Source organism: Rhipicephalus microplus, chromosome 5 (assembly GCF_043290135.1).
Source record: "Rhipicephalus microplus isolate Deutch F79 chromosome 5, USDA_Rmic, whole genome shotgun sequence".
In the NCBI taxonomy this organism is placed as follows: domain Eukaryota; kingdom Metazoa; phylum Arthropoda; class Arachnida; order Ixodida; family Ixodidae; genus Rhipicephalus; species Rhipicephalus microplus.
In genome coordinates, this window is record NC_134704.1 from 173,206,741 (window position 1) to 173,278,403 (window position 71,663).

At 46.0% G+C, this 71,663-nt stretch overlaps 9 non-coding genes across 9 annotated transcripts; 7 read left to right on the forward strand and 2 right to left on the reverse strand.

Annotated features, from left to right (window-relative positions):
* Nucleotides 1-1,415: 1,415 nt before the first annotated feature.
* On the reverse strand, nt 1,416-1,489 carry TRNAT-AGU (transfer RNA threonine (anticodon AGU)). The gene has a single exon. It is a non-coding gene; the product is annotated as a tRNA-Thr (tRNA).
* Nucleotides 1,490-24,151: 22,662 nt separating this feature from the next.
* On the reverse strand, nt 24,152-24,225 carry TRNAT-AGU (transfer RNA threonine (anticodon AGU)). Its single transcript has one exon. It is a non-coding gene; the product is annotated as a tRNA-Thr (tRNA).
* A 10,338-nt stretch (nt 24,226-34,563) lies between these two features.
* On the forward strand, nt 34,564-34,637 carry TRNAT-AGU (transfer RNA threonine (anticodon AGU)). The gene has a single exon. It is a non-coding gene; the product is annotated as a tRNA-Thr (tRNA).
* A 1,330-nt stretch (nt 34,638-35,967) lies between these two features.
* Nucleotides 35,968-36,041, forward strand: TRNAT-AGU (transfer RNA threonine (anticodon AGU)). The gene has a single exon. It is a non-coding gene; the product is annotated as a tRNA-Thr (tRNA).
* A 91-nt stretch (nt 36,042-36,132) lies between these two features.
* On the forward strand, nt 36,133-36,206 carry TRNAT-AGU (transfer RNA threonine (anticodon AGU)). The gene has a single exon. It is a non-coding gene; the product is annotated as a tRNA-Thr (tRNA).
* Nucleotides 36,207-36,471: 265 nt separating this feature from the next.
* Nucleotides 36,472-36,545, forward strand: TRNAT-AGU (transfer RNA threonine (anticodon AGU)). The gene has a single exon. It is a non-coding gene; the product is annotated as a tRNA-Thr (tRNA).
* Nucleotides 36,546-36,642: 97 nt separating this feature from the next.
* TRNAT-AGU (transfer RNA threonine (anticodon AGU)) lies at nt 36,643-36,716 on the forward strand. Its single transcript has one exon. It is a non-coding gene; the product is annotated as a tRNA-Thr (tRNA).
* An 83-nt stretch (nt 36,717-36,799) lies between these two features.
* TRNAT-AGU (transfer RNA threonine (anticodon AGU)) lies at nt 36,800-36,873 on the forward strand. Its single transcript has one exon. It is a non-coding gene; the product is annotated as a tRNA-Thr (tRNA).
* Nucleotides 36,874-58,431: 21,558 nt separating this feature from the next.
* On the forward strand, nt 58,432-58,505 carry TRNAT-AGU (transfer RNA threonine (anticodon AGU)). Its single transcript has one exon. It is a non-coding gene; the product is annotated as a tRNA-Thr (tRNA).
* Nucleotides 58,506-71,663: the final 13,158 nt, after the last annotated feature.

Here is a 71,663-nt window from a genome sequence, read left to right on the forward strand (position 1 = left end):
GCGGCACCAGTGAGTTTCGAACTCACGATCTCCTGTGACAAGTGCTTTAATTAACTAAGCCACGGCGCCGGCGTGCCGTCATGTTCAGGCAGTGACATCATTAAAGTATTTCGAACTGCATTTAAAAAACAAAAAATAGAAAGTCTCGACTCTCGCGGCACCGTTGAGTTTCGAACTCACGATCTCCTGTGACAAGTGCTTTAATTAACTAAGCCACGGCGCCGGCGTGCCGTCATGTTCAGGCAGTGACACCATTAAAGTATTTCGAACTGCACTTAAGAAACAAAAAAATAGAAAGTCTTGACTCTCGCGGCACCGTTGAGTTTCGAACTCACGATCTCCTGTGACAAGTGCTTTAATCAACTAAGCCACGGCGCCGGCGTGCCATCATGTTCAGGCAGTGACACCTATAAAGTATTTCGAACTGCATTTAAGAAACAAAAAAATAGAAAGTCTTGACTCTCGCGGCACCGGTGAGTTTCGAACTCATGATCTCCTGTGACAAGTGCTTTAACCAACTAAGCCACGGCGCCGGCGTGCCATAATGTTCAGGCAGTGACACCACTAAAGTATTTCGAACTGCATTTAAGAAAAAAAAAAAAAATAGAAAGTCTTGACTCTCGCGGCACCGGTGAGTTTCGAACTCATGAAATCCTGTGACAAGTGCTTTAACCAACTAAGCCACGGCGGCGGCGTGCCATAATGTTCAGGCAGTAACACCATTAAAGTATTTCGAACTGCATTTAACAAACACAAAATTAGAAAGTCTTGACTCTCGCGGCACCGGTGAGTTTCGAAGTCATGATCTCCTTTGACAAGCGTTTTAACCAACTAAACCACGGCGCCGGCGTGCCGTCATGTTCAGGCAGTGTCACTATTAAAGTATTTCGAACTGCATTTAACAAACAAGAAAATAGAAAGTCTTGACTCCCGAGGCACTGGTGAGATTCGAACTCATGATCCCCCGTTTACTAGACAGGCGCTTTGACCTTCTAAGCCATGGCGCCGGGCTTTCGTCATGTTCAGGCTGCGACACCATTAGAAGTATTTTGAACTATATTTCAAAAACGTTGGTCTTGACTCCCGAGGCACTGGTGAGATTCGAACTCAAGATCTCCTGTGACAAGCGCTTTAACCAACTAAGCCACGGCGCCGGCGCAGCGTCCTGTTCAGGCAGTTACACCATTCGAAGTATTTTCAACCATACTTCTAAAACAAAAAATAGAGACTTTAGTCTTGACTCCCGAGGCACCAGGGAGATTCGGACTCATGATCTCCTGTTTACTAGACAGGTGCATTAACGAGCTAAGCCACGGCGCCTGCGCAGCGTCTTTATCAGGCAATGACACCATTATAAGTATATTAAATTATACTTCGAAAACAAAAAACTAGAGAGTCGTTAGTCTTGACTCTCGAGGCGCCGGTGAGATTCGAACTCACGATTTCCTGTTTACTAGACAGGCGCTTTAACCAACTAAGCCACAGCACCTGCGCAGCGTCTTTTTCAGGCAGTGACACCAATAGAAGTATTTTAAATTATACTTCAAAAACAAAAATATAGAGAGACGTTTGTCTTGACTCTCGAGACACCGGTGAGATTCAAACTCATGATCTCCTGTTTACTAGACAGGCGCTTTAACCAACTAAGCCACGGCGCTTTTTTTTTATTGTCTTGCATATCATGACTGTTCACATTTTACATATTTGCATATTGGTCCAAATTCAAGTGCGTCACAAAATACACCAACAGAATTCATTGAGGTACCGTCAGCTCTTGGCTGAATATTAATCAATACTTGGGCAGTCTTAACAATCACTCAATGGACCCAATTCAGTCTGGCACATTCTCTTGGCTTTTCAGCATTTCAGGAAAATGGCACACCAAAAAATATTGGCGCACAGCTAGCACTTCTACATCTGCGTTTTCAAAGGCACATCGGGTATTTCTTATACTGTGCAGGACCAGCAGCATGTTGAGAACATAAGGTACACCTTCCTCGTTTTTAACCGAAAGAAACCGGATGCCATGTGGACTTAACGGTAATTCTTTTTTCAAGGTTCTTTGCAGTATGTTCCAGAAAAAAATTCCGCTCCAGCAATCTATAAAGAAGTGTTCAATTGTTTCCGGTTTTTTACACAAGTGGCAACTTGTGCTCCATGGCACGAATATTCCTTTACCAGCAACCACGTTTCAACTGGTAAAGTACCAGTATGTAATTTAAAAAAAAAGCGTTTTGACCCGTGGCACTACAAGCATTCTTTTAACACGTTTCAGAACATCCTGTCCTGGGCCTGCACAATATAGCTGGTGGTACAATGGTACAGGCAGTAAAACATCGACAAGGTCTTTATACAAGTTTTTGCGTGGTACTTCAGCCAGATACTCTAACGAAAATCTCACTGACAAAAAGTGGAAAGACAAAATAACTTCCTTTAAATACCCTTGTATTGGTCCTTGCACAATTATGATGATACGAGAAATCCCGGCAGCACTCTAGATAACCTTAGTTGTATAAAGGTTCTCAAAAAGGGGTCATTTACATCACGCAGAAAAAGGAAACGATTGACAAGTTGTCTTACGTACAAATGAACTAATCGAAGCCCGCCATCTCTAACTTTTCTGAAGAGGTTTGTGCTGGTTGATCTTTCCCATACAGAGCTCTATATGAAAATTGCAAATATTCGGTGTATTTTCTGTACACTTATTCTACTGCAGTGCAAAGCCTGCATAACGTACCATAGCTTGCTCACCAGAAACAAGTTGCACGTTGTGGCTCGTGCGAATATCGAAATACCCCAACCTTTCTCTTTTTCTACATCATTACGCAATGCCTGTGCTTCTTTTTTCCAATACGGTTCACTGTCGTGATAGAACTCCAGCGGCACTCCTGAATACTTCACTGGTGTTTCCTGCCATTTAATGTTTAGAAATACTCTTGGCGTGAAATCCCATTCCTCATGCCAGAAGCCAAGGCACTTATCCCAGTTCATGGCACTACCACTCGCCTGGCAGAAAGTCTTCACGACATTTACAGCATGCATTATACTCTCATAATTTGTACAGAAAACTGCAATGTCGTCTGCGTATGCAAGGAGGCTAACCTCAGCTTCATGTAATTTAATGCCACTAATTGCAGTGTTATTAATTACACTTAAACAGAAAGGTTCAATAAAAATAGCAAAAAGCAGGGGTGATAGTGGACACCCCTAACACACTGACCGCAGCACAGGTATACGCTCACCCGCAGTTTTATTTATTACCAATCTTGTCGTGCATCCAGTGTAAGCCATGCGCACTCCGTCGCTAATCAAACTACCCACGTTAATGTGCTCAAGTAATGAAAGGAGCAAATCGTGCGGCACGCAATCAAATACCTTTTCGAGGTCAATTTGAAGCATGGCAACATTGAGATGCATTGCGCCACAACTTTCTAGGATTGATCGTGCTATGTTTATAATGGTGATTATTTTTCTTCCCTTTATGCCACAAGTTTGGTGGTACCCAATCAGTTTTGTCATAACTATCTGGAGTCTTCTGGCCAATATTTTCATCAATATTTTAAAGTCAACATTAGTTACGCTGATTGGTCTATATGCAGTAGCACTTCTTAACTTCGCAGGATCTTCTGTTTTAGGTATTAAGACCATGTGGGCTGACAAAAACGATGGTGGAAGTTCTTTACACTTAAAAGCCTCGTTAAATACCTCCCTCAAAATAGGTGAAACTACGTGTTTGAATTCCTTGTAAACTGCAGCACTCAGGCCATCTGGTCCTGGAGACTTACCATTGTTTAACTTATCAATTGCTTTTTCAACTTCTCCCTCTGTTATAGACAATTCAAAAATTCCCTTTCTTTCATCATCAAGTCTTGGCATTAATGAAATGAAATCGCTATTGAAACGTTCTGCGTGTACACTGGTTGGTGTGAATAACTCTTTGTAATATTCGAAAAACGCACCGAATATTGCTTCTTTCGTATGGCACCTTGTTCCTTTATATTCTATTCCTCTTATTTTATTTTTACAAGCATGTCTCTTCTCATCTCCAAGGGCTCGTTTTGTTGGCATTTCTCCCGCTACCAAGTTTTCTGCTCGAGCTCGAATCAATGCTATACGATAACGTTCTTGGTCTATCAACTCTACCTTCTGTTTAGCTATGTTTATCTCCTCTGAAAATATTCCGGCCTAAGTACATTCATCCGCTACTAACTGTTGCAAGTTTTCACGCAAGCGCACTTCAAGTTATTTTTCAGCATGTCTCAGGATACTGGCTCTCTCAAGTGCTTCCAGTTTAATGGTCAGTTTAAATATTTCCCACTTATGTCCCCAGGATTCAAGTGTTCTATTCGCTAAGTCTTCTATGCCCTCTAGAAAAATCCGATTAAACTCTTCATCCTTTAATAACTTTACATTAAATTTCTAGAGGTCCCAACAAAAATGTTTGTTATTCCTTTTATGTTTACCCACTCAGAACGAAACCAAACAATGATCACTGAACGCAACAGGTGTAACTCTGTAATCATGGCACGAAGGAATGATTTCGCAGAACACATATACTCTGTCAAGTCTAGCATGGCTTGAACGCTGAAAGTGGGTAAACGTAACTCCTTTTCCACTGCACAGACATTCACCCACGTCCTCTAGCTGAGCTTTCACCACCATATCGAGTAGAACGGCAGTGCTTGAATCTCTGTATGGCCTTGAACTTGATTAAACTATACTCGAACAAACGCAGTTGAAATCTCCGGCCAAAATTAGTTTACGTTCACATTTCAAATACACATCAAGTTTTTCAAAAAACTTCTTTCGATCTTTAATCACAGTGGGTGCGTACACACAGATTACTCTCCATTTTTCTCTTGGTGAGGATAAATTACATATAATAAAACGGCCCGCTTCGCAGGTAGTTACAGACTCCACTTTCGCATTGAGGCTCTGCCGAATTAACAAGAGGCAACATGCAGATGTACCTACTGCGTGACAAACGCGCACATCAAACAGTCTCGTGAAAGGCTGCACCATTCGCTCAGCGTGCTCTTCACTCTCTACTTTAGTTTCCTGTACAGCGACGATGTCTATATCTTGTTCTATAATCAGGCGGTAAAGGTGGTTTTGCCGCCGTTTGGCAGAAAGCCCATGTACATTTAGCGTTGCCAATATAATCGTCGCCATCATGATGAGAGAAAGCCGAGCGAAAGACGCTTACCTCACGAACACCTAACCCACTGTCTGGCCGGCGCTCATGGCGTCGTCCCGTCGCCGCCGCGTGAAAGCGACGACGAACGCAGGCGGCCAGCACCCCGAGACTTTTTGGAGCCAGCCACTCGCCACTGCCCTTGATCTTCCTGGGTCAGACACTGCTGGGAGGCCGCGTCTCTCTCATTCAGGCGTCGCTTTACTGGCGCAGTTTCAACTGTATCCATGTTCGAAGTAGCGTCGGACCCGATGACTGGTTCAGCCTTGTACTAGGTTTCCATTTGAGTTGAACGCCGTTGCGTTGGAGTGCCCATATCCGTATTTTCATCTGTGTCTTGCTTAGGTGTCTCCATCTTTCTCTCGCTGGTCGCCACTGCATGAGACGCCTCCACTCCTGCCTTCGACGCCGCAGACCTCTCTGCTTCCTCTTCATCCTTGAGCAATTAACTGTGGTCGGCATTTGTTGCTCGACTTGCTGCATTGGCATAGGAACGAGTACAGTCCGCCTGCTCACGCGCAAAAGCGTGACAACCAGCACACCTGGGCACCCTGCAGTCGCGACGAATGTGTCCCGCGTTCCGGCAACGCAGGCACAGCGGCGCTCTTCCTGGCACGACCACCAGTGCCATGCCGCTCCCGAGACGCATCTGGTGGGGTATGCGATCCGTAGTAACGCCTTCTTTAAGTAATAGCCGAACGAATCTTGTGGTTGACTCAACTTTTTTGAAGTCTTCGTCTCTCCACTTGTCACTGATAACTTCTTTCACTTCACCGTACTCCCGGAATGCACGCCGTACAGTTTCTGCGTTGACGTCAAAGGCTAACCAATGGAACTTGAGACGCACCTCTTGCCTTTCTGGGTCGACGACGACGCAGGGCCGGTCTTTCACGGAGAGTAGGCCAGCGTCCAGAAGTGTCTTCTTGGCTTCATCTGTCTTCATGTTAAGAAGCCAGACGTGTGACATCTGATACGCTTCTATGCCGCTTACCTCTTGAATAATTCCTAGTTCCTTGAGCGGCTTTCGGAAGTCATTAATCCCGTACGGACGCGCTCCGATGTCGCAGTGCAGAACCAACGCGTGTCTGAGTCCTTCTCCTGTGGGCAGTGGTGGCAAAATTAAACGGTAGTCCTTGGGAAGTGATGTGCACGAGAAACCGCGGCCAGCGTCGGCCGCTGTAACAGCTCTTGACGAGCCTGCCATCCTGCGTCCGCACGCGTCGGTGACCACAAGCAGAATGACGAACTAAGCTACGGCATAGAGAAAGGAAAAGACAAGAGAGGACACTCCGCGAAACCTGGCCTCAGGAAGTGCGTCAAGACTACGTAACGAACTAGTGCTCTCACCAAACGTCAGAGAGTGCAAACGCAAAAAAAAACAGTTATAATCAATGCAACAGAATTGTTTTTACAAAATAATAATTATACGCCCAAATTTGGTATGTTTTTTATACATAAAAACAATTTATTCAACACACCTTACGCGATTATTTTTCTTTAGCCGTACTGTCATAAACACCACCCACCCAGCGACAAGCCCATGCATGACTGACAGCGGGAAGCTTTCGTCGCTTTCGTCAACGTCGGCTGCGTCGGCGTGTTCGTGCGTGAGATAACAGGTGAGGCACGTTTTCAAGCGAAGCTTGTTGAATGACATGTTGTTGGGCTTGTTGGGTCATTTTTTCAGAAAACGGTTACACCTGCGCGAATAAGACACTATATGCAACAATCATAGAAAGATGCACACACACACGTTGCGCTTCGTGTGTGCGAGTTTGTTTCTTACGTGGCGTCTCATTCACGCAGTTGTAACCCTTTTCTGAAGCTTGTAAGGACGGGGAGGTTCGCTAAAAAGAAAGTTTGCGGCTCTATGCGGCGGCTAGACGGGAACATTGTGCAACGTATGCAGTATAGCAAAGGCGACGCGTGCTGCGTCTGCCACGGACGCGAGCGTCTGTGCGCTGAGCATAGCTGGGCAGCTAGGTCATAGGCTCGGTGGCTCGGTGCAAAATATTGAGAAGCGTTCGCTGGGCCTCGCAAGCTTCACAACGCGTTTCCCGAAGGCTCGGAACACGAATAATTCTTGTTGTGCCGGAGGTAAATCTGGACTAGCCAAGTGGCCTTCATCTTCGTTTCTTCGCTAGCCTTGTGCCACTAGTGCAAGCAGCCCACAATTTTTTTTGACGTTTCCAATAGAATTTTACCGCACAAATTTCAACTACGATTTTTCTTCCCAATTTACTGCTGATACTGCGTACGCGCGAATGTGTTCTAGAGTTCCCAGGCCGCGATACCATTGCATTACAAGGGAGAGCGGCCTGGAAACTTCTGAAGATCTTTGTACGTGGTCTGGACATCTATCTTTGTAAGTCAGAGTTTTATGGGTCAGAGATATATCACTGGTTTTGTATTGTGCATCGATTAGCTAATCATTCAAAGGGGTTTGCTGGTACTCTTATGACGTGCACATATCTTTTTCGTAATTTTACAGCGAAGCATCCACTTACTAACATTTTCAGACCGCGCTGATGCCATGCCGTCCGGCGGTCCAAGCTGCGGCAGCTACTGCTGTGTATCGTGGTGCTTCAACAATGGCAGAACCCACAAGAAGCCTCGGACGAGTTTCTTCCGCATACCACGGGACGGCAGGTGTGTTAAAGCTTTTGTATGGTTTGCATGTTTTTAGGCTTACTGTTCGTGATTGCTCAGTGAGGTAACAATAAAAAATCACTATTCAAGCACTTCCCCTTTCAGCTGATAGTTCATTGCCAATGCAGGATGAAAGCATGGATGCAGTGTGGTGGACGCGATGATCTCCTTAGTAAGCCGGCCAGCCTATTGTACGCAACGTACAGGGTTTGTAGCGACCATTTTACTGCTCAAAGTTTCATGGACCCTGGGCACACAAGGCTTACAAGAATGGCTGTTCCCAGTGTGCGACCAGCTGCACCATGTAAGTGATTGACTGAAACTCAAATATGTGCAATAGCAGCCACTTGTATTGAATCAGTGGCGACAGTTAACCGTGAAGATCTTTGTAGCCGATGGAAAAACCTCACTATAGAAGTAACACTTGTAAAGTCTTAAATTTTGTGAATTGTGGGCTATTACCTTCCTAACAGCAGCTTCACATTTCTGTCGTTTTCTGATGCTCTTGACTTGCGCAACTTGTTTTGAAAGACTTTAAAGGGCTATTTCACGTTATCTTCAAGCCTGAGTGCACATGTACGTATACCTTTCATCAGTGAAAGCTGGCATTGTTGATAATTCCAAAAATCACAAATTACTTGTTTTCTAGTTGGTGCCTTCTCTTTTCTTCCACGTTCGACCAATTTATGCGTTTGAAAGAGCGGTTTAGGTTTCCCCATGCTACAAGCTTTGTAACTTGTACCAACTGCACATATATGCAGGTTCTCTGAGCGTCGCTTCAAGTAGTGACTGTGACATGGCTGCAGAAGCTGCACTGCAAGGTGCGGATGAGCTTCAGTTTGTGTTATTTTAAGCCTCTTACTGACACATTGTCGTAATTTCATTTCTTCAGGACCTGCGGTAGAGGCTTCAAAAAGCGGCTCCCACACATTGAGGTGCCCCGATGAACAGGGTGCGTTCAGTGTCGCGATTTCTTTTTTTTTACCCAAATTGACTGTTGACCAAACCTCTGCAGGTGGCAGCTCCCTTGTAGCTGGTGAAAGAATTTCTGCTGACTTCGTCTTGCCGGAGAAAACCTTAACCAGTCGTTCAGCTGTCACAAAAGGAACTTGTGTGACCGGTAATATGTATGTTCACTTCAACACCAGAGTGGATTGATATAGAGACTTCCGCAGGCCGCTCGCAAGATTGTTCCGACAACACTGTCCAAGGCACTGAACAAGCTTCACAAGCTCCTCTAGAAGACGTCTCCGCCAACTGCTCCACGCCTGAGTGCCCTAGTGGAAATGGTGACTATGCTTTTATTGCAGCTGTTTTTATTGTGCTAAGTTTTGTTTAGGACAATCTGAGAAAACTATCTTCAAAAGGACAATACGTGTGCACTTACAAAATGTAATGGTGGGCTCTTAGTGATTTTCATTTTTTTCGCATTGTCAACATTGTGAATGGTTTGTTTTTAGGTAGTGGAATTGAAAACTTTGCACCACAGAAAGTTGTGCACCTTGGGTATGAAAGAGTGAGGAAAGTGCTCGTATGGGATTAGTTGTTCTTCGCTTTTACATCCATTTTTTGTTAATTGCAGTGCGTTACTGTGTGCCAGCGACAATGTATCCATCAATGAAGTACAAGCAAACCATTAAACATCTGCAAGCCAAAGTAGCAGCACCGCGGAAAACTATCAAAAGACTGCGGAGACAGCCTCACCAAGCACCGTCATCGACTTCAAAAGCCCTTGGAGTTTTCCGACCGCACGTCACCGAGGAGGTTTTTAAACTTCTTTCTGCACATGTTCGCTTGAGGCCCAAACGCAAGGGCAAGCGGTTTTCCGTGTGGTTCAAGAAATTGGCTCTTCACTTAAACTTCCGAGGTCCGCGAGCATACCGATTTCTGGCTCCATATTTTTTTTGCCCTCCCGGCGTTCATTAAGGAGGTGGCTAGCTAATGTAAAGATGACTCCAGGTATAATTCCAGGAATCCTTTCTTCCATTGCAACAAATACTCAAGCTTGGAATGAACGGGACCGAGTGTGCGCTTTAGTTTTCGACGAAATAGCACTCAAAAAGAATTTGTACTATGATGCTGCAAGAGACGTTGTCCAGGGTTTTACAGATGATGGCACTCATCGCACTTCAACCATCGCTGATCGAGCACTGGTTTTTCTTCTTGTTGGCGTTTCGAGAAAGTGGGTTCAACCGGTTGCTTTTACTATAGGGCACACATCAACACCATCATCTGTTATGCATAACTTGCTGGTGTCACTCATTTTGGAGCTTAGGAGCATTAATATTGCAGTGAAAGCAGTCATTTGTGACCAGGGCAGCTCAAATGTAAGTCTCGCTAACCAACTTAGAGTGACTGTAGCAAAGCCTTTTTTTGAAGTTAATGGTGAGCGGGTATATTACATTTTTGATGTTCCGCATTTAATTAAAACAACGCGCAATAATGTCCAAGCACATAAGTTATATATACATTGTGGATGACATCGTTAACTGGTCGCATATTGTAAGCCTTTACCAATCCTCACATGAGTTGCGGTTGCGAATGGCTTTAAAGTTGACTGAACGGCACGTTTATCAGAAACCTTTTTCTAATATGAAGGTCAGCAGAGCAACTCAGGTTCTCAGTGCATCAGTTTCGATTGCTATCACGGCAATGGTGTATGCGAAGGTGCTGCCTGCCTCGGCCATCACTACAGCTCAATTTTGTGATCGTATTGACAGGATTTTCGGTGCCTTGAACAGCTCGAGTAAAAAAAGAACTTCGCAAAAGCTGCGGCATGCAATCATGAAAAATGATTCAGAGCTGATTGACTTCCTCCGAGGCCAGCTTCCCTGGATTGCATCATGACAGTTTGTTGGCAGACGTCAACCACAAAACATCGTAGGTTGGCAAATTACAATTCAGGCAATTTGTCAACTGTGGGACGACCTCTCCAAAAATTACAATTTTGAATACCTGTTAACACGCAGGCTTCAACAGGATCCTCTGGAGAACATATTTGGCCACATTAGGCAAAAACAGGCTTGCAACACCAACCCCAATGTAGCACAATTTATTTGTGGCCCGAAGCACATCTGCATAAGAAAACTCTTCAAGCTGTCAGATTACGGTAATGTCGAGGATGATGAATGTGACCTCCTCCAGGAGCAGCTCTCGCCATTCTCCCTCACCAGTGCGTCTCTTGTGGATAATGAGGAGTGTGCACAGCCACAGCCTGACGACTTTCCCGCTCTAGACGATCTCTCTGAACTTGCGACCAACATTCACTCCCATATTATCGATGACTCCGCTGCATATTATGTAGCTGGTTTTCTCATCAAACACTTCCTTCGGAATGCATGTGACGGTTGCAGTTGCCCACAGTTACTGAAAGACGACAGTGAGACGCTTAAGGGTACCCACCAGTATTTCACAATGCTCAAAACATACCACGTCCCCAGCAAACTTTTTGGGACTCTCACTGTGCCATCAGAAGAAGCTTTTGCATACGTACAACAACTTGAATCTCACTTTCGTGCCATAATTGAGGCCACTGCACATCACCTGAAAGTGTGCGACGTTTTGTATCACCATCTGTCAAGTGTTGGCGATTTTCATTTCTGCTCGGCTTGGTGTCGCGCGAAGTTTCTGAAAATGTTTTGCCGGATTCGTTTATGTTGGCATCTGCGTTTTGTGAACCGAAACTTAGACAGGGTTAGGTTCCAGTCTTCAATCTCAGGCATACAGCTTGCAAGTTCAATGGTTAGCAATTAGCGGCGGGTTTACACTAAAGTATTTGAGTTGAGCCGAATCCTGCAATAGCTTTGTTATGTTATTACTTCGTTACAGCAGACTTCATTATGGTCTTATATGCTTATATTCAGTTCAACTGGACTAACCACTCCTTCGTTGCATACATGGCTTTGGTTACCCGCTATGAGAAGTAGGAACACTGTGTATTCGCTCGAACTGATTTGCATAACCTTAAAAAGAATGTTGGGTATCCTGTCTGTATTTTTGTAGCATATGCAGGCGAACTGTACACTTTACTGTGGGTCGCTTGGTCACTGTGTATGCTTTATCTCTCCAGCTCAAGTAAGATATCGATAACAAAACCGCTTGTTGAAATGTCTTCGAGCGGGTAAGGAACACAGTATGAAGTGGGCACGGTTCACGTTATCACGCTTTTTGTATTTTAGCTTCTCATCAACCTCCTCATCTCGCCCATCAAAATTTTCAAAAGAATACCCAAACTTGTAGCGTTTGATGGAACTGCGGACGCTGCCATTTTATTTTTATATAGCTTGTGAGTGATAACGTACGATATAGAGCCTTTGTGAAAAATAATGAGCCAAAGTGGTTACCTTCTGCTATTTATTAGCCCTGTAATACCGCTCTCGTAGCACCAATTAAGGTCCACAATTCTGGATAAGTGATGATTACAATCTATTTTAGCTTCCAAGCGTCACAGCAACATCCACGCGCAAATCACTTGGGATCTTAAGTTTTTGGTGAAGGCGACGCATAAGAAGAGCCACAAGACCTGCCAGTGTTGTAGCATAAAGTTTCTTTCACGTAGTGAGCAAGCTGCAAATCTCTACCTTCCTGAGGACAAGCAGGCATCAAGTCTGCTTTTTTTTCATTTTGGGCTAGCTGTTCTCAAGCACAGCCAGCACACTGCACCTTTGCCTTTCTGCTATATTGTGTTGTGTGGTTTCTGTGCGCTCTTTTTTTCTATGCATTATTTCAGTTAACCCCAGGCGTGATTCGCGACTTCATTGCTGTGTATAAGTCACTTCTTCCTTCTTCATCAGCATTGTGCGCTGTGTTTTTGCCATAGATTCTTACTGACCCACTGGCCCGGTGTGTCATACTTCACCAGCTTCTCGGCTTCTGCCAACTGTAACGATGTGTGCGTTGCCTGTGTTCTTTCTGAATTTGTTACAATATTTGTTACAATTTATTTGTAAGGCGAGATGCATTTGTTGTCTACCTTTGTCATATTGTGCTTTTTATATTCTCGGACTCTACCTTGCCTTTGAATGAAACATTGCCGATACTCTGTCTCTTTAACTGTTACATACATTGATCACTTGTTCCAAAAGAAAAACACAAGCGCGATGAATAAAACCGTAGTGAGTTATCATTACCTGCATGTCTTTTTATTATAACTTAATCGAAATAAAAATTGCGTCACGACCAATTCGCACGAACCACTGAACAAAACAAAGCAGGAAATCTCTAAATCAAAACGACCTACAAAAACTATCCATTTGGGCGATGAAAAGTGGTCTGAAATCATGAACTTTCGTCAAAGCCAAACGTCGGTTACGCAAAACAATTCAAAATTTGCGCCAGTGAAACCGAAACAGGAAGCGCACGCCACTTGCTCTCACCAACCACCAGATGTGCTAGGGTCGATTGGGCCGCTGGGGTCTATGGGAGTGTCCGCTCTTAACCTTTTTTTTATTTCTCTATGGCTACGGCGCCTGCGCCGCGTCTTTTTCAGGCAGTGACACCTTTGGAAGCATTTCAAATTATACGTTAGTCTTGACTCTCGAGACTTCGGTGAGATTCGAACTCACGATGTCCTGTTTACAAGACAGGCGCTTTAACCAACTAGACCACGGCGCTTTTTTCCATGGTATTTATTAAAGTACTTGCGCATTAAAGACAAAATCAAGCGAACAAAAGCACAATCAAATCGCCAAAGTAAACGCTCAAGCGTTACTCATAAACACTAAGTGGCTAACACAGCGTGAGTTCCTCACATGAAGTTCTTCACATCATTTTATACAAACAAAAAAGGGGTGAGGTCAAACAGTTCTCTAAGACGGAGTACCAGTCCGGTCTAAAGTCTAGCTCGTCGTGAATTTTTTTAAGTGGATAGCCATTTGAATGAAGTGTGCCCTTGAAGAGGTGGTGGGCTCTGAATTGCGGTCTTGCATTCGTGTCTCCACAAGCTGTGCATACCTGTCACGGACGGCTATTTTCGGCGACAGCGCGTCACGGCAATTAACGGGCGCCGTACTCCCCGACTGACCGTGAGAAACGGCGGCACATGAAGGGGAACCGATAAGTGCAAAATGGGGGTGCTCTCCTTAGAACGTCGCCGCCGACAGTTAATCCTTTTGTAACCGTGGCGACGTCTGCAAGGTCGTAGAAGGCCGCGGTATACCCCGTACAAGGATTAGACTACAAGACGCCCGGCTGAGAGCTAAGTGGTTGACCGTTCCCACGGAGAAAAGCGTGGGAAACGCTCTGGTGGCCAAGCCGTATGACAACAACCCGACAGGTTGTCACTCTCGCTAGTTGCGGGCCCTCTCCCTATTGAAAAGGGGTGGGTCAAAATATTTTTGGGGCGGAGTTTCCCCTCAATTAAACGCGCATGATTGGACCCAGGTAGAGGTCTCTTGTCCCCAAGGAAGAAAGCGAGGAGACACGAGGGGGATTTAAGCGCAGGATTTTGCCCTGCTAGATAGACTAGTCGCTGACCAAGATGGTGTAGAAACAGATCATCAAGCATCTCTTCTAGAAGTTTTTAGTGTGGCTCTGTATCGGCTGGCCACCTAAACTTAGCCGTTCGTCTAGTTGTGACGCGATATTAACGTCGGCAACGTAGACATCGGGACTTCGCCTCGAGTTAGCTCAACCTGCTCGAAGTCACCTGCAAGCACTAGCCTCCCGGAGCCACCAGCGTTGTAGCACTGCCGACATCGCAGTCGTGCCAGAACTCTCTTCGACTTCTCGCTTCCGATCGTCGGGGACGCAACGCTGCCGGTCATCACACGTATGCCTTCACCTGTTTATATCTTCGAACTTTCTACTCCGTATTTCTATTGTTGTTAGTTTGTGTAGTTTGTGATAGTTCTCTCGCGTAAGCTGATTTATTGTTTTGTATATATTTTTTAGTTGCATCAAGTGTTGATGTGCTTTGTTAGTTGTATTGAAGTGTTGTATTATATCCCGTGTGCTGCAATATCACTAGAGTAAAGTTGTTTTGTTTTCTCACGTCTCTGATCTCTTCACTGTCTCTGCTTGCGTGCGGAACGAACCAACCTGCTGCCATTCCCGTCGCCGACTTCGCGCTGGCGACGCTTGAGTGGCAGCTTGTAACAAAACTGGCGTCCGCGAGACAGGACGTTCCGTACAAGAGTAAGACAGTGAGGGGTGAACGAGAAGCGTCCGGACAGCGTGGTGATAGAGCCGCACAGTTGAAGCGGTTGCATCCTGCAATGATTGCGCTGTTTTTATAGTGGCATTATAGTGACAGTTGCAGTATGGAGTGTATAGATTTTGAAAAGTGGATCGCGTACGGTAAACAGTTAGACCTCGAGGCCGCCGAACTGAGACAATGAATTAAGGAGCAGCAGGAACTGGCGCAGGCCAGAGAAGAGCGGGCACGGGCCCGGGAGAAAAGGGAAAAAGAAAGGGAGAGAGAGCGCCAAGAAAAGGAGAGAGAGCGCCAAGAAAGGGCGAAAGAACGAGAAGCGTCAAGGGAAGAAAGGGAGAGAGAGCGCAAAGAAAGGACGAAAGAACGAGAAGCGGCAAAGGAAGCGGCAAGGGAAGCCGGAGAACGGGAAGTGCAGTTACTGCAATTAAAGATTCACCTTAGTGAGGGTAGCAGGGTGAGCCGATCCAGCAGTGAGCACGGCGATGCGGGCGAGGAACTGTCAGTTGAGCGAGACACATGGTGTCAAGGGCTACTCACGGGTCTGCCTTGCGAGGCAAATGAAGCTGTTGCGCGGCTCGGTCAGCAGAACGCGAACAATTACAAGGTAGTTAAGGCAGATATGCTCCGGATGTTCGGAACTTCTGTCTGGACAAAAGAAGAGCAGCTCAGACAAGAGTCTGAAAGAGAGCGCGAAGCAGAAAGACAAGAGTCTGAAAGCAAGGCGCGTCGGAAAGCGTTGGACATTGAAGCGCGTCATGAAACGCCAGAACTGGAAATCGCGCTAGAAAAAAGCCCGCATATTCTCGAATGCATCCATATAAATGATGTAGAGAACGAGGCCTTGACTGGTCTCGAGTTAGAGACAGTATCAAAAAACGGTCCTAGCGAGGATGAGGTGTGTGCCAGCAGCCTTAATGGACTCAGTAAGAAGCTGGAAACCATCCTCATGCCTCGAGAGGACGTCTCGAGATCGTCACATGCAGATAGGGTTAGCACAGTGGCTAAACACAGCGAGATCGCGACGCTTCAGGAGTGCAGCGATGCCATCGGAGAGGGCCCAGTTAATGGTTCAGCATTAACAAAGATAATTTGGCCCGGCAGTCCGTCGTGACACCGAGTTCAAAATGTTTGAGCGTGGGGCAAAATGTAGCACAAGCTCCAACGAGCTTCCCAACCACTCAGTTCCCGACGCGACATGATGATGGCATCGAGAGAAAGGGGGCAAGCAAACATCACCGGAAACGAAAGAAGCGGAAGCGCACTGCGCTGCGCAAGCCTAGGTCAGGCCCCACTCAGTCGCAAGAAAGACGAGAGGGTAGGCCATTAGTCCGTTTCAAGGAACGTCAATGGTGGCGTTCAGGGAAGCACAAGCGGCGAGCCAGGTGTAGAGGGAGGAAACGAGGTACGCCACCCCAACGCAGCGTGCGGTTCAGTTCGACAAATTCGGGAAAGCGGCCTTTGCCGAAGGGTCAGAGTCGAAAGGGCAGAGTGGCTAAATACCGCATAGGGGAGAACACAAAAGAAAAATGGCACAGGCTTCCCCCCTGCTTCTCGTACCCCTTTCACATTACGGAAGAAAGCCGGCCGAAGTGCAGAATGAGGCGTGACGGCAAAACACAGCCTAACGTTCGTGTGTTTAGTAGCCTCAGGCCTGATGGAAAACCGCCGGGACCGTGACCTCATCGTGTGCGATTCAAAAGAATCTAGTTGAGAAAGGGGGAACGGTCAGTTCTAGTAACTTTTGCACAGGCGTGTTAAATATTGTTACTCAGTTGTACGCCAAGATGTGTATTCAAGTCTTTTAAATTTTGGAAGTTACGTGATGCGGTGTAATTTTTTTTAAAGGGAAATCGACGAACCAAAGGCTGAAAAATAGCATCGAAGTAATTTAATCATTGTGCGAAAATTTGCATAAAGGTAAAAACCAAGAAAAAGTGTTATTTTTCTAGTGTTCATAGGTTTAGTGTTATGTCGCATGCCTTCACTGTCATGTGGATATGGCGTGAATTGGAATTTAAGGAGGAAGATGTTAGCCTAAACCGAATGATTTCGTAAATTGATGAAGATTGGCGTGACCCAGCACAGTTGTCGTTGCGCGCATTGAGAATTGAGGGCTATGAGCATGTTGTTTTTTTTCTCCTTCCATCGGTTGCTTTCTGTTTGTATGTACGTATTTCATTGTATAAGAAGTGTATTTTGAGTTATTTTCTTTTTGCTTGGTGCATTGGTTGTTTTTACTTGCTGTAATGCACATTGAAGGATTGCACTACAGTTGAGGAGCGCACCTGTTCCGTTTTATTTCGTAGTATACATTCGTGCAGTGTATTCTGTATTGATGGCTGCCGTACACGGCTATTTCCTCTTCTTGTTTGTATTGCGCCTTGATATTGTTGCGTGTAACTGAAGCTGGTGCTCTAACAATTTGTTTGTTTGTTTTTTGTTGTTACTTTGATGCACTCTGCCTAGTTATGTTGTGTATGAGAGGGACCGCCCTCATGTCTCCCTTGTTGGTGGCGTTTTGTTCCTTGTTGTCGGAAAAATTCCCCTCCGTGTGAACAAATGTTATGAATAACATTCTGAAAGTGGGGGGCAATGTCACGGACGGCTATTTTCGGCGACACCGCGTCACGGCAAATAACGGGCGCCGTACTCCCCGACTGACCGTGAGAAACGGCGTCACATGAAAGGGAACCGATAAGTGCAAAATGGGGGTGCTCTCCTTAGAACGTCGCCGCCGACAGTTAATCCTTTTGTAACCGTGGCGACGTCTGCGAGGTCGTAGAAGGCCGCGGTATACCCCGTACAAGGATTAGACTACAAGACGCCCGGCTGAGAGCTAAGTGGTGGACCGTTCCCACGGAGAAAAGCGTGGGAAACGCTCTGGTGGCCAAGCCGTATGACAACAACCCGACAGGTTGTCGCTCTCGCTAGTTGCGGGCCCTCTCCCTATTGAAAAGGGGTGGGTCAAAATATTTTTGGGGCGGAGTTTCCCCTCAATTAAACGCGCATGATTGGACCCAGGTAGAGGTCTCTTGTCCCCAAGGAAGAGAGCGAGGAGACACGAGGGGGATTTAAGCGCAGGATTTTGCCCTGCTAGGCAGACTAGTCGCTGACCAAGATGGTGTAGAAACAGATCATCAAGCATCTCTTCTAGAAGTTTTTAGTGTGGCTCTGTATCGGCTGGCCACCTAAACTTAGCCGTTCGTCTAGTTGTGACGCGATATTAACGTCGGCAACGTAGACATCGGGACTTCGCCTCGAGTTAGCTCAACCTGCTCGAAGTCACCTGCAAGCACTAGCCTCCCGGAGCCACCAGCGTTGTAACACCGCCGACATCGCAGTCGTGCCAGAACTCTCTTCGACTTCTCGCTTCCGATCGTCGGGGACGCAACGCTGCCGGTCATCACACGTATGCCTTTACCTGTTTATATCTTCGAACTTTCTACTCCGTATTTCTATTGTTGTTAGTTTGTGTAGTTTGTGATAGTTCTCTCGCGTAAGCTGATTTATTGTTTTGTATATATTTTTTAGTTGCATCAAGTGTTGATGTGCTTTGTTAGTTGTATTGAAGTGTTGTATTATATACCGTGTGCTGCAATATCACTAGAGTAAAGTTGTTTTGTTTTCTCACGTCTCTGATCTCTTCACTGTCTCTGCTTGCGTGCGGAACGAACCAACCTGCTGCCATTCCCGTCGCTGACTTCGCGCTGGCGACGCTTGAGTGGCAGCTTGTAACAATACCCATGAGGAAAAACATATCATATGGCACTTCATGAAGCACTGCTGGCAGAAGATAACGTATTGTGTGAGAATTAATGACGAAACGTTTTTTCAGTGCTCGCTGAAGGACATCCCAAAACAGTATGGCATCTTTGCAGCTAACAAACAATGTTCAATCGTTTCCGGCACATCACATAGACGGCAGTTAACAGACGGAAGGAAAATACCTTTTCTTTCTAACCATGTGTTTACCGCCAATGTTTCAGAGTGGACTGTATAGAAGAATGTCTTTGAATTCGGTGGAATGTACATTTTGCGCACTCGCTTCAACACATCGTGGCCTGGAAGATTGGAGTACAGTGAACGGTACAATGGAGGTGGGAAGAGTGTACTTAGTAGGTCCTTATACAGCACCTTGCGCGATACTGTGTACAGGTATTCTACAGAAAAGCGAGCTTTAAGGAACTGAACTGCGAGGTAAACTTCCTGCATGAATCCCCACAACCATGGGCGTTCGGAGAAGTGGGATGAAACAATTAAATCTGGTAAGCAATCAACAAGTGTAACCTGCTAGAAGGATTACAGGATGGGAATTGTCTAGAGAAAAGAAGAATCGGGACACTATTTGCCGTAGATAAATGTGTTTTAGTCCTAACCCACCCTCACAAACTGGTTTGAATATATTATAATGACACTTGAGCTCAGAAGTCCAAGACCATATGAAAGTAGTGAAAATCCGATGAAAGCGTTGTATGTAGAATCTTGCGCAATGAATAAGTTGCAATACATAGTAAAGCTTTGTTGCTAAGAACGTATTGCAAGCTTGAGCTCTCCCAAATATCGGAAGTCGATAGGGAACAAATGTCTGGGCCTGTCGTTCAAGCTTAGGGACCCATTCCTTCCAGTAATGCGCACTTAATTTATATGCATGCAATGGTACACCAAGGTATGTTGGAGGAGTTCTTGTCCAATTAATCCCTGCAAAGTGGTTCGGTGTGCTACCCCACAAGCCCAACCACAGTCCTAAACTTTTAGAGGCATTTAAACGAGCTCCCAATACTACGCCAAACTTTTCAATAGTATATACCACATTTTCAACACTTAGTTTATCTGTGCAAAAGAATGCGACATCGTCTGCATAAGCCAATACTTTAACTTCACTGCCTAATATACTAAAGCCACGAATGCAACTCGACTGTATTATGCTTAAGCACAGTGGTTCTAGATAAAGTGCAAATAAAAGAGGTGACATCGGGCATCCCTGTTTTACAGAAGAGCGAATAGAAACTGGCTTGGAGAGTTGACCATTAACTATCAGACGAGCATTCATTATAGCATAGTTTAACTCCTTTAAGAACAACTTTGCCAACATTATCTTGTTCGAGAAGAGAAAAAGGAAGGAATGACGAACACGATCAAAAGCTTTTGCAAGGTCTACCTGTAGCATTGCAAGATGTTTTTGAGAACCATGACAGCATCGAAGCACTGTTCGAGCGACATGTATATTGGTTTGTATGGATCGACCTCTGATCCCACATGTCTGATGAGACCCAACGAGGATCGACATAGCAAATTGCAACCTATTTGCTAATACTTTTGCAAAAATTTTGTAGTCTACGTTTGACAGCGATATTGGTTTGTAGCCGTCCACGAAGCGAAGTTTTTCCTTGTCAGTTGTTTCCGGTATTAACACAGTGTGGCTTTTGCAAAAAGATTGTGGGAGTGTATTCATGTCGTAACTCATCTGAAAAATATTCAGCAATATAGGAGCAAGTGTTTTCTTGTAAGCTTTGTAAAGTTCACCTGGGATGCCATCAGGGCCCGGTGTTTTCAATAAAGGCGAGTTGTCGATTGCTTGCTCGATTTCCTGTAAAGTAATGGGCCCATTAATGACTGCACAATCATTGTCCTTCAAGAGGTTCACAAGAGAAACAAAACTTGCCTTGATGTGAGTGTCAAGATCATCAGAGAGATAGCTGAATAAGCTGTTATAGTACGTTTCGAACGCCAAAGTAATGTCTTCGTTGTCTTTTATGAGCACATTGTTAAAGTACAAGTCTGGAATAACTTTAGAAATCGCGTAGCGTTGCTCATCAAGTGAAGCTTGGCGTGTCGGTTGCTCAGAATTTAAAGTGCGCTGGTTCCGAGATCTAATACGTGCCCCTTGGTAGCGAGCAGCATCATATCTCTGTAGTTGTCACTTATATTCTCAATGTCTTTGATGTATTTTCCCGGCATTTCGCATTCGATCTCATAAAGATTGCGAAGACCTTTAACAAGTATCTTTTCATCATTCTTTCTATAGAAAGACTTAACAGCCCTAATATATAAAGCTATAGCACGGACGTCTTGTTTAAAAAGCTCCCAAGCAGCGAAGATATGAAAACCAATCAAAAAAGATTGCTTTAATGCCATCTGGACGCGATTCATGAGTTCCTAATCACAGAGGAGCTTCGCATTCATTTTCCAAAGGGCCCGCCGGGGATGGAATTGTTTGTGACGACTTTCACCAATTTGCGCTATGCCAATACAATGGTCTGAGAATGATACAGCTTCTGTGCTGCCGGACATTTTGCGAAATAGGAGTGATGAGGACACGTAAATCCGGTCAAGGCGAGCATGAGAACTGCCTTGTACTCTTGTATATGCTGTTGCCCGATTCGAGACCCCGATGTCAATTAGTCCTGCAGTATCTACAATACCGGATAAAAGCTCACCACTCCTATCTCTCTTTCCAGACGAATTATAACGATCAATAGCTTCACATACGCAGTTAAAATCTCCATACGTACCGTGCATCTGTCGACGTATATTAAATTACGCACTTTTTCAAATAACTCTAGTCGTTTCGGAACATCATTAAACGCATATAGATTTATAATTCTCCATGACACTCCATGCAACGAAAAATCACAGCATATATACCTGCCCTCTTCATCAACACTAGCGCAGAATGCTGAACAGGGTAGGCTCTTTCTCAGAAACAACCAACAGCCCGCAGATAAACCTTTAGCATGTGAGACGCACACAATAAACTGAGACAGAAAAGGCCGCAGGGCCATCTCGGTCTCTTCCTTGCTCTCGATCTTTGTCTCTTGGATGGCGACAAAGTCGACACGCTTCCGATTGAGAAGTCTACGGAGCTGTGCTTGTTTCTGCGAAGGCCTAAGGCCGCGTACGTTCAAGGTGGCAAATATGAGTCGCTCATACTGCGCCAAGGTGACTATTTTCCAATGCGCTTATCGTCCCAATTGATCAGTCCCAAGAGTTGGCGCTGAGGCTTCCCGTGAAATCCCCCCCAGGCCTCCTAGATCGGGATCGGTGACACTTCCCCTTTGGCATGGACTTTCGGCGACGGCGTGACTCCCTAGTCACTGACGCTGGGTCACTCCCTTTGCTTGAATCAGAGCTGGACGATGAGCGACGTTTCAGTATTGCTGCATCCGTAGAGATCGGCATATCATCTTCCGACACTGCACCATGATGAAAAAGCTGCTTTAGAGCTGCAGCGCAAGCAGGGGATGAACTTTCTGCGGCATCCAGCCCAGAGTCTCTATCTTGTAGTGGTGGTTCTTCGACATCTTTATCGGTCAGCGCAACAGCACTCTTCATTGGAACTCCTACTTGTGCTAGGGGTTGTACGGAGTCGTTTTGGGTATGCTGCTTGCATGATTCACTTGGCTCTTTGCACGCAGAAGTTTCAACTGAGTCAATTGCGAGTGACTTTCTTTCCTCTTCCGGATTCCTTGTGGTAGAGCCTGCAGCCTATGACATTGACGGAGTGTCTCCCGTTGCGTCCATAACCTCGGTGGCATCCATATTATGCTCTTGTAGGTTATCATCTGGCTGTTTTGAGCGCTGTCGCAGCTTGTTGGCGTATGTCATAGCACAATCTTCGGCTGAAAGACCGAAGCGTCGACAGTTGTCACAGCGAGGGGTCCTGCAGTTTCGACGGATGTGTCCAACCGAAGGCAAAGTGGTGGGTGGCCAGGTATTAGGACGAGGCTTTGCACTCCTCAGACAACAATAATATGAGGAATATCCGCAATGCAAACTCCATCAGCAAGGTAGAAAACAACATCCCCATTTAGCGTCCGCATTTGTTGAATGTCCGCTACTTTCCAGCTTTCTTGTGATATTGCCTTGACCTTCCCAAAAGCTTGCAGTGCCTCGCACACATAGGCGTCCTCCAAGCGCTCAGGAAGCCACATAAGCTTCAACTTCACTTCCGTGGGCTCCGGGTCTATAATGAGGCATCGACGACTTTTGACGAAAACTTCGCCTCTTGTGACCAACTTTGTTTTCGTCAGCGTTGACTTCCATGTGACCATTTAAACGTAAGACAATTGAAATTGACCTATGGAGCTTATTTCTTTCAAGTCAATGATGTACCGAAGAGCATCCCTAAAATCTTGAACCGAGTAAGGGCGACCATCTAAGTCCGCATGTAGAAAAACAGACTCCAACACAAGCTTACTGGTGGAAAGGCGAGGAAGTACAACACGGTAGTCATTGCCGCTGGCTGAAGCCTGAGCAGCACCTCGGCCCATGGCCGGTGAATCCTTCGAAGCGGAGAACATGAAAAACACGTCCGTTCAGAACGTCATCTTCGTCTTTTCCACAGCATATTGTTCAGGCAGTGACACCATTAGAAGTATTTCGAAATACACTTAAAAAAAACGACTAGAGTGAAGTTTGTCTTGACTCTCGAGGCACCGGTAAGATTCGAACTCACGATCTCCTGCTTACTAGACAGGTGCATTAACGAACTGAGGCACGGCGCCTGCGCAGCGTCTTTTTCAGGCAGTGACACCATTAGAAGCATTTTAAATTATACTTCAAAAACAAAACACCAGAGAGACGTTTGTATTGACTCTCGAGGCACCGGTGAAATTCGAACTCATGATTTCCTGTTTACTAGACAGGCGCTTCAACCAACAAAGCCATGAGTACCTGCGCAGCGTCTTGTTGAGGCAGTGACACCATTAGAAGTATTTTAAATTATAATTAAAAAAACTAGAGATAAATTTGTCTAGACTCTCGAGGCACCGGGGAGATTTGAACTCACAATCTCAAGTTTACTAGACAGGCGTTTTAACCAACCAAGCCACGGCGATTTTTTTTATTGCCTGTCTTTGGCTCACGTAAACAATACACATACTAACAGATAATTACACAACACAATCCAAAACACTGCAAAAACCGTGGCTCAAATGATGTGGCCACGCATCTGTTAAAATGTTTTTATCGTCGATAGTAATTCAACGCGTGGCAACCACTCTGGGGTGAATTCCTGCAACTTTTGTTCATTCCTGATCTTCCTGCAACTTCTGGCGCCTGCGCAGCTTTTTTTCAGGAAGTGACACCATTAGAAGCATTTTAAATTATACTTCAAAATAAAAAAAAAATTAGAGAGACGTTAGTCTTGACTCTCGAGGCACCGGTGAGATTCGAACTCACGATCTCCTGTTTACTAGACAGGCGCTTTAACCAACTAAGCCACGGCGCGTGTTTTTTTATTGCCTTCTTGACTACAGGTCAAGCTGATATGACAATCAGCATCACACGTGTTTCATGCGTGATAACGCGTCAAACAAAGATATTACATCTTCAACACAGTCGGTAGTCTTATACACATCTCGCACTTTTATAACAGCTTCCACGAAACGCTCATTAACGGTTAGAACCCTCACATCACAGTGTCTGTACGATAGCATAGTACGCCAATTCCCGGCTGCGGCGGCTGCATTTCCGATGGAGGCGGAAATGTTGTAGGCCCGTGTACTCAGATTTGGGTGCACGTTAAAGAACCCCAGGTGGTCAAAATTTCCGGAGCCCTCCACTACGGCGTCTCTCATAATCAAATGGTGGTTTTGGGACGTTAAACCCCACAAATCAATCAATCAGCATAGTACGCCAAACCGAATAAAGACCAAGTAAAAATATAACATCCAAACTTTGCACATAACTATCACAAGGCCAAAAACGAATTCAATATGAAATAAGAGGTAAATCTTTTTTAAAGTCCTCTGTAAAATGTCCCAAAACAAAAAATAGCGTTCTCACAATCAATAAACACATGTTCAATGGTCTCAGGTTTGTTACACAGGAGACAGCTGCTTCCCCATGGTACATACATCCCTGTCTCTTCAAGCCACGTTTTTACTGGCAAGGTTCCCGTATGAAGTTTAAAAAAGAAGGTTTTCTCAATTGTTGGTATACACATGTTTTTCATTCGCTTTAGTACGTCATGACCATATGATTTTTTATACCTTCAAAGTACAGGGGCACAGGAAAAATATTCTGTATTAGGTCTTTCATAAGGCGCTTTCTTTTCACATTAGTTAGGTAATCTATCGAAAACCTCGCCCTTAAGAAACGATATGAGAACACAACTTCGCGCAAGAACGGTGACAAGGTGTGTCGTTCTCGCCTGTCTGAAGATACAAAGAAGTCAGGCATGTGGTGTAACAGCGTTGTTTGAAATAAAGAACGTAAAAACGAGTCTCTCTGGTCTCTAATGAGCAGGAAACGTGATATTACTTGGTTAAGAAACAGACGGCACAGAGACAGCCCTCCTTGCTTAACTCGCCGAAACAAGTTCGTTCTAGATGTTCTCTCCCACGTAGAACTCCAGATGAACGTGGCGAATATCCTGTGAACTTTGTGAATGATTTTACGCTTACAACTAAGTACTTGCAAAAGGTACATAATTTTAGCAGCCAGAAACACATTGTATCCAGCTGACCGAAAGAAAATTGATAAGCCACGACCACCCGCCCCATCCTTCGTCGGTCGCGCGCAGTTCTTCAGCCTTTCTAAGCCAAAACGCTTCACTGTCTTGATACCTGTCCAATGGTACCCCTAGGTAACGACTAGGCGTCGTGAGCCACTGAATATTTCCGAAGGCACTGGGCGTAAGGTCCCAATTACCATGCCATAAACAAATGCTATTCTCTTTGTTCATTAAAGTTCCACTCGTGTCACAAAACCTTTGAGTGATTTTTAATAACGAAGTGACACTCTCTCTATCAACTGCAAAAAAAGCGATATCGTCGTTTTATGCCAAAACACGCACTTCACATGACTGCCACCTGAAACCATTAATCCCTGCATGGTGAATCACTTTCTGACACAATGGTTCCAAAAATAGAGCGAAGAGCAAAGGACTTAAAGGACACCCCTGGCGCACGGAGGAAAGTACTTGTATGCGCTGTGAGAGTTCTTTATTCACAATTAAATTGGTGGTTGAACTTTTGTATGCCAATCTAATACCTTTACATATGATCGCACCAAGACCAACGTACTCAGCTAGCATGAAGAGTATATTGTGTGGAACCATGTCGAAAGCCTTGGCTAGATCAATTTGCAACATAGCTACTTTTAAAAGCGCAGCGTCACAATACTCCAAAATGCTCCTGGCAACATGAATATTCGTGAATATAGTCCTACGCTTGATGCTGCAAGTCTGATGTGACCCGACCAACTTGTCTATAACTCCTTGCAACCTCCTAGCCAGAACTTTTATAAACACCTTATAATCTACGTTTGTTAGCGTGATTGGCCTGTATCCTGTCACTTCGCGTAAACCATGTTGCTCTTTCCTTATAGGAATCAGCACGGTGTGTGCTCGATTAAACGAAGGAGGCAGAGTTCCGCGATCTAAAGACTCTGAAAAAACCTCATGCAATGCGGTGGCCATAGCCTCCTTGAACGCCTTGTAAAAGGCGGCATTAATGCCATCTGGACCAGGTGATTTGCCCGTGCCAAGATCATCGATAGCCTTCTCAATTTCCTCTATACTATTAGACATTTCCAATAAATTTGTGTCCTCAGCATTGTGTCGGCATTTATATCAAGAACTCATCTACAAAACCCGGCTCCTTTGTTTCGCGATAAGCAAACAAGTCCTGATAATAGTTTTCAAAAGCTTTCATAATATCTTTATGTTCTTTCAATATTTTACCATTCCATTCTATCTCTAGTATGTCGTGGGCTCGCGCATATGCCTTTCCATTTGACAAGGCTCGCTTTGTCGGGGCTTCACCCACGAGGAATCTCTCAGCTCTTGCTCGTAAGATTGCGCCTTTATATTTATCTTCTTCAAGACATTCAATATTGATTTTGACAACCTGCAGTTGATGTGTGAATAAGCCCGGGTTTTCTGCTTCAGTACTCACCAAATCATTTAGCTCTGCCCGTAGCTCACGTTCCTGTTTTCGAGCTTGATACTGCATGTAGCAACCACACTCTATTGCGTTCATTTTTATCTTTTGCTTAAATAATTCCCATCTTTCCGTGGCACTCCTTTCTGCGTTTTTGAAAAAATTCTCGATTTCCTTCTTTGTCTTATCTACAAACCCTTCGTGCGTAATTATCTTAGTATTCAGTTTCCATGTTGCCCATACATCCTTCTTTTTGCACTTTCTACCTATCTCAAACGAAACTAAGTAATGATCACTAAAGGAAACAGCATAAACGTCATAGTTCTGACATAAAGTTACTATCTCAGAACAAACCTATGCTCGAACTAGTCGTGCGTGACTCGAACCTTGAAAAGGTGTGAAGTGTTGGTGACTGCCACCCATCGCAAACAGAGCTACGTCATGTAAAAAGTACTTATTAAGGCTTTCTCTAAGCAAACCAACGCTTTCATCACCTAATTTAGCAGTATACGTGCAATATTCTTGGGTCAGAACACAATTGAAGTCACCCAACAGAATCACACATTTCTGACATTCAAAGTACGCTTGCATTTCCCGAAAAACAAACATCTCTCTCTCGAATTTGTAGGTGCGTATACACAGATAACTCTGAATTTAGTGGTCCCCTAACAAAAGTCACACAAAACAAATCGCCCATGTAGGCAACTTTTGACCTCTTCCACTACAATACCAAGAGAGTTCTTGACAAAAATAATACATCTGGCTGATGCTCCCACTGCATAGCTCACACACGCATTGTACCGCAATGAAAATCCTGCTACCAAGCTATCAGTCGCGTCCTCAGTACTAACTTTAGTCTCCTGGACCGCGAGCAAGTCAAGGTCTTTTTCTTGTATAAAGCGTTTTGAACTGGTACTGTTTGCGACGCGTTCCTAGACCACGTATATTCAGCGTACCAATCCGTAAAGGCGCAGTCATGCTAGCCATGTTGATAACAAAGATGAAAACTACAATGCTGCGCTTACCGTGTCTCGTATACCGTGCAGTGGGAAAACCGGGGTCTTACGCGTCTCGATCCTGTCCCCGAACCGGCGACGATGACGCCGCCCCGGTTTCGAGGGCATATTTTTTACTCTTGTATCAGGTATCAGGAACTGGTATCGGGTAAAATGGTCATTGCAGCACAATCTAGGACCATCGCGGGAGAATGTCCGCCATTTCATTTATATATATGTCTCGAAGACCGGGCACCCACACCAACCGCACTTTACTCAAGTGTTTTGGGATTAAAGAAGCGAAAGCTTTCCAACGGGAATATTCGCATGAACAATCTGAGGCTATAGATCTACATATGAACAGTCACTCAGTAACAGTAATTACAGCCGAATAATTCATCGAAAGTTTTGTAAAGAACAAAATAATTCCTGAAAGCTCTGTTTCAACTGTAGGAGTGTAATGCGAAAGTCATTATGAGAATGATCAACACAATGTCCCTGAGAAGATGCCTGCCCTCGCTTTCTTTTCAGACCTTGATGCATCCGTAGCAATACCATTGCCAATTTCCAATTGAAGTAAATTTTCTTCTAATAAGCCTTTTAGATATATGTTAGGTAGAAGTTTGGCATTAGAAAGGAGTGTATCATCGAATTCGGTTTTGTTTTTTGCTAATGAGTCATATGAAACAATGTTGTGTATGTTAGCGTTTAAAGGTTCTAGCTGCTCCTTAACAAACAAGATTTGAGGTCTATGTACTACCTTCCCTTTACAAAAGCTTGTTTTTCAGCACGTAATTACTGTAGCAGATACCCAATTCAGGCGTAATTCTTCATCGTCATCAGCAACTGCATGAAAAAAAAATCGCACAAAATTTGATGCAAGTGTTCCGCGGACACCACGGTTCTCCGAAGAATGACGGATCATTGATCGATGATCGATGATTGATGGTAAGATGGCATGGGGGATGCCTGCCTGTTCTTCATCATCATCATTAGCCTGGCTGCGCCCACTATCCGATAAGTCTGATAAGCACGAATTTCACAGTTAATGGAAGTGCTCGAGCAGAAGGAAAACTATGCCCAAGCGATGCTTTAGCCGCTGAGAAAGTGGGCCAAGGGAAGAAAGCCTAACACGTACATTATGAGATGGTTACAATATTTCGCCTCTTCATTGATACTGACGTTTCGACCGCATTTTATTACAAATCATAGTTTAGCCATCATTGCTGTAGTACACGAAAAGTCCAAGTTACCTCGAATATGCAAATGGTGTTTTGTCTCCTTCTTCTAACGAGTCATGAAGACGTGTACGGCCACTACGAGGCGTATGACCTCGCCCTCTGCATTTCTCGAGTTGTTTAAGCACCTATGCACTTGAGCTAATACAGTGGTTCAGCGCGTGTGTTTTAAGAAGCACCTTTTATCTGATGTATTCTGCAAAGGTTCGCATTTATTAACGTACCTGTATACACGGTGTATTAAACAACTTAACTAAAAAACACAACGCACGTGTAACGAGAAGTGCGAAAAAGTGGACCTTTATGCTTCCGTTGCTGTGACGCAACCGGCTACTCAATGCATGCGATGAGCGCAACTTCCTTAAATGCCTGGATGCAGAAGAGCAAAGGAAAAAAGAGGCTCAGAATCATGGCCGTATAAAATCTCCTGAAAGCTCGATTGTGTGAACAGTACACTATGTATTGTACCATGCACCCTCCCTTTTCACATGGGAACGCTCACAATTTTCGACAGGTGCTAAAGGTTAATGCCGTCCCATCTCCTTTGAAAGAAAATTTTATTCGTTTTTAGTAAAGAGTAGTATTGAAAAGGTTGGTAATCAACTTTTACTTTATAAGTACAAAAGTTTCTTAATATTGTGACGGGGCGAGGTCTAGGCTTATAAGATAGCGTCCATCGAGAGTCGGCAGCCGAACAAGATGTATGAGTTGCTTCTCGCGCAAGCGCCTAACGCACAGGCGTCTTCTTCATCTTCAAAAAGTGCCACGCTTGCTCCTGTCGATGATGCACCGCAACATCACTCCCCTGTGGCGGAAGCGCCGTCACGGCGCTTAGTTCGGCGGTGACGAACGAGGAGGGTGATACGGCTTGAGTCTGGAAACGTGTACAACGTCTGTCTGGAGTGAGGGGGTCGAAGAGGCATTGTTTAGTGGTGCGATCTCGTAGCTCACGTCACTAAGTTGTCGTAACACTTTGTAGGGGCCATGGTAGTGTGATAGTAGCTTCTCTGATAAGCCGATTTGCCGGTTTGGTGTCCAGAGAAGTACCAGAGACCCCGACGAGAAGTGCACGCTTTCATGGCGACTGTCATTGCGGTATTTTTTCTGCGCTTGCGACAAGTGCAGCTGATCATGGGCAAGCTGTCGGGCTGCATGGGCTCGAGAAACGACACCGCTGGAGTACTCAGTAGACAAGGGGGCAGCCGAAGGAAGAAGCGTGTCAAATGGTAATGCTGAATGTCGGCCAAATAGCAAATAAAAGGGCGAAAAACTAGCTGTGTCATGCCGTGAAAAATTGTACGCGAACGTGACAAATTCCCAGTCATGGTGATCTGGCGAAACGTACATTGACAGCATCTGCGTCAGCGTTCGGTTCAGGCGCTCGGTCTTGCATTTGTCTGTGGATGATAAGCGGTGGTAAGCTTATGCTCAGTGGTGCAGGCGCGGAGAATGTCATCCACAACACGCGAAAGAAAGTACCTTCCTCGATCAGTAAGCAGCTGCCGCAGAGCGCCGTGATGAAGAATGACTTCCAATAAGAGAAAGTCAGCGACGTCAGAGGAACAGCTTGTCGGCAGTGCTTTAGTGATGGCAAAGCGTGTGGCGTAGTCTGTGGCGACTGCAACCCATTTATTTCCGGAGGTGGACGTAGGAAACGGGCCCAACAGATCAAGGCCAACACGACAGAATGGTTCCTTCGGTATGTCAATGGGCTGTAGGAGGCGAGACGGTAGCACAGAGGGGCGCTTGCGGCGTTGGTAGCGGTCCCAAGCAGTGAGGTAGCGAACCATCGAACCATACAGTCCGTGCCAGAAAAAGCGACGTCGCACACGATCGTGGGTACGAGAGACGCCTAGGTGACTGGCTGTAGGTACGTCATGTAGTTGTTCGAGAACGCTGATACGCAGCTGATGGGGAAGCACGAGTAGTAATTCCGGGCCATCAGCGTTGAAGCTGCGACGGTACAGAGTGTTGTCGTGCAGTTCGAACAGGCGAACGGAAGGGTCTGTTGGAGCAGAGGTCAGACGTTCGATGATGGAGAGTAATGACGGGTCACGTCGTTGTTCGGTGGAGATATCACCCAAAGCGTGGATGGAGAGAACGCAGGGGTCTGAATCAAGGTCTGTCAAGTCGGGCGTTTCAACCGGATAACGTGACAAACAGTCTGCGTCTGTGTGCAGGCGTCCCGACTTGAAGTTGACCACGAACGAGTATTCTTGCAGACGAAGCGCCCAGCGACTGAGACATCCAGATGGGTCCTTTAGCGATGACAGTCAGCAAAGAGCGTGATGGTCCGTAACAACGGAAAAAGTTCGGCCATACAGGTAAGGCCTGAATTTCGCCACGGCCCACACTAAAGCTAGGCATTCATGCTCAGTGATGGAGAACTTCCGTTTGGAAGGTGAAAGAAGACGACTTGCATAAGCAATGATAAGCTACGGAGGCTGGCACGGAGCTACGGAGGCTGGCAGCTTGCGCTGCAGGGAGGTCAGGAGCAATCATCTTGTTAATGTCATCTGCAGGCAGAGTGTAATTGTTGCCAAGAGAGGGGGATGTAGTATCGGTGTCCAAACCAGTAACGTTGCAGCTGTCAAGTGGAGATAGGGTGGCCAAAGACATGTCTTGTGAAATAACTTGAGTCAAGAAACTCACGTTCAGTAGTGGTATAACCACTGTATTATTAGCGATGGCGACAACAGTGTGAGCAAGGCCGACGTCTCGGGCCATCAGTACGTCGACTATAGGAGTGACGAGGTAGTCACCATCGGGAACATGACGTGAGCACGACAAAGTGACATATGTAGCAGCTTGCGAAGGCAAGCGAACGTGGTGACGAGAGCATAAACGGGGTAAATAGTCAGCTGGAAAATCGGCAAACTGTGGCAGTTCAAGCTGAAGAGCACCAGTGGCACAATAAATGAGCGCAGAATGACGTGACAGGAAGTCCAAACCAAGTATTAGGTCATGAGAACACATTTCAATGACGGCAAACTGAACTAATGTAGGATCACCTGCAAGGAACACTCAGGCCGTGCACATCCTTTGAACATCAGGGGTCCTCCCATCAGCGACACGAAGTGTGTGGGAAGCGGCAGGCGTGAGCACTTTATGTAGGCGTTGGCGAAGGTTCGCGCTCATTACAGAATTGTGCGCTCCAGTATCTATAAGGGCAGAAATAGCCACACCGTCAATGTCAACGTATAACAAACTTTGTCTCGTCGGAAGCGTCAAGAGAGGATTTGTGGAGGGAGTGGACAATGCAACGTCACCTCCGGGCGCTGCACCGTTTAGTTTTCCGGGTAGGCAGGAGCGCGGTTGAATGGGAACGATGGCCTGTGAGTCTGCGGTGAGCGAGACGACTGGCGACGTCCTGGAGGCGAGCGCGACTGACGACCATGCGGTGACGGAGATCGGCTGTTGAACCTTCTGTAGTTGTTTGGCGGAGAAGGCTGCGCGGTAGATGCGAAGCGGGTGCTGTCCTGTCGGTAGTAAGGTTGAGATGAAGTCCGAGGTGGCGAGGACCAGAGGTGATTGCAGTAACGAACGACATGACCGATACGGTGGCATTGAAAACAAATTGGTCGATTGTCGATGGTTCTCCGCGCAGCAGGGTCACGAGATCGGGCCGTAAACTGCTGCTCGTGATAGGACGAGGGTGGACGCCATGGAGCTCGCTGCGGGCTGGGCAAAGCGCACACCGAGGGAACACCTATGCTGGCGAGTTCTTGGCGGATGATGGCTTGAACCATGTTAGCAGTGAGTGGGGTCGTGTCACTTGCAGCGGTGTGAGCCGGAGCAGAGGCAATGGCTTCAAGTTCGCGCCCTACAATTCGGGTCACCTAATCCGATGAATCTAGAGGTGGCGGCTGTGTTCTTGCACGGTCTTCGCAAGACGACGTTGCAGCCGTAGTAGAAAGGTGGGTAAACACGCTGTTAATCCGCTGGCTTTTCGCTTGCTCAAAGCACCGACATTCTTTTATAATGGCGTCCACTGTAGAAAAAGTTTTGCAGTTGAGAAGGTGGAATGCGTCATCCCCTTAAGAATATGTCCAACCTTGTCAGCCTCCGGCATCTCGGCATTGGCTTTGCGACACAACGATAACACTTCTTCTATATAGGAGACCTAAGACTCGGTCGAGGTCTGCGCCCGAGACGCAAGCATTTTGTTCGCGGCCATTTTTCTTCCAATCGGCCTTCCGAACAGGCCCAACATTTTCTCCCTGCACACTGCCCAACTCCCAAGTTCTGTTTCATGGTTCTCATACCATGATTTGGCGGTTCCCCTAAGATAGAATAACAGGTTCGCCAGTATAAGAGTCGGGCCCCATCGGTATCAAGTACTCACACGTTCGTACTCTGCCAGCCAATCTTCGACGTCAAACTTCATCTGGATCGACGGAACCGCTGAACGTACCAGGATCCCGCGGTGGTTCGAGCACAAAGGTTGTGGTCGCAGAAGGAGATGAAGTTACCGCATCATTTCCGGCCGCAGGAACGCCAGGAGCAGATGCGGACGCCGTACTTTCCGTCATCGTTGTGGAATGACCCTTCAAACGACGGCCGCTGCGAAGTTCCGTTGCGAGGCGGTTACCCAGCACGTCCACCAAATGTGACGGGGCGAGGTCTAGGCTTATAGGATAGCGTCCACCGAGAGTCGGCAGCCGAACAAGATGTCTGAGTTGCCTCTCGCGCAAGCGCCTAACGCACAGGTGTCTTCTTCATCTTCGCAAAGCGCCACGCTTGCTCCTGTCGTTGATGCACCGTAATAATATCTGCACTTTCAGGTGACGTTACCGTGCTTAGAACTCATATCTGCAATTGTTGTCTTGTATTTCTCAATTTGTTTACACATTCAAGTTATTTCTGCGAAACAGCTCTGAGGAAGCCCATGTGGCTGCCTTCCTATCAAAACTTAAAACTGCCCTTCCAACTTTTTCACTCTATCATGAGATTTGTATGTTTTCTTTGACCGTTAATATTGCGTAAAAGCATAAATTTACCGCACTGCCATTCTTTTGTTGTAAAACGGTCAAAAAAGGTAAACAAAAAATGAGTGAGAACAACCACTTGTGTGCTATTATTAAGAAAAGCTGTAGGGCCCAGAACACTTCCCTATATATAGCAGCTGTTACAAGAAACATTCGATTGCGGAACCAACTCGAGAAATACAAGATGTGCTATAGGCACATATTTGTGAGCCAAAAACGTAGTGATAATTTAACCCTTGCGCAGAACAGTAACGTCCTTGGCTGATGAAACAGTTAAGATGCAATCGTCCGTTTCGCATATACCGACCACTTATTCGAGCCTTCAAGCACGTTCCCCATTTCTACGTGACCGAAGTAACACGTTACTCTCCGTACTACGACCAGCACAGATATTAATCAACGCGCGCACAAACGGCGGGTGCTCCCGATCGATAGGAAAACTCAAACGGCTTGAGCTCACCGGCGCCGTGGCTTAGTTGGTTAAAGCGCCTGTCTAGTAAACAGGAGATCGTGAGTTCGAATCTCACCGGTGCCTCGAGAGTCAACACTAACGTCTCTCTAGTAAATGTTTTATTCTTGAAGTATAATTTAAAATACTTCGAATGGTATCACTGCCTGAACAAGACGCTGCGCCGGCGCCGTGGCTTAGTTGGTTTATGTGCCTGTCTTGTAAACAGGATATCGTGAGTTCGCATCTCACCGTTACCTCGAGAGTCAAGACTATCGTCTCTCTAGTTTTTTTTTGTTTTTTAAGTATAATTTAAAATGCTTCTGATGGTGTCACTGCCTGAAAAAGACGCTGCACAGGCGCCATGGCTCATTGGTATGTGATGCAAGTATTGCATTGTTCAAGGGCAAACCTACAGAAGTACCATCGCATCTTCGCAGTCTTCGTGTGGGCTTCGAACTAGGAGAGAGGCAGTCGAACTAATCTGTTTCGAAAATTGAAACACGGAGGGCTTGGTTTAGCACATTTTTTCATACGCCAAGTCGTAAATAGGTTCTTTTTTTTTCGCTACACAAGGGAACCTTTCTTACGTACAGTGTGCCAAATGAGACTGATGCGGGCTTTACCTGGATATGTGGTTAGCACGAATGACATGACCGTTGCTGTGCGCGGGTATCTTAAAAAGGTTATTCTAAATGTGCGGTTTTTATCGGTTAGATTTTCCAGTGAATATTTGTTTTCAGTGACTCGAAAGAAGTTGTAAAAAGATGTATGCGATGCTGTTTTACCTGAACCCCTGTACCATGCCATGTACGCTGGAGGTGAAGGGAAAGATGTGCTTAAACGAGTTGAGAGAATGCAAGTGGCTCCTGGCGTGAAGTCTTTCTTTTTCAAGCTGCCCACAGGTACATTATCACTCAGGCCATTTCAAGCAGACCGTGGTTTTTACTTACCTTCGGGGACAAATTGCCTTATCTGTAAAAAACCCGAAACTATGGACCATGTTTTCTTACATTGTTGGGTGGGAGTATAATTTTGGGATGTACTTCAAACGACGTTACAGAAAGAATTACCTTTAAATTCATAGGGTATAAGATTTCTGCCAATAGTGGACTAAGAGAGAATGCCTTTTGATTTGATTATGCTATGTGGACTTCACTGTTTATGGCGGGCCCGTATGGCGGGTTTCTATCGCGATCAGGATGCACGGCCTGCACGAATGTATTTCCGTGAAAGTATGGCCAAGTATGTTGAACTACAGAAAACTCAGGAGATTTTACCTGAGTGGTTGTCGAGGGTGGAGCCCTTGGCAGCACTTAAGGAATTTTAGGTTTCTGTCGGACTGTTACTGCTTGTTTTTGTTCTGCTGGTGGTTTGATGTATGCGCCTGTAAACAGGCAATAAAGCAAAAAAAAAGGGCGCCGTGGCTTAGTTGGTTTAAGCGCCTGTCTAGTAAACAGGAGATTGTGAGTTCGAATCTCACCGGTGCCTCGAAAGTCAAGACTAACGTCTCTCTAATTTTTTTTGAAGTATAATTTAAAATGCTTCTAATGGTATCACTGCATGAAAAACACGCTGCGCAAGTACTGTGGCTTAGTTGGTTAAAGCGCCTGTCTAGTAAACAGGAGATCGTGAGTTCGAATCTCACCGGTGCCTCGAGAGTCAAGACCAATGTCTCTCTAGCTCTTTGTTTTCAAAGTATAGTTCGAAATACTTCCAATGTTGTCACTGCCTGAACAGGAAACATCGCAAGCGCCGTGGCTTAGTTAGATAAAGCGCCTGTCTAGTAAACAAGAGATCGTGAGTTCGCATCTGACTGGTGCCTCGAGAGTCAAGACAAACTTCTCTCTAGTTTTTTTGTTTTTGAAGTATAATTTAAAATGCTTGTAATGGTGTCACTGCCTGATCAAAAAGCTGCGCAGGCGCCGTGGCTTAGTTGGTTAAAGCGCCTGTCTAGTAAACAGGAGATCGTGAGTTCGAATCTCACCGGTGCCTCGAGAGTAGAGACTCACGTCTCTCTAGTTTTTTTTGTTTTTGAAGTATAATTTAAAATGCTTTTAATGGTGTCACTGCCTGAACAAAAAGCTGCGCAGGCGCCGTGGCTTAGTTGGTTAAAGCGCCTGTCTAGTAAACAGGAGATCGTCAGTTCGAATCTCACCGGTGCCTCGAGAGTCTCTCTAGTTTTTTGTTTTTGAAGTATAATTTAAAATGCTTTTAATGGTGTCACTGCCTGAACAAAAAGCTGCGCAGGCGCCCTGGCTTAGTTGGTTAAAGCGCCTGTCTAGTAAACAGGAGATCGTGAGTTCGAATCTCACCGGTGCCTCGAGAGTCTCTCTAGTTTTTTGTTTTTGAAGTATAATTTAAAATGCTTTTATTGGTGTCACTGCCTGAACAAAAAGCTGCGCAGGCGCCGTGGCTTGGGTCATTCTACTTGCGGCTTTCGAGCGATACGGTCGCGGAATGTTCGGCTCCGACGGAGCGGTATCAGCGGCCCGAATGGGCCGCGGTAACAGGGTTGTTGCGCCTAGCGCCGACGATTATCAGGTGATTCTGCCCAATCTCCCTTCCGGACGCATCGCTGCGAATACCGTTTTCATGCATGGTGATCCGAGAGCCCGGCCTTACCGCGTCGAAGATTACAGGGACCTTTGGCCAAGCTTGGTGCGCTCGACGACGTTTTGGCGTTTGGGTGTATCAAATGAACCACGTATGGGCTGTGACACTGACGAGTGCTGAGGCTGCTCGGAAGTTGCTCTCCGCCATCGATGTGAAGGTAAAGGATCGCCCATGATTGCTCATTGACCCAAATAACCGCGAGGTTCACTTCAAGCTTCACTGGTTGCTGCACGGCGTGACCGACGAAGACGTGCGTGTTGCCTTGACCTCCTAAGGGAAAGTATTCGAAGTGAAACGTGAGAAGTGGCGAGCACCGGGCATCAGAAAAAGGGCTCAACGACGCGGTCTGTGGGACTAAAGCTGCACTCCGACGTCAAGGTGGATGACATTCCGCACCAGCTAAAGATTGCCGGAGAGCTGACTCTCGTTGTCGTTCCGGGCCGTGCACCGTTGTGCCTACGGTGCAAGAGTACCGGACACATACGTCGCGACTGCCGAGTCCTCCGCTGCAGTCGTTGTCGCCGCTTCGGCCACGAAGACGACGACTGCGCGAAGACATATGTCAGTGTGACCGGACCAGCGCAGGAAAGTGATGCACTGCAGCACCTCATGGACGAAGCAGACTCGGAAGAAACAGCAGAAGTTAACCCAAACTCTGCTGTGGAAGATGGGTTATCATGCCGTCAAGAAGAGGGCGTGTGTGAAGCACCAGGTAAGCCCGACGCCGGGCTTCCATACGAAGGCGTAGGAGAAAGCAGTGAAAAGGTGGATGCAAGCAGCATCGGCGACACGTGTCTTGGCTTAGTAGACGAGACCCCCTCCGAGGCTGAACTGATGACTGGGTTTGAAAGCGACAGTGGCACTGTGATGGGGAAGCGTCCCCGTGACGAAGGGAAAAAAGACAAGGGCATCACTGCTGCCTCGCCGGACGAACCACCCGCCAAAACGACTCCCGCTTGGTGGCCTCTCATCCGGCCACGGCCAAACATTTTGTCGGAGCGCAAGACGGTGGAAACGCCGCCTTCGCCAACTTAAGGACTGTACTGGGACAAGGCGTTCAGGAAGGAATTGCAGTTGTAAGGTAAGCGCCATGCCCCTGGGTTTTTCGTAGCGTTACAATGGTGCAAATAGAAAATTCAATCCGTGTGGCCACTTTAAATGTGCGTGGCCTGGCCTCACGGAGAAAACAATGTCAGCTTTATCGGCTAGTAAGTGACCTCGACCTTGACATACTGGCAGTCCAAGAGACTAAAGTCCATGGCGACGATGAAACTGGGGGCATGATGCGCCAATTCTTGCCGCGGTATTCTGCTATAGTTAGCCATGCCAATGGGACTTCTTCCGGTTGCGTTTTGTTCGTCAGAGAGTCTGGGTGCTAAAGTAGAAGCCTCAACGTCATGTCCGTCTGGTCGGCTCATTGTTTGTGATCTTTTGTTTTCGGGATCGGAATGGCGCGTAATATGCTTGTACGCACCGACTGTCACTGACGAAAGACGCATATTTTTTGAACAACTAAAGCAGTATACCAAATGTAATAGGCTCCTAATCATGATTGGCGATTTCAACTGCGACCTTTCAGCCAAAGACAAAACTAGCGAACAACATTACAGGGATTCAAGTACGGCTGTCTTAAGCGATACAGTAAGAGAACATGGTTTGGAGGATGTGGCTGAATGTCTCGGTGGTGGCCGGACTATGCAGTACACCCACTTTCAGGCAGCCAGCCATGCCCGACTAGATAGGGCGTACGTGAGTGTAGAATTGGTACCGCTTTGCAAGGCATACCGTGTTAACGCCGTTTCATTTAGTGACCACTGCTGGGTTAGCTTTTTAGTAGCTAGCACGAAAGAAACTCAAAGGGCCTTCGAGTGGCAACCATGGAAATTGAATTGGAATCTGCTGAGTGATGAAAAATTTTTGGAGGAAGTAATGACGGAAGTTAAAAAAATTAAAGTTCGCAGTAAAAGGACGTTTAGAGAAAAATGAGAGAACTTCAAGCAGGTCGTTAAATTTAAGGCTTTGGAACGCTCGAGCGCTATAAGCAGAGAAAAAGGAGCAGAAGAAAAGCTCATGCGCAGGTGCTTTGGTTCGGGCAAGAGCCGAGCGACTGATAATGGCATAAGCACCGTCCGAAAGGGCGTTGGGCTCAGAAACGTGGCATGCGCGACGTAATCAGATAACAGAAATTGAACACGAGGGTGAAGTCAGCGATGTCGCAGATGTTATCGAGCGTGCTTTCTTTGAGCACTTCAATGGTTTATTCGCCGCCAGCTCAGTTGATGTCGATCGCTTTAAAAACGAGTTTTTACCGCTGATGCCAAAGCTTGACATTAATACAAAAGAAATATTGGAGGAACCCACTTCGGAAGAGGAAGTTAACAGTGCTATTGAAAGTATGCATCCCGGGAAATCGCCTGGCTCTGATGGTCTTACTTCTGCCTTTTATAAGTGTTTCAAGTTTGAAATAACACCAGTCTTAGCCGACGTTTACAATGAGGCATTCGAGCTGAAAATATTACTCCCGTCCTTTTCATCATCTCACGCTGTTCTTATACCAAAATCGGAAGACCCCGTTGCACTGCGCAAAGTAAACTTTTACCGCCCAACCTGCCTCACTAACTGAGATTACAAGATATTCATGAAAATCCTAGCTAAAAGGTTGCAAACAGTCATTACGGAGCTCGTGGGGCCGCATCAGACGTGCGGCATTAAAGGTAGAACTATCCTCACGAATATACGCGCCGCCCGGAGCATCCTCGAATGTTGCGACGCTATTGGTGCGCGAGTCGCAATGCTGCAAATCGACCTCGAGAAGGCTTTTGACAGGGTGCCTCATGAAATTCTGCTGTGCATCCTAGATTATGTGAATTTAGGGAAAATAATCAAAGAGGGGTTTGTCATGGCGTACCGAGACTGCAAAACGCGGCTAATCGTTAACAAATGGTGGGGAAGCGCATCCCAGTCAAGCGTTCGGTCCGTCAGGGTTGTCCTCTCTCATCACTATTGTTTTGTTTGTACATAGAGCCCTTTTGTTTGAGTGTCATAGAGAATGACTGCGTCCGTGGGTTTAAGCTGCACGAGGTTGAAGTCCGGCTGTTGGTTTATGTGGACGATATTGCCATTTTTTGCGCGGTCTCTGATAGCATATCAGATGCTGCCAAATGCGTTACTAACTTCTGTGCTGCAAGTGGCAGCGCTGTAAACTGGGGAAAATGCCTTGGCTTTTGGCACGGTGACTGGGCAGAAACCCCAGACAGTTTTGCCAGCATAAGGTTTGTTACGACACCGGTGAAATACTTGGGTGCCCCCCTCGAATGCTACAAAGACAGCGATTCGTACTGGAGGAGCCAAGTGAATAACCTGCGGGAAAGAGTGAAAAAGTGGAATGGCTGGAATTGGTCTATGTTTTCTAAAGCCACAATTTGCAACATATTCTTAGTGAGTAAAATTTGCTACATCTTACAAGTCTTACATTGTTCAAGGGTAAACATCCAAAAATTTCACCGTGTGATCGCTGTATTTGTGTGAGAATCGTCTTGGGAAAGATCGAGTCGGACCAATTTATTCCTTCGAGTGCGAAATGGAGGACTGGGCTTGTCGCATTTGTTTTTAAGACACGTAGTCAATCGATTTTGTTTCTTTAGAGACGTCGACAACCCATTCCTTCGCACTGTCTGTCAATTTCGCCTGGGGCAACACTTGCCTAACATGGTTGTATCAACCTGCAGCGTACCTGGTGGTGTTCATGGCTTTCTCCGCGAAGTTGTACTTTCTTGTAGGTTTCTGTCAGTGTGGTTTTCACTTGAATACTTGAGTCAAGTCCGACAAAGAAAGATGTACAAGGACATATGTGATGTGTTTTTACCAGTCCCTTTGTATCGGTCCCTTCACAATGTATGCCATGGCCACACTGTACTAAAGCGCGTCAAGGCGATGAAAATATCGCCAGGTGCTAAGAATTTCTCTTTTAAAGTACATACCGGTACGCTGACCGTCAAAACATGGATGGCTGCAAAGGGGTTTTACGTTCCTTGGGGCACGCATTGCATAATATGCAGAAAGGAGGAGACAATTGAGCATGTATTCATTGACTGCTGGGATGCTATTTTTCTTTGGGACGTGCTCCAGCGCACGATCAAAAAAGATTGCCCCATTGATGCACATGGCATCCGCTATTTGCAAATAGAAAGTGACGATCGTAACCCATTTGATATGATAAGGCTTATGGCTCTTCATAGCATTTGGAAATCCAGGATGGCAGCCATGCACTTTGATGTAGATGCACGAGCGCCCACCCAGTATTTCAAAGAATATATAAGAAATTTTGTGGATGAACAAAAATTGCAGGAATTCACCCCAGAATGGTTGCCACGCGTCGAATTACTATCGACGATAAAAACATTTTAACAGATGCGTGGCCACATCATTTGAGCCACGGTTTTTGCAGTGTTTTAGACTGTGTTGTGTAATTATCTGTTAGTATGTGTATTGTTTACGTGAGCCAAAGACAGGCAATAAAAAAAAGCGCCGTGGCTTAGTTGGTTAAAGCGCCTGTCTAGTAAACTTGAGATTGTGAGTTCGAATCTCCCCGGTGCCTCGAGAGTCAAGACAAATTTATCTCTAGTTTTTTTAAGTATAATTTAAAATACTTCTAATGGTGTCACTGCCTGAACAAGACGCTGCGCAGGTACTAATGGCTTTGTTGGTTAAAGCGCCTGTCTAGTAAACAAGAAATCATGAGTTCGAATTTCACCGCTGCCTCGAGAGTCAATACAAACGTCTCTCTGGTTTTTTGTTTTTTAAGTATAATTTAAAATGCTTCTAATGGTGTCACTGCCTGAAAAAGATGCTGCGCAGGTGCCGTGGCTCAGTTCGTTAATGCACCTGTCTAGTAAGCAGGAGATCGTGAGTTCGAATCTTACCGGTGCCTCGAGAGTCAAGACAAACTTCTCTCTAGTCGTTTTTTAAGTATAGTTCGAAATACTTTCAATGGTGTCACTGCCTGAACAATATGCTGTGGAGAAAGACGAAGATGACGTTCTGAACGGACGTGTTTTTCATGTTCTCCGCTTCGAAGGATTTACCGGCCATGGGCCGAGGTGCTGCTCAGGCTTAAGCCAGCAGCAACGACTACCGCGTTGTACTTCCTCGCCTTCCCACCGGTAAGCTTGTTGTGGACTCTGTTTTTCTACATGCGGACTTAGATGGTCGCCCTTACCGGGTTCAAGATTTTAGAGATGCTCTTCGAGACATCATTGACTTGAAAGAAATAAGCTCCATAGGTCAATTTCGAATGTCTCATGTTTGGATGGGCACATGCAAGTCAACGCTGACGAAAACAAAGTTGGTCACAAGAGGCGAAGTTTTCGTCAAAAGTCGTCGATGCCTCGTTATAGACCCGGAGCCCACGGAAGTGAAGTTGAAGCTTATGTGGCTTCCTGAGCGTTTGGAGGACGCCTATGTGTGCGAGGCACTGGAAGCTTTTGGGAAGGTCAAGACAATATCACAAGAAAGCTGGAAAGTAGCGGACATGGAACAAATGCGGACGCTAAATGGGGATGTTGTTTTCTACCTTGCTGATGGAGTTTGCATTGCAGATATTCCTCATATTATTGTTGTCTGCGGAGTGCAAAGTCTCGTCCTAATACCTGGCCGCCCACCACTTTGCCTTCGGTGCAGTAAGGTTGGACACATCCGTCGAAACTGCAGGACCCCTCGCTGTGGCAACTGTCGACGCTTCGGTCATTCGGCCGAAGATTGTGCTATGACATACGCCAACAAGCTGCGACAGCACACAAAACAGCCAGATGATAACCTACAAGAGCATATTATGGATGCCACCGACGTTATGAACGCAACGGGAGACACTCCGTCAATGTCATATGCTGCAGGCTCTACCACAAGGAACCCAGAAAAGGAAAGAAAGTCACTCGCTATTGACAGTTGAAACTTCTGCGTGCAAAGAGCCAAGTGAATCATGCAAGCAGCATACCCAAAATGACTCCGTACAACCCCTAGCACAAGTAGGAGTTCCAATGAAGAGTGCTGTTGCGCTGACCCATAAAGATGTCGAAGAACCACCAGTACAAGATAGAGACTCTGGGCTGGATGCCGCAGAAAGTTCATCCCCTGCTTGCGCTGCAGCTCCGCAGCAGCTTTTTCATCATGGTGCAGTGTCGGAAGATGATATGCAGATCTCTACGGATGCAGCAATACTGAAACGTCGCTCATCGTCCAGCTCTGTTTCAAGCAAAGGGAGTGACCCAGCGTCCGTGACTAGGGAGTCACACCGTCGCCGAAAGTCCATGCCAAAGGGGAAGTGTCACCGATCCCGATCTAGGAGGCATGGGGGGTTTCACGGGAAGCCTCAGCGCCAACTCTTGGGACTGATCAGGTGGGACGATAAGCGCATTGGAAGGTAGTCACCTTGGCGCAGTATGAGCGGCTCATATTTGCCACCTTGAACGTACGCGGCCTTAGGTCTTCGCAGAAACAAGCACAGCTCCGTAGACTTCTCAATCGGAAGCGTGTCGACTTTGTCGCCATCCAAGAGACAAAGATCGAGAGCAAGGAAGAGACCGAGAAGGCCCTGCGGCCTTTTCTGTCTCAGTTTATTGTGTGCGTCTCACATGCTAAAGGTTTATCTGCGGGCTGTTGGTTGTTTCTGAGAAAGAGCCTACCCTGTTCAGCATTCTGCACTAGTGTTGGTGAAGAGGGCAGGTATATATGCTGTGATTTTTCGTTGCAAGGAGTGTCATGGAGAATTATAAATTTATATGCGTTTAATGATGTTCCGAAACGACTAGAGTTATTTGAAAAAGTGCGCAATTTAATTGACGTCGACAGATGCACGGTACGTATGGGAGATTTCAACTGCGTATGTGAAGCTATTGATCGTTATAATTCGTCTGGAAAGAGAAATAGGAGTGGTGAGCTTTTATCCGGTATTGTAGATAATGCAGGACTAATTGACATCGTGGTCTCGAATTGGGCAACAGCATATACAAGATTACAAGGCAGTTCTCATGCTCGCCTTGACCGGATTTACGTGTCCTCATCACTCCTATCTCGCAAAATGTCCGGCAGCACCGAAGCTGTATCATTCTCAGACCATTGTATTGGCATAGCGCAAATTGGTGAAAGTCGTCACAAACAATTCCATCCCCAGTGGGCCCTTTGGAAAATGAATGCGAAGCTCCTCTGTGATCAGGAACTCATGAATCGCGTCCAGATGGCATTAAAGCAATCTTTTTCGATTGGTTTTCATATCTTCGCTGCTTGGGAGCTTTTTAAACAAGAAGTTCGTGCTATAGCTTTATATATTAGGGCTGTTAAGTCTTTCTATAGAAAGAATGATGAAAAGATACTTGTTAAAGGTCTTTGCAATCTTTATGAGATGGAATGCAAAATGCCGGGAAAATACATCAAAGACATTGAGAATATTAAGTGACAACTACAGAGATATGATGCTGCTCGCTACCAAGGGGCACGTATTAGATCTCGGAACCAGCGCATTTTAAATTCTGAGCAACCGACACGCCAAGCTTTACTTGATGAGCAACGCTACGCAATTTATAAAGTTATTCCAGACTTGTACTTTAACAATGTGCTCATAAAAGACAACGAAGACATTACTTTGGCGTTCGAAACGTACTATAACAGCTTATTCAGCTATCTCTCTGATGATCTTGACATTCACATCAAGGCTAGTTTTGTTTTTCTTGTGAACCTCTTGAAGGACAATGATTGTGCAGTCATTAATGGGCCCATTACTTTACAGGAAATCAAGCAAGCTATCGACAAATTGCCTTTATTGAAAACACCGGGCCCTGATGGCATCCCAGGTGAACTTTACAAAGCTTACAAGAAAACACTTGCTCCTATATTGCTGAATATTTTTCAGATGAGGTATGACATGGATACACTCCCACAATCTTTTTGCAAAAGCCACACTGTGTTAATACCGGAAACAACTGACAAGGAAAAACTTCGCTTCGTCGACGGCTACAAACTAATATCGCTGTCAAACGTGGACTACAAAATTTTTGCAAAAGTATTAGCAAATAGGTTGCAATTTGCTATGTCGATCCTCGTTGGGTCTCATCAGACATGTGGGATCAGAGGTCGATCCATACAAACCAATATACATAACGCTCGAACAGTGCTTCGATGCTGTCATGGTTCTCAAAAACATCTTGCAAAGCTACAGGTAGACCTTGCAAAAGCTTTTGATTGTGTTCGTCATTCCTTCCTTTTTCTCTTCTCGAACAAGCTAATGTTGGCACAGTTGTTCTTAAAGGAGTTAAACTATGCTATAATGAATGCTCAACTCGTCTGATAGTTAATGGTCAACTCTCCAAGCCAGTTTCTATTCGCTCTTCTGTAAAACAGGGATGCCCGATGTCACCTCTTTTATTTGCACTTTATCTAGAACCACTGTGCTTAAGCATAATACAGTCGAGTTGAATTCGTGGCTTTAGTATATTAGGCAGTGAAGTTAAAGTATTGGCTTATGCAGACGATGTCGCAGTCTTTTGCACAGATAAACTAAGTGTTGAAAATGTGGTATATACTATTGAAAAGTTTGGCGTAGTATTGGGAGCTCGTTTAAATGCCTCTAAAAGTTTAGGACTGTGGTTGGACTTGTGGGGTAGCACACCGAACCACTTTGCAAGGATTAATTGGACAAGAACTCCTCCAACATACCTTGGTGTACCATTGCATGCATATAGATTCAGTGCGCATTACTGGAAGGAACGCGTCCCTAAGCTTGAACGACAGGCCCAGACATTTGTTCCCTATCGACTTTCGATATTTGGGAGAGCTCAAGCTTGCAATACTTTCTTAGCAACAAAGCTTTACTATGTATTGCAACTTATTCATTGCGCAAGATTCCACATACAACGCTTTCATCGGATTTTCAATACTTTCATACGGTCTTGGACTTCTGAGCTCAAGCGTCATTATAATATATTCAAACCAGTTTGTGAGGGTGGGTTAGGACTAAAACACATTTATCTATGGCAAATAGTGTCCCGATTCTTCTTTTTTCTACACAATTCCCATCCTGCAATCCTTCTAGCAGGTTACACTTGTTGATTGCTTACCAGATTTAATTGTTTCATCCCACTTCTCCGAACACCCATGCTTGTGGGGATTCATGCAGGAAGTTTACCTCGCAGTTCAGTTCCTTAAAGCTCGCTTTTCTGTAGAATACCTGTACACAGTATCGCGCAAGGTGCTGTATAAGGACCTACTGAGTACACTCTTCCCACCTCCATTGTACCGTTCACTGTACTCCAATCTTCCAGGCCACGATGTGTTGAAGCGTGTGCGCAAAATGTACATTTCACCGAATTCAAAGACATTCTTGTGTACAGTCCACTCTGAAACATTGGCGGTAAACACATGGTTAGAAAGAAGAGGTATTTCCTTCCGTCTGTTAACCCGTGTCTATGTGATGTGCCGGAAACGATTGAACATTGCTTTGTTAGCTGCAAAGATGCCATACTGTTTTGGAATGTCCTTCAGCGAGCACTGAAAAAACGTTTCGTCATTAATCCTCACACAATACGTTATCTTCTGCCAGCAGTGCTTGATGACGTGCCATATGATATGTTTTTCCTCATGGGTACGCATAGCTTGTGGAGACATGAATGCAAGACCGCAATTCAGAGCCCACCACCTCTTCAAGGGCGCACTTCATTCAAATGGCTATCCACTTAAAAAATTTACGACGAGCTAGACTTTAGACCGGACTGGTACTCCGTCTTAGACAACTGTTTGGCGCGGTCTGAAAATGTTAGTAAGTGGATGCTTCGCTGTAAAATTACGAAAAAGATATGTGCACGTCATAAGTGTACCAGCAAACCCCTTTGAATGATTAGCTAATCGATGCACAATACAAAACCAGTGATATATCTCTGACCCATGAAACTCTGACTTACAAAGATAGATGTCCAGACCACGTACAAAGATCTTCAGAAGTTTCCAGGCCGCTCTCCCTTGTAATGCAATGGTATCGCGGCCTGGGAACTCTAGAACACCTTCGCGCGTACGCAGTATCAGCAGTAAATTGGGAAGAAAAATCGTAGTTGAAATTTGTGCGGTAAAATTCTATTAGAAACGTCAAAAAAATTGTGGGCTGCTTGCACTAGTGGCACAAGGCTAGCGAAGAAACGAAGATGAAGGCCACTTGGCTAGTCCAGATTTACCTCCGGCACAACAAGAATTATTCGTGTTCCGAGCCTTCGGGAAACGCGTTGTGAAGCTTGCGAGGCCCAGCGAACGCTTCTCAATATTGTTGCGAGTGACTGTGTTTATTTACAGATGAGGTGAAAAGACGTTGTGAAATAGCAGCGTACTTCTGGGACAGGCCAAGAACGCTTCCACCCAACCACACAGTCCAGGCGCAACCACACAGTCCAGGCGCAGCTCCACTACTCTTCTTCTTCTTCCGCGTCCCGTAGGCTCGCGCATCTTCGTTTCATTTCCCCCGGCGGCAGACGAAGCTCGCCGAGCGAGTTAAATAGGCCTATGATGGTACTGTTTGAGGCGGGCTACGTGAACAACTTGCGTAGTGCGCGAACGCCGGTTATTGGCTGTGACTCGGGAGACAACGTAATTCACGTCACTGAGACGAGTGACTATCACGAATGGGCCGGAATAGTTCGCTAGAAACTTCCGGTACAATCCTTTTCTACGAACAGGAGTCCACAGCCACACGTAGTCACCAGGAGAAAACTCTACGGGGATATGCTTGGCATCGTAGCGACTCTTGCTGCGTTCTTGCGAAGACAATGTTCGAAGGCGCGCTAGTTGACGTGCTTCTTCAGCGCGACACAACGTCTGAGCGATGGACAGATCTTCCTGATGCGAGAAAGGTAATAGAGTGTCCAGAAAACTTTGTGGATTTCGTGCGTAAAGCAGAAAGAAGGGTGAATGTCCAGTAACTTCATGCTTGGCGGTGTTATACGCGTAAGTAACAAACGGTAAGACGGCGTCCCAGTTCCTGTGGTCAGCATCAACGTACATCGATAACATATTCGTGAGAGTTCGATTTGTTCTCTCAGTGAGACCGTTAGTTTGCGGATGGTAAGGGGTGGAGTGGCGATAAGAGGAGCCACAGAGGCGCAAAATTTCTTCAACCACATCGGCCATAAATTGTCGTCCACGGTCACTGATGACAACCCGTGGAGCACCATGACGCAGTATGACCCGTTGTAACAGAAAAGAAGAAACAGCGGCTGCTGTGGCCGATGTCAGTGCGTCCGTTTCCGTATAACGCGTTAAATAATCCACGCACACTATAACGTATCGGTGGCCCGATGGAGTCTTAGGAAGGGGTCCGAGCAAGTCAATGCCGACTTTTTCAAAAGGGGATGTCGGTGGAGGGATGGGCTGCAAATAACCCGCCGGGGCAGTGGTGGATGGCTTGTGGCGCTGACATATAGCGCAGCTGGTGACGTACTGTTTTGTGGTCTTCCACATTTTTGGCCAGTAGAACCTCTCACGTAGTCGATGCAGCGTACGTGTGAAACCGAGATGACCAGATGTTATGTCATCGTGCGCAGAACGAAGGACGACCTGGCGCAGGCTTTCCGGCACCACTAGAAGCAACGGGAGGCCATCGGCTGAATAGTTTCTTTTATACAGCAAGCCATTTGAAATTTTAAAGCGCTTGTCGACGGGGTTATGTGCAGCTTCGAGCAAAGGTTTCAGAGTAGGGTCGCGCTGCTGCTCACGTTTGAAGCTGCTGGTATCTGGGAAGTCGGACGAGACAGAAACTATATAGTCATCAATGTCATTGTCGTCAGCATTGGTGTGCACTGAAGGAAGGCGGGATAAGCAGTCGGCATCTGTGTGACATCGTCGGCTCTTATAGGTAACAGAAAAGCTGTACTCTTGGAGGCGCAACGCCCAACGAGCCAGCCGGCCAGACGGGTCACGAAGTCCCACAAGCCAGCATAGTGAGTGGTGATCGGTCACTATTGTGAACTCGCGGCCATGTAGATACGGTCGGAACTTCTGAATGGCGAAGACGACTGCTAAGCACTCGAGCTCGGTGACGGTGTAGTTCGTCTCTGCTCTGGTCAGTGTCCGACTGGCATATGCTACGACGTGCCGGCGACTGTTGCAGAGTTGGACCAGCACAGCACCAACACCTAGCCCACTAGCATCAGTATGAAGTTCAGTCAAAGCATCAGGATCAAAATGCTTTAGGATGGGTCCTGAAGTCAATAAAAACTTCAGCTGTTGAAATGCAGCCTCACATTTATCATCCCACAAGTACGGTGTGTCTTTATGAAGAAGGGACGTCAGTGGGGAGGCAAGTTGTGCGAAGTTCTTAATAAATCGGCGGAAATATGAGCACAGACCCAGAAAACTTCGCAGGTCCTTCACTGTTCGTGGTGGTTCAAAGTTACGAACCACTGCGGTCTTCTGTGGGTCTGGTCGCACGCCTTCTTTATCCACGAGAAAGCCTAATACGAGGGCTTGACGTTCTCCAAAACGACACTTCTTTGAGTTTAAAACAAGGCCAGCTTCGCGTAAGCATTCAAACACAAGCGACAAGCGCTGGTTATGCTCTTGAAAAGTCTTGCCGTAGATAATCACGTCATCTAAATAGCACATGCAAATTTCCCATTTTAGTCCACGGAGTACTGTATCCATAAATCTCTCGAATGTCGCTGGAGCATTGCACAAACCAAAAGGCATAACGTTGAACTCAAAGAGACCATCTGGTGTTACGAAGGCCGTCTTCTCTTTATCTGAGGGATGCATAGGAATTTGCCAATACCCAGAACGCAAGTCCACAGAAGAAAAATAGGAGGCAGAATGCAGGCAGTCCACGGCGTCATCTATACGTGGCAAAGGGTAGACGTCTTTTTTTGTGATGGCATTTAGGCGACGATAGTCTACGCAGAATCTCCATGAATTATCTTTTTCCTCACTAGAATGACAGGAGCTGCCCATGGACTACACGATTCTTGTATGACGCCCTTCTTTAGCATGTCTTCAACTTGCTCAGCGATGACTTTCCTTTCGGAAGGCGAGACACGATAGGGCTTCTGGCGTATTGGTGGTGCTTGGCCTGTATAGATGCGGTGTTGCGTACGTGAAGACGGTGGCGTAACGGTAGACGTCTCGTCTTGGGCAAAGTCAAAGACTGAGGCGTAGCGTGTGATCACCTCCTGCAGCAGCGACCGTTCAGTTGATGGAAGTGACTTGTTAATCATATGGTCAATGCTGGCAGAATAGTCGCGGTACGAGTTGGCGTGGGGTTTCTTTACATCCACCGACAGTTGGAGTGACCGTATGGTAAGAGTACTTTGCTCTTGAAAGCTTGCCAATTTAAGTCCTGCAGGCAGATATATGGGCTGCGCGGAAACGTTCACAGTCCACAAATCGGCACAACCATCGACGATGAGCACGAGGCAACGAGGCACGATAACGTTTTTCTTAAGGGCGTTACTGAAGTTCGGCTCGGCTAAACCATAGTAAGAACCCGCACAAGAACGCGAAGAGTTTACACGCACAAACATTGCGGTATGTGGGGCCAAGCAGACGTCTTCAGACACGGAAAACACTTCCAAGCAGTCATCAATGGTATCTTTTGTCAATGGAGGCGGCAACACGGGACGAAAAATAATCCCACCACTACCACAATCTAGAGTTGCACCACATTCCCGCAAAAAATCTATACCAAGAATGACGTCATGGGTCGCTCGTGCAAGCACCGTTAGTTCCGCTCGAAACGTTTGATTTCCTATAGAAAGTAAAACAGAACAAACTCCAACCGGGCTCAACGTTTCTCCCCCTACGCCGCGGAACGTAGCACTCCGATTCCAAGCAAACATTACTTTCGTCCCTAGGCGATTTTTAAAAGACATGCTCATTATGGAAACGGCAGCACCGGTATCAACTAGTGCAACAGTACTCACATTGTCTACAAAAACACTCACTTTGTTCTCAACCATTACAACACAAGGGGGTCTTGCGGAAGATGATTTTGCGGTCTCGCCCCCATTGGTCGCACCAGTTAGTTTCCCAGTGGTGGCGGCGTCCCCGAGCGGCGACGCGGAGACGGGGATCGCTGTTGGCGTGCTGGTGGTGGGGTAACGCTGCGGTCGGAGCAAGGCGAGTCAGCACGTGCTGCGTGTTGCTGTTGGAAAGAGCCCTGAAATGGTCGAGACTCGCCAGCAGGTACATAGGGCGTGTACACGTTGAAACGTGGAGCTCGCTGCTGGCGACGGTAGCAGTACCTAGCGATGTGTCCAGGTAGCCCGCAGCTGTAGCAAGTACGGGTGTCGCGTCTGGTCGTCCCCGGTGAAGTAAACCTCGTCGGTTGATAAAAGCCGGGCGGTGGTGGTCGAGGAGTGAATCGCTGTGACGCAGCTTGCCTGCGCTCCTGGTTTCCGAGTGGTCGTTCACTCCTCCGTTCGAACCGATCGGTGTAATTCGGGCGAGGCTCAAAGTAGCTCTGTCGCATCCGAGGTACCAGTGGTTCACGGGGCCGTTGGTCGAATGCACACTGATGGCAGACACTAGCGGTGTCCACAGCTTGCAGTTGAGCAAGTTCTTCCTTGACCACTCGTCTTATAAGAGAAGAGATCTCGTCCTGCGATGGAAGGTTGACACTTGCAATTGTGGGCACGTTGTCAAGACGTCCAAATTTTGGTAGGACTCTCCTCCTCTTTAGGGTTTCAAACGCTCGGCAATGTCTCCTTAGGTCAGAAGGTGTGTGTAAGTCTTCCTTAGTGATAAGGAAATTGTACACGTCTTCCGCGATTCCCTTGAGGAGATGACCTACCTTATCTTCGTCACACATGGTCGCACTCACGATTCCGCAAAGCTTCAAGACGGCCTCGATGTAGGTGGTGCATGTTTCGCCAGGTAACTGAGCTCTGCGTGAAAGCGTTTGCTCCGCCTGCTTGACCTTAGCTGTTGAGTCACCAAAAAATCTCTTCAGCTCGTCCACGAAAATGTCCCATGTGGTCAATGCACTCTCATGGTTGTCGAACCAAAGAGACGCGGTGCCAACGAGAAAAAACACCACGTTCTCGAGCTGCTTAGCAGTGCTCCAGCGGTTGCTGCGACTCACTCTTTGGTAGTGCTTGAGCCAGTCGTCAACATCGTCATCCGGCTGCCCCGAAAAGGTCCTCGGCTGACGTTCCGGCATGCCGCAGCGATCTTGTCCTGGCGGGTGAGCGTGTTGCTCATCAGCAACGAGGTTGTTATGGCCTGCTCCCGCGTCCTCCATGTCTGGTAGCTGTGGTGGCAAGCCTGCCAAGCGTCTGCTCCGTCGCAAAATCGGTAGAACTGGGTCGTCCAGATCGATGTACCCGGCACCTTCCACCAAACTGTTGCGAGTGACTGTGTTTATTTACAGATGAGGTGAAAAGACGTTGTGAAATAGCAGCGTACTTCTGGGACAGGCCAAGAACGCTTCCACCCAACCACACAGTCCAGGCGCAACCACACAGTCCAGGCGCAGCTCCACTACTCTTCTTCTTCTTCCGCGTCCCGTAGGCTCGCGCATCTTCGTTTCAATATTTTGCACCGAGCCACCGAGCCTATGACCTAGCTGCCCAGCTATGCTCAGCGCACAGACGCTCGCGTCCGTGGCAGACGCAGCACGCGTCGCCTTTGCTATACTGCATACGTTGCACAATGTTCCCGTCTAGCCGCCGCATAGAGCCGCAAACTTTCTTTTTAGCGAACCTCCCCGTCCGTACAAGCTTCAGAAAAGGGTTACAACTGCGTGAATGAGACGCCACGTAAGAAACAAACTCGCACACACGAAGCGCAACGTGTGTGTGTGCATCTTTCTATGATTGTTGCATATAGTGTCTTATTCGCGCAGGTGTAACCGTTTTCTGAAAAAATGACCCAACAAGCCCAACATGTCATTCAACAAGCTTCGCTTGAAAACGTGCCTCACCTGTTATCTCACGCACGAACACGCCGACGCAGCCGACGTTGACGAAAGCGACGAAAGCTTCCCGCGTTCAGTCATGCATGGGCTTGTCGCTGGGTGGGTGGTGTTTATGACAGTACGGCTAAAGAAAAATAATCGCGTAAGGTGTGTTGAATAAATTGTTTTTATGTATAAAAAACATACCAAATTTGGGTGTATAATTATTATTTTGTAAAAACAATTCTGTTGCATTGATTATAACTGTTTTTTTTGCGTTTGCACTCTCTGACGTTTGGTGAGAGCACTAGTTCGTTACGTAGTCTTGACGCACTTCCTGAGGCCAGGTTTCGCGGAGTGTCCTCTCTTGTCTTTTCCTTTCTCTATGCCGTAGCTTAGTTCGTCATTCTGCTTGTGGTCACCGACGCGTGCGGACGCAGGATGGCAGGCTCGTCAAGAGCTGTTACAGCGGCCGACGCTGGCCGCGGTTTCTCGTGCACATCACTTCCCAAGGACTACCGTTTAATTTTGCCACCACTGCCCACTGGAGAAGGACTCAGACACGCGTTGGTTCTGCACTGCGACATCGGAGCGCGTCCGTACGGGATTAATGACTTCCGAAAGCCGCTCAAGGAACTAGGAATTATTCAAGAGGTAAGCGGCATAGAAGCGTATCAGATGTCACACGTCTGGCTTCTTAACATGAAGACAGATGAAGCCAAGAAGACACTTCTGGACGCTGGCCTACTCTCCGTGAAAGACCGGCCCTGCGTCGTCGTCGACCCAGAAAGGCAAGAGGTGCGTCTCAAGTTCCATTGGTTAGCCTTTGACGTCAACGCAGAAACTGTACGGCGTGCATTCCGGGAGTACGGTGAAGTGAAAGAAGTTATCAGTGACAAGTGGAGAGACGAAGACTTCAAAAAAGTTGAGTCAACCACAAGATTCGTTCGGCTATTACTTAAAGAAGGCGTTACTACGGATCGCATACCCCACCAGATGCGTCTCGGGAGCGGCATGGCACTGGTGGTCGTGCCAGGAAGAGCGCCGCTGTGCCTGCGTTGCCGGAACGCGGGACACATTCGTCGCGACTGCAGGGTGCCCAGGTGTGCTGGTTGTCACGCTTTTGCGCATGAGCAGGCGGACTGTACTCGTTCCTATGCCAATGCAGCAAGTCGAGAAACAAATGCCGACCACAGTTAATTGCTCAAGGATGAAGAGGAAGCAGAGAGGTCTGCGGCGTCGAAGGCAGGAGTGGAGGCGTCTCATGCAGTGGCGACCAGCGAGAGAAAGATGGAGACACCTAAGCAAGACACAGATGAAAATACGGATATGGGCACTCCAACGCAACGGCGTTCAACTCAAATGGAAACCTAGTACAAGGCTGAACCAGTCATCGGGTCCGACGCTACTTCGAACATGGATACAGTTGAAACTGCGCCAGTAAAGCGACGCCTGAATGAGAGAGACGCGGCCTCCCAGCAGTGTCTGACCCAGGAAGATCAAGGGCAGTGGCGAGTGGCTGGCTCCAAAAAGTCTCGGGGTGCTGGCCGCCTGCGTTCGTCGTCGCTTTCACGCGGCGGCGACGGGACGACGCCATGAGCGTCGGCCAGACAGTGGGTTAGGTGTTGGTGAGGTAAGCGTCTTTCGCTCGGCTTTCTCTCATCATGATGGCGACGATTATATTGGCAACGCTAAATGTACATGGGCTTTCTGCCAAACGGCGGCAAAACCACCTTTACCGCCTGATTATAGAACAAGATATAGACATCGTCGCTGTACAGGAAACTAAAGTAGAGAGTGAAGAGCACGCTGAGCGAATGGTGCAGCCTTTCACGAGACTGTTTGATGTGTGCGTTTGTCACGCAGTAGGTACATCTGCAGGTTGCCTCTTGTTAATTCGGCAGAGCCTCAATGCGAAAGTGGAGTCTGTAACTACCTGCGAAGCGGGCCGTTTTATTATATGTGATTTATCCTCACCAAGAGAAAAATGGAGAGTAATCTGTGTGTACGCACCCACTGTGATTAAAGATCGAAATAAGTTTTTTGAAAAACTTGATGTGTATTTGAAATGTGAACGTAAACTAATTTTGGCCGGAGATTTCAACTGCGTTTGTTCGAGTATAGTTAAATCAAGTTCAAGGCCATACAGAGATTCAAGCACTGCCGTTCTACTCGATATGGTGGTGAAAGCTCAGCTAGAGGACGTGGGTGAATGTCTTTGCAGTGGAAAAGGAGTTAAGTTTACCCACTTTCAGCGTTCAAGCCATGCTAGACTTGACAGAGTATATGCGTTCTGCGAAATCATTCCTTCTTGCCATGATTACAGAGTTACACCTGTTGCGTTCAGTGATCATTGTTTGGTTTCGTTCTGAGTGGGTAAACATAAAAGGAATAACAAACATTTTTGTTGGGACCTCTAGAAATTTAATGTAAAGTTAATAAAGGATGAAGAGTTTAATCGGATTTTTCTAGAGGGCATAGAAGACTTAGCGAATAGAACACTTGAATCCTGGGGACATAAGTGGGAAATATTTAAACTGACCATTAAAGTGGAAGCACTTGAGAGAGCCAGTATCCTGAGACATGCTGAAAAATAACTTGAAGTGCGCTTGCGTGAAAACTTGCAACAGTTAGTAGCGGATGAATGTACTTAGGCCGGAATATTTTCAGAGGAGATAAACATAGCTAAACAGAAGCTAGAGTTGATAGACCAAGAACGTTATCGTATAGCATTGATTCGAGCTCGAGCAGAAAACTTGGTAGCGGGAGAAATGCCAACAAAACGAGCCCTTGGAGATGAGAAGAGACATGCTTGTAAAAATAAAATAAGAGGAATAGAATATAAAGGAACAAGGTGCCATACAAAAGAAGCAATATTCGGTGCGTTTTTCGAATTTTACAAAGAGTTATTCACACCAACCAGTGTACACGCAGAACGTTTCAATAGCGATTTCATTTCATTAATGCCAAGACTTGATGATGAAAGAAAGGGAATTTTTGAATTGTCTATAACAGAGGGAGAAGTTGAAAAAGCAATTGATAAGTTAAACAATGGTAAGTCTCCAGGACCAGATGGCCTGAGTTCTGCAGTTTACAAGGAATTCAAACACGTAGTTTCACCTATTTTGAGGGAGGTATTTAACGAGGCTTTTAAGTGTAAAGAACTTCCACCATCGTTTTTGTCAGCCCACATGGTCTTAATACCTAAAACAGAAGATCCTGCGAAGTTAAGAAGTGCTACTGCATATAGACCAATCAGCGTAACTAATGTTGACTTTAAAATATTGATGAAAATATTGGCCAGAAGACTCCAGATAGTTATGACAAAACTGATTGGGTCCCACCAAACTTGTGGCATAAAGGGAAGAAAAATAATGACCATTATAAACATAGCACGATCAATCCTAGAAAGTTGTGGCGCAATGCATCTCAATGTTGCCATGCTTCAAATTGACCTCGAAAAGGTATTTGATTGCGTGCCGCACGATTTGCTCCTTTCATTACTTGAGCACATTAACGTGGGCAGTTTGATTAGCGACGGAGTGCGCATGGCTTACACTGGATGCACGACAAGATTGGTAATAAATAAAACTGCGGGTGAGCGTATACCTGTGCTGCGGTCAGTGTGTTAGGGGTGTCCACTATCACCCCTGCTTTTTGCTATTTTTATTGAACCTTTCTGTTTAAGTGTAATTAATAACACTGCAATTAGTGGCATTAAATTACATGAAGCTGAGGTTAGCCTCCTTGCATACGCAGACGACATTGCAGTTTTCTGTACAAATTATGAGAGTATAATGCATGCTGTAAATGTCGTGAAGACTTTCTGCCAGGCGAGTGGTAGTGCCATGAACTGGGATAAGTGCCTTGGCTTCTGGCATGAGGAATGGGATTTCACGCCAAGAGTATTTCTAAACATTAAATGGCAGGAAACACCAGTGAAGTATTTAGGAGTGCCGCTGGAGTTCTATCACGACAGTGAACCGTATTGGAAAAAAGAAGCACAGGCATTGCGTAATGATGTAGAAAAATGGAAAGGTTGGGGTATTTCGATATTCACACGAGCCACAACGTGCAACTTGTTTCTTGTGAGCAAGCTATGGTGCGTAATGCAGGCTTTGCACTGCAGTAGAATAAGTGTACATAAAATACACCGAGTATTTGCAATTTTCATATAAAGCTCTTGATGGGAAAGATCAAGCAGCACAGACCTCTTCAGAAAAGTTAGAGATGGCGGGCTTCGATTAGTTCATTTGTACGTAAGACAACTTGTCAATCGTTTCCTTTTTCTGCGTGATGTAAATGACCCCTTTTTGAGAACCTTTATACAACTAAGCCTATCTAGAGTGCTGCCGGGATTTCTCGTATCATATTATATATGCAAAGGCCAATACAAGGGTATTTAAAGGAAGTTGTTTTGTCTTTCCACTTTTTGTCAATGAGATTTTCGTTAGAGTATCTGGCTGAAGTACCACGCAAAAAATTGTATAGAGACCTTGTCGATGTTTTACTGCCTGTACCATTGTACCGCCAGCTATATTGTGCAGACCCAGGACAAGATGTTCTGAAACGTGTTAAAAGAATGCTTGTAGTGCCAGGGGTCAAAACGTTTTTCTTTAAATTACATACTGGTACTTTACCAGTGAAAACGTGGTTGCTGGGAAGGGAATATTCGTGCCATGGAGCACACATTGCCACTTGTGTAAAAAACCGGAAACAATTGAACCCTTGTTTATAGATTGCTGGAGCGGAATTTTTTTCTGGAACGTACTGCAAAGAACCTTGAAAAAAAAATTACCGTTAAGTCCACATGGCATCCGTTTTCTTTCGGTTAAAAACGAGGAAGGTGTACCTTATGTTCTCAACATGCTGCTGGTCCTGCACAGTATAAGAAAAACCCGATGTGCCTTTGAAAACGCAGATGTAGAAGTGCTAGCTGTGCGCCAATATTTTTTGGTGTGCCATTTTCCTGAAATGCTGAAAAGCCAAGAGAATGTGCCAGACTGAATTGGGTCCATTGAGTGATTGTTAAGACTGCCCAAGTATTGATTAATATTCAGCCAAGAGCTGACGGTACCTCAATGAATTCTGTTGGTGTATTTTGTGACGCACTTGAATTTGGACCAATATGCAAATATGTAAAATGTGAACAGTCATGATATGCAAGACAATAAAAAAAAAGCGCCGTGGCTTAGTTGGTTAAAGCGCCTGTCTAGTAAACAGGAGATCATGAGTTTGAATCTCACCGGTGTCTCGAGAGTCAAGACAAACGTCTCTCTATATTTTTGTTTTTGAAGTATAATTTAAAATACTTCTATTGGTGTCACTGCCTGAAAAAGACGCTGCGCAGGTGCTGTGGCTTAGTTGGTTAAAGCGCCTGTCTAGTAAACAGGAAATCGTGAGTTCGAATCTCACCGGCGCCTCGAGAGTCAAGACTAACGACTCTCTAGTTTTTTGTTTTCGAAGTATAATTTAATATACTTCTAATGGTGTCATTGCCTGATAAAGACGCTGCGCAGGCGCCGTGGCTTAGCTCGTTAATGCACCTGTCTAGTAAACAGGAGATCATGAGTCCGAATCTCCCTGGTGCCTCGGGAGTCAAGACTAAAGTCTCTATTTTTTGTTTTAGAAGTATGGTTGAAAATACTTCGAATGGTGTAACTGCCTGAACAGGACGCTGCGCCGGCGCCGTGGCTTAGTTGGTTAAAGCGCTTGTCACAGGAGATCTTGAGTTCAAATGTCACCAGTGCCTCGGGAGTCAAGACCAACGTCTCTCTATATTTTGTTTTTGAAATATAGCTCAAAATACTTCTAATGGTGTCGCAGCCTGAACATGACGAAAGCCCGGCGCCATGGCTTAGTTGGTCAAAGCGCCTGTCTAGTAAACGGGCGATCATGAGGTCGAACCTCACCAGTGCCTCGGGAGTCAAGACTTTCTATTTTTGTGTTTGTTAAATGCAGTTCGAAATACTTTATTGGTGTCACTGCCTAAACATGAGGGCATGCCGGCGCCGTGGCTTAGTTGGTTAAAGCGCCTGTCACAGGAGATCATGACTTCGAAACTCACTGGCGCCGCGAGAGTGAAGACTTTCTAATTTTTGTTTCTTAAATGCAGTTCGAAATACTTCTAAAGGTGTCACTGTTTGAACATGACGGCACGCCGGCGCCGTGGTTTAGTTGGTTAAAGCGCTTGTCATAGGGGATCATGACTTCGAAACTCACCAGTGCCGCGAGAGTCAAGACTTCTTATTTTTTTGTTTCTTAAATGCAGTTTGAAGTACTTTAATGGTGTCACTGCCTGAACATGACGGCACCCCGGCGCCGTGGCTTAGTTGGTTAAAGCACTTGTCACAGGAGATCATGAGTTCGAAACACACCGGTGCCGCGAGAGTCAAGACTTTCTATTTTTTTCTTAAATACAGTTCGAAATTTTTCTAAAGGTGTCACTGCCTGAACATGACGGCACGCCAGCGCCGTGGTTCAGTTGATTAAAGCACTTGTCACAGGAGATCGTGAGTTTGAAACTCAACGGTGCCGCGAGAGTCAAGACTTTCTATTTTTGTGTTTGTTAAATGCAGTTCGAAATACTTTAATGGTGTCACTGCCTGAACATGACGGCACGCCGGCGCCGTGGCTTAGTTGGTTAAAGCACTTGTCACAGGAGATCATGAGTTCGAAACTCACCGGTGCCGCGAGAGTCAAGACTTTCTATTTTTGTTCTTAAATACAGTTCGAAATACTTCTAAAGGTGTGACTGTCTGAACATGACGGCGCGCCAGCGCCGTGGTTCAGTTGATTAAAGCACTTGTCACAGGAGATCATGAGTTCGAAACTCACCAGTGCCTCGGGAGTCAAGACTTTCTATTTTTGTGTTTGTTAAATGCAGTTCGAAATAATTTAATAGTGTCACTGCCTAAACATGACGGCACGCCGGCGCCGTGGTTTAGTTGGTTAAAGCGCTTGTCACAGGGGATCATGACTTCGAAACTCACCGGTGCCGCGAGAGTCAAGACTTTCTATTTTTTTGTTTCTTAAATGCAGTTCGAAATACTTTAATGGTGTCACTGCCTGAACATGACGGCACGCCGGCGCCGTGGCTTAGTTGATTAAAGCACTTGTCACAGGAGATCATGAGTTCGAAACTCACCGGTTGCGCGAGAGTCAAGACTTTGTATTTTTTGGTTTCGTAAATGCAGTTCGAAATACTTTAATGGTGTAACTGCCTGAACATGACGGCACTCCGGCGCTGGGGCTTAGTTGATTAAAGCACTTGTCACATGAGATCATGAGTTCGAAACTCAACGGTGCCACGAGAGTTAAGACTTTCTATTTTTTGTTTCTTAAATGCAGTTTGAAATACTTTAATAGTGTCACTGCCTGAACATGACGGCACGCCGGCGCCGTGGCTTAGTTGATTAAAGCACTTGTCACAGGAGATCATGAGTTCGAAACTCACCGATGCCGCGAGAGTGAAGACTTTCTATTTTTTTGTTTCTTAAATGCAGTTCGAAATGCTTTAATGGTGTCAGTGCCTGAACATGACGGCCCGCCGGCGCCGTGGCTTACTTGATTAAAGCACTTGTTACAGGAGATCACGAGTTCGAAACTCACCGGTGCCGCGAGAGTCAAGACTTTCTATTTTCTTTGTTTCTTAAATGCAGTTAAAAATACTTCTAATGGTGTCACTGCCTGAACATGACGGCACGCCGGCGCCGTGGCTTACTTGATTAAAGCACTTTTCACAGGAGATAAGGAGATCATTAGCTCGAAACTCACCGGTGCCGCGAGAGTCAAGACTTTCTATATTCTTTGTTTCTTAAATGCAGTTCGAAATGCTTTAATGGTGTCAGTGCCTGAACATGACGGCCCGCCGGCGCCGTGGCTTACTTGATTAAAGCACTTGTCACAGGAGATCACGAGTTCGAAACTCACCGGTGCCGCGAGAGTCAAGACTTTCTATTTTCTTTGTTTCTTAAATGCAGTTCAAAATACTTCTAATGGTGTCACTGCCTGAACATGACGGCACGCCGGCGCCGTGGCTTACTTGATTAAAGCACTTTTCACAGGAGATAAGGAGATCATTAGCTCGAAACTCACCGGTGCCGCGAGAGTCAAGACTTTCTATTTTTTTGTTTCTTAAATACAGTTCGAAATACTTTAATGGTGTCACTGCCTGAACATGACGGCACGCCGGTGCCGTGGCTTACTTGATTAAAGCACTTGTCACAGGAGATCATGAGTTCGAAAGTCATCGGTGCCGCGAGAGTCAAGACTTTCTATTTTTTGTTTCTTAAACGCAGTTCGGAATACTTTAATAGTGTCACTGCCTGAACACGGCGGCTCGCCGACGCCGTGGCTTGGTTGAATAAAGCACTTGTCACAGGATATCATGAGTTCGAAACTCACCGGTGCCGCGAGAGTCAAGACTTTCTATTTTTTGTTTCTGAAATACAGTTCGAAATACTTCTAAGGTGTCACTGTCAGAACATGACGGCACGCCGGTTCCGTGGTTTAGTTGGTTAAAGCGCTTGTCACAGGGGATCATGACTTCGAAACTCACCGGTGCCGCGAGATTCAAGACTTTCTATTTTTGTGTTTGTTAAATGCAGTTCGAAATACTTTAATGGTGTCACTGCCTGAACATGACGGCACGCCGGTGCCGTGGCTTAGTTGATTAAAGCACTTGTCACAGGAGATCATGAGTTCAAAACTCACCGGTGCCGCGAGAGTCAAGACTTTCTATTTTTTTTCTTAAATACAGTTCGAAATACTTCTAAAGGTGTCACTCTCTGAACATGACGGCACGCCAGCGCCGTGGTTCAGTTGATTAAAGCACTTGTCACAGGAGATCATGAGTTCGAAACTCACCGGCGCCGCGAGAGTCAAGACTTTCTATTTTTGTGTTTGTTAAATGCAGTTCAAAATACTTTAATGGTGTCACTGTCTGAAAAAGACGGCACGCCGGCGCCGTGGTTTAGTTGGTTAAAGCGCTTGTCACAGGAGATCATGACTTCGAAACTCACCGGTGCCGCGAGAGTCAAGACTTTCTATTTTTGTGTTTGTTAAATGCAGTTCGAAATACTTTAATGGTGTCACTGTCTGAACATGACGGCACGCTGGCGCCGTGGCTTAGTTGGTTAAAGCACTTGTCACAGGAGATCATGAGTTCGAAACTCACCGGTGCCGCGAGAGTCAAGACGTTCTATTTTTTTTTCTAAATACAGTTCGAAATACTTCTAAAGGTGTCACTGCCTGAACATGATGGCACGCCAGCGCCGTGGTTCAGTTGATTAAAGCACTTGTCACAGGAGATCATGAGTTCGAAACTCACCGGTTGCGCGAGAGTCAAGACTTTCTATTTTTTTGTTTCGTAAATGCAGTTCGAAATACTTTAATGGTGTAACTGCCTGAACATGACGGCACGCCGGCACCGTGGCTTAGTTGATTAAAGCACTTGTCACATGAGATCGTGAGTTCGAAACTCAACGGTGCCGCGAGAGTCAAGACTTTCTATTTTTGTTTCTTAAATGCAGTTTGAAATACTTTAATGGTGTCACTGCCTGAACATGACGGCACGCCGGCGCCGTGGCTTAGTTGATTAAAGCACTTGTCACAGGAGATCATGAGTTCGAAACTCACCGATGCCGCGAGAGTCAAGACTTTCTATTTTTTTGTTTCTTAAATGCAGTTCGAAATACTTTAATGGTGTCACTGCCTGAACATGACGGCACGGCGGCGCCGTGGCTTAGTTGGTTAAAGCACTTGTCACAGGAGATCATGAGTTCGAAACTCACCGGTGCCGCGAAAGTCAAGACTTTCTATTTTTTTTTCCTAAATGCAGTTCGAAATACTTTAATGGTGTCACTGCCTGAACATGACGGCACGCCGGCGCCGTAGCCTACTTGATTACAGCACTTGTCACAGGAGATCATGAGTTCGAAAGTCATCGGTGCCGCGAGAGTCAAGACTTTCTATTTTTTGTTTCTTAAACGCAGTTCGGAATACTTTAATAGTGTCACTGCCTGAACATGGCGGCTCGCCGGCGCCGTGGCTTAGTTGAATAAAGCACTTGTCACAGGATATCATGAGTTCGAAACTCACCGGTGCCGCGAGAGTCAAGACTTTCTATTTTTTGTTTCTGAAGTACAGTTCGAAATACTTTAATGGTGTCACTGCCTAAACATGACGGCATGCCGGCGCCGTGGCTTAGTTGGTTAAAGCGCCTGTCACAGGAGATCACGATTTCAAAACTCACTGGCGCCGCGAGAGTGAAGACTTTCTAATTTTTGTTTCTTAAATGCAGTTCGAAATACTTCTAAGGTGTCTCTGTCTGAACATGACGGCACGCCGGTTCCGTGGTTTAGTTGGTTAAAGCGCTTGTCACAGGAGATCATGACTTCGGAACTCACTGGTGCCGCGAGAGTCAAGACTTTCTTTTTTTTCTTAAATACAGTTCGAAATACTTCTAAAGGTGTCACTGCCTGAACACGACGGCACGCCGGCGCCGTGGTTCAGTTGGTTAAAGCGCTTGTCACAGGAGATCATGACTTCGAAACTCACCGGTGCCGCGAGAGTCAAGACTTTCTATTTTTGTGTTTGTTAAATGCAGTTCGAAATACTTTAATGGTGTCACTGCCTGAACATGACGGCACGCCGGCGCCGTGGCTTAGTTGGTTAAAACACTTGTCACAGGAGATCATGAGTTCGAAACTCACCGGTGCCGCGAGAGTCAAGACTTTCTATTTTTTTTCTTAAATACAGTTCGAAATACTTCCAAAGGTGTCACTCTCTGAACATGACGGCACGCCAGCGGCGTGGTTCAGTTGATTAAAGCACTTGTCACAGGAGATCATGAGTTCGAAACTCACCGATGCCGCGAGAGTCAAGACTTTCTATTTTTTTGTTTCTTAAATGCAGTTCGAAATACTTTAATGGTGTCACTGCCTGAACATGACGGCACGCCGGCGCCGTGGCTTAGTTGGTTAAAGCACTTCTCACAGGAGATCATGAGTTCGAAACTCACCGGTGCTGCGAGAGTCAAGACTTTCTATTTTTGTGTTTGTTAAATGCAGTTCGAAATACTTTAATGGTTTCACTGCCTGAACATGATGGCACGCCGGCGCCGTGGCTTAGTTGGTTAAAGCACTAGTCACAGGAGATTATGAGTTCGAAACTCACCGGTGCCGCGAGAGTCAAGACTTTCTACTTTTTTGTTTCTTAAATACAGTTCGAAATACTTTATTGGTGTCAGTGCCTGAACATGACGGCACGCCGGCGCCGTGGTTTAGTTGGTTATTGCGCTTGTCACAGGAGATCATGACTTCGAAACTCACCGGTGCCGCGAGAGTCAAGACTTTCTATTTTTGTGTTTGTTAAATGCAGTTCGAAATACTTTAATGGTGTCACTGTCTGAACATGACGGCACGCCGGCGCCGTGGCTTAGTTGGTTAAAGCATTTGTCACAGGAGATCATGAGTTCGAAACTCACCGGTGCCGCGAGAGTCAAGACGTTCTATTTTTTTTTCTAAATACAGTTCGAAATACTTCTAAAGGTGTCACTGCCTGAACATGATGGCACGCCAGCGCCGTGGTTCAGTTGATTAAAGCACTTGTCACAGGAGATCATGAGTTCGAAACTCACCGGCGCCGCGAGAGTCAATACTTTCTATTTTTGTGTTTGTTAAATGCAGTTCAAAATACTTTAATGGTGTCACTGCCTGAACATGACGGCACGCCGGCGCCGTGGCTTAGTTGATTAAAGCACTTGTCACAGGAGATCGTGAGTTCGAAACTCAACGGTGCCGCGAGAGTCAAGACTTTCTATTTTTTGTTTCTTAAATGCAGTTCGAAATACTTTAATGGTGTCACTGCCTGAACATGACGGCACGCTGGCGCCGTGGCTTAGTTGATTAAAGCACTTGTCACAGGAGATCATGAGTTCGAAACTCACCGGTTGCGCGAGAGTCAAGACTTTCTATTTCTTTTGTTTCGTAAATGCAGTTCGAAATACTTTAATGGTGTAACTGCCTGAACATGACGGCACGCCGGCACCGTGGCTTAGTTGATTAAAGCACTGGTCACATGAGATCGTGAGTTCGAAACTCAACGGTGCTGCGAGAGTCAAGACTTTCTATTTTTGTTTCTTAAATCCAGTTTGAAATTCTTTAATGGTGTCACTGCCTGAACATGACGGCACGCCGGCGCCGTGGCTTAGTTGATTAAAGCACTCTTCACAGGAGATCATGAGTTCGAAACTCACCGATGCCGCGAGAGTCAAGACTTTCTATTTTTTTGTTTCTTAAATGCAGTTCGAAATACTTTAATGGTGTCACTGCCTGAACATGACGGCACGCCGGCGCCGTGGCTTAGTTGGTTAAAGCACTTGTCACAGGAGATCATGAGTTCGAAACTCACCGGTGCCGCGAGAGTCAAGACTTTCTATTTTTTTTTCTTAAATACAGTTCGAAATACATCTAAAGGTTTCACTCTCTGAACATGACGGCACGCAAGCGCCGTGGTTCAGTTGATTAAAGCACTTGTCACAGGAGATCATGAGTTCGAAACTCATCGGCGCCGCGAGAGTCAAGACTTTCTGTTTTTGTGTTTGTTAAATGCAGTTCAAAATACTTTAATGGTGTCACTGTCTGAACAAGACGGCACGCCGGCGCCGTGGTTTAGTTGGTTAAAGCGCTTTTCACAGGAGATCATGACTTCGAAACTCACCGGTGCCGCGAGAGTCAAGACTTTCTTTTTTGTGTTTGTTAAATGCAGTTCGAAATACTTTAATGGTGTCACTGTCTGAACATGACGGCACGCCGGCGCCGTGGCTTAGTTGGTTAAAGCACTTGTCACAGGAGATCATGAGTTCGAAGCTCACCGGTGCCGCGAGAGTCAAGACTTTCTATTTTTTTTCCTAAATACAGTTCGAAATACTTCTAAAGGTGTCACTGCCTGAACATGACGGCACGCCAGCGCCGTGGTTCAGTTGATTAAAGCACTTGTCACAGGAGATCATGAGTTCGAAACTCACCGGCGCCGCGAGAGTCAAGACTTTCTATTTTTGTGTTTGTTAAATGCAGTTCAAAATACTTTAATGGTGTCACGGCCTGAACACAACGGCACGCCGGCACCGTGGCTTAGTTGATTAAAGCACTTGTCACAGGAGATCGTGAGTTCGAAACTCAACGGTGCCGCGAGAGTCAAGACTTTCTATTTCTGTTTCTTAAATGCAGTTCGAAATACTTTAATGGTGTCACTGCCTGAACATGACGGCACGCCGGCGCCGTGGCTTAGTTGATTAAAGCACTTGTCACAGGAGATCATGAGTTCGAAACTCACCGGTTGCGCGAGAGTCAAGACTTTCTATTTTTTTTGTTTCGTAAATGCACTTCGAAATACTTTAATGGTGTAACTGCCTGAACATGACGGCACACCGGCGCCGTGGCTTAGTTGGTTAAAGCACTTGTCACAGGAGATCATGAGTTCGAAACTCACCGGTGCCGCGAGAGTCAAGACTTTCTATTTTTGTGTTTGTTAAATGCAGTTCGAAATACTTTAATGGTGTCACTGCCTGAACATGATGGCACGCCGGCGCCGTGGCTTAGTTGGTTAAAGCACTTGTCACATGAGATCGTGAGTTCGAAACTCAACGGTGCCGCGAGAGTCAAGACTTTCTATTTTTGTTTCTTAAATGCAGTTTGAAATACTTTAATGGTGTCACTGCCTGAACATGATGGCACGCCGGCGCCGTGGCTTAGTTGATTAAAGCACTTGTCACAGGAGATCATTAGTTCGAAATTCACCGATGCCGCGAGAGTCAAGACTTTCTATTTTTTTGTTTCTTAAATGCAGTTCGAAATACTTTAATGGTGTCACTGCCTGAACATGACGGCACGCCGGCGCCGTGGCTTAGTTGGTTAAAGCACTTGTCACAGGAGATCATGAGTTCGAAACTCACCGGTGCCGCGAGAGTCAAGACTTTCTATTTTTTTTTCTTAAATGCAGTTCGAAATACTTTAATGGTGTCACTGCCTGAACATGACGGCACGCCGGCACCGTAGCTTACTTGATTACAGCACTTGTCACAGGAGATCATGAGTTCGAAAGTCATCGGTGCCGCGAGAGTCAAGACTTTCTATTTTTTGTTTCTTAAACGCAGTTCGCAATACTTTAATAGTGTCACTGCCTGAACATGGCGGCTCGCCGGCGCCGTGGCTTAGTTGAATAAAGCACTTGTCACAGGATATCATGAGTTCGAAACTCACCGGTGCCGCGAGAGTCAAGACTTTCTATTTTTTGTTTCTGAAGTACAGTTCGAAATACTTTAATGGTGTCACTGCCTAAACATGACGGCATGCCGGCGCCGTGGCTTAGTTGGTTAAAGCGCCTGTCACAGGAGATCACGATTTCAAAACTCACTGGCGCCGCGAGAGTGAAGACTTTCTAATTTTTGTTTCTTAAATGCAGTTCGAAATACTTCTAAGGTGTCACTGTCTGAACATGACGGCACGCCGGTTCCGTGGTTTAGTTGGTTAAAGCGCTTGTCACAGGAGATCATGACTTCGAAACTCACTGGTGCCGCGAGAGTCAAGACTTTCTTTTTTTTCTTAAATACAGTTCGAAATACTTCTAAAGGTGTCACTGCCTGAACATGACGGCACGCCGGCGCCGTGGTTCAGTTGGTTAAAGCGCTTGTCACAGGAGATCATGACTTCGAAACTCACCGGTGCCGCGAGAGTCAAGACTTTCTATTTTTGTGTTTGTTAAATGCAGTTCGAAATACTTTAATGGTGTCACTGCCTGAACATGACGGCACGCCGGCGCCGTGGCTTAGTTGGTTAAAACACTTGTCACAGGAGATCATGAGTTCGAAACTCACCGGTGCCGCGAGAGTCAAGACTTTCTATTTTTTTTCTTAAATACAGTTCGAAATACTTCCAAAGGTGTCACTCTCTGAACATGACGGCACGCCAGCGCCGTGGTTCAGTTGAATAAAGCACTTGTCACAGGAGATCATGAGTTCGAAACTCACCGATGCCGCGAGAGTCAAGACTTTCTATTTTTTTGTTTCTTAAATGCAGTTCGAAATACTTTAATGGTGTCACTGCCTGAACATGACGGCACGCCGGCGCCGTGGCTTAGTTGGTTAAAGCACTTCTCACAGGAGATCATGAGTTCGAAACTCACCGGTGCCGCGAGAGTCAAGACTTTCTATTTTTGTGTTTGTTAAATGCTGTTCGAAATACTTTAATGGTTTCACTGCATGAACATGATGGCACGCCGGCGCCGTGGCTTAGTTGGTTAAAGCACTTGTCACAGGAGATTATGAGTTCGAAACTCACCGGTGCCGCGAGAGTCAAGACTTTCTACTTTTTTGTTTCTTAAATACAGTTCGAAATACTTTATTGGTGTCAGTGCCTGAACATGACGGCACGCCGGCGCCGTGGTTTAGTTGGTTAAAGCGCTTGTCACAGGAGATCATGACTTCGAAACTCACCGGTGCCGCGAGAGTCAAGACTTTCTATTTTTGTGTTTGTTAAATGCAGTTCGAAATACTTTAATGGTGTCACTGTCTGAACATGACGGCACGCCGGCGCCGTGGCTTAGTTGGTTAAAGCACTTGTCACAGGAGATCATGAGTTCGAAACTCACCGGTGCCGCGAGAGTCAAGACGTTCTATTTTTTTTTCTAAATACAGTTCGAAATACTTCTAAAGGTGTCACTGCCTGAACATGATGGCACGCCAGCGCCGTGGTTCAGTTGATTAAAGCACTTGTCCCAGGAGATCATGAGTTCGAAACTCACCGGCGCCGCGAGAGTCAATACTTTCTATTTTTGTGTTTGTTAAATGCAGTTCAAAATACTTTAATGGTTTCACTGCCTGAACATGACGGCACGCCGGCGCCGTGGCTTAGTTGATTAAAGCACTTGTCACAGGAGATCGTGAGTTCGAAACTCAACGGTGCCGCGAGAGTCAAGACTTTCTATTTTTGTTTCTTAAATGCAGTTTGAAATTCTTTAATGGTGTCACTGCCTGAACATGACGGCACGCCGGCGCCGTGGCTTAGTTGATTAAAGCACTTGTCACAGGAGATCATGAGTTCAAAACTCACCGATGCCGCGAGAGTCAAGACTTTCTATTTTTTTGTTTCTTAAATGCAGTTCGAAATACTTTAATGGTGTCACTGCCTGAACATGACGGCACGCCGGCGCCGTGGCTTAGTTGGTTAAAGCACTTGTCACAGGAGATCATGAGTTCGAAACTCACCGGTGCCGCGAGAGTCAAGACTTTCTATTTTTTTTTCTTAAATACAGTTCGAAATACTTCTAAAGGTTTCACTCTCTGAACATGACGGCACGCAAGCGCCGTGGTTCAGTTGATTAAAGCACTTGTCACAGGTGATCATGAGTTCGAAACTCATCGGCGCCGCGAGAGTCAAGACTTTCTGTTTTTGTGTTTGTTAAATGCAGTTCAAAATACTTTAATGGTGTCACTGTCTGAACAAGACGGCACGCCGGCGCCGTGGTTTAGTTGGTTAAAGCGCTTGTCACAGGAGATCATGACTTCGAAACTCACCGGTGCCGCGAGAGTGAAGACTTTCTTTTTTTGTGTTTGTTAAATGCAGTTCGAAATACTTTATTGGTGTCACTGTCTGAACATGACGGCACGCCGGCGCCGTGGCTTAGTTGGTTAAAGCACTTGTCACAGGAGATCATGAGTTCGAAGCTCACCGGTGCCGCGAGAGTCAAGACTTTCTTTTTTTTTTCCTAAATACAGTTCGAAATACTTCTAAAGGTGTCACTGCCTGAACATGACGGCACGCCAGCGCTGTGGTTCAGTTGATTAAAGCACTTGTCACAGGAGATCATGAGTTCGAAACTCACCGGCGCCGCGAGAGTCAAGACTTTCTATTTTTGTGTTTGTTAAATGCAGTTCAAAATACTTTAATGGTGTCACGGCCTGAACACAACGGCACGCCGGCGCCGTGGCTTAGTTGATTAAAGCACTTGTCACAGGAGATCGTGAGTTCGAAACTCATCGGTGCCGCGAGAGTCAAGACTTTCTATTTTTGTTTCCTAAATGCAGTTCGAAATACTTTATTGGTGTCACTGCCTGAACATGACGGCACGCCGGCGCCGTGGCTTAGTTGATTAAAGCACTTGTCACAGGAGGTCATGAGTTCGAATCTCACCGGTTGCGCGAGAGTCAAGACTTTCTATTTTTTTTGTTTCGTAAATGCAGTTCGAAATACTTTAATGGTGTAACTGCCTGAACATGACGGCACACCGGCGCCGTGGCTTAGTTGGTTAAAGCACTTGTCACAGGAGATCATGAGTTCGAAACTCACCGGTGCCGCGAGAGTCAAGACTTTCTATTTTTGTGTTTGTTAAATGCAGTTCGAAATACTTTAATGGTGTCACTGCCTGAACATGATGGCACGCCGGCGCCGTGGCTTAGTTGGTTAAAGCACTTGTCACAGGAGATTATGAGTTCGAAACTCACCAGGTGCCACGAGAGTCAAGACTTTCTGTTTTTTTGTTTCTTAAATACAGTTCGAAATACTTTAATGGTGTCAGTGCCTGAACATGACGGCACGCCGGCGCCGTGGCTTACTTGATTAAAGCACTTGTCACAGGAGATCATGAGTTCGAAACTCACAGGCACCGCGAGAGTCAAGACTTTCTATTTTTGTGTTTGTTAAATGCAGTTCAAAATACTTTAATGGTGTCACTGCCTGAACATGACGGCACGCCGGCGCCGTGGTTTAGTTGGTTAAAGCGCTTGTCACAGGGGATCATGACTTCGAAACTCACCGGTGCCGCGAGAGTCAAGACTTTCTATTTTTGTGTTTGTTAAATGCAGTTCGAAATACTTTAATGGTGTCACGGCCTGAACATGACGGCACGCCGGCGCCGTGGCTTAGTTGATTAAAGCACTTGTCACAGGAGATCATGAGTTCGAAACTCACCGATGCCGCGAGAGTCAAGACTTTCTATTTTTTTGTTCCTAAATGCAGTTCGAAATACTTTAATGGTGTCACTGCCTGAACATGACGGCACGCCGGCGCCGTGGCTTAGTTGGTTAAAGCACTTGTCACAGGAGATCATGAGTTCGAAACTCACCGGTGCCGCGAGAGTCAAGACTTTCTATTTTTTTTTCTTAAATACAGTTCGAAATACTTCTAAAGGTTTCACTCTCTGAACATGACGGCACGCAAGCGCCGTGGTTCAGTTGATTAAAGCACTTGTCACAGGAGATCATGAGTTCGAAACTCACCGGCGCCGCGAGAGTGAAGACTTTCTTTTTTTGTGTTTGTTAAATGCAGTTCAAAATACTTTAATGGTGTCACTGTCTGAAGATGACGGCACGCCGGCGCCGTGGCTTAGTTGGTTAAAGCACTTGTCACAGGAGATCATGAGTTCGAAGCTCACCGGTGCCGCGAGAGTCAAGACTTTCCATTTTTTTTCCTAAATACAGTTCGAAATACTTCTAAAGGTGTCACTGCCTGAACATGACGGCACGCCAGCGCCGTGGTTCAGTTGATTAAAGCACTTGTCACAGGAGATCATGAGTTCGAAAC